Genomic DNA, 70,475 nt, shown 5'->3' on the forward strand with positions numbered 1-70,475 from the left:
CCGTTGCGGAGCACAGGCTCCGGACGCGCAGGCACAGCGGCCATGGCTCACGGGCACAGCCGCTCCGCGGCATGTGGGATCTTCCCGGACCGGAGCACGAACCCGTGTCCCCTGCATCGACAGGCGGACCCTCGACCACTGAGCCACCAGGGAAGCCCCGTTTTAACCACTTTTAAGTGCACTGTTCAGTGGTGTTAAGTACATTTATACTGTTCTGCAACCATCACCACCATCCATCTCCAGAACCTTCCTAAATTGTAACTCTGTCCTCATTAAACGCTAGCCGCCCCCATTCTCCCCTCCCCCCAGCCCCTGGTAACCACCATCGACTTTCTTTTTGTTTTTGGTTAAATACTGACTTTTAACATTTTATTTATTTACCTATTTGGCTGTGTCGCATTTTAGTTGCAGCACGTGGGACCATTTTTGTGGCATGTGGGATCCTCTCTAGTTGTGGCGCGTGGGCTTGGTAGTTGCAGTGAGTGGGCTTAGTTGCCCTGAGGGATGTGGGATCTTAGTTCCCCAACCAGGGATCAAACCCGCATCTCCTGCATTGGAAGGCGGATTCTTAACCACTGGACCGCCAGGGAAGTTCCACCATCTACTTTCTGACTATGAATTTGACTCCTCTAGGGACCTCGTATAAGTGAATCTCCAGGTATTATTCTTTCTGTGACTCATTTGTTTCACTTGGAGTATTGTCCTCAAGGTCTATCCCTGTTGCAGCAGGTGACAGACGTCCTTCCTTTTTAAGGCTGAATCATATTCCATTGTGTGGATGGACCTCATTTTGTTTATCCATCATCCACTGATGGACACTTACGGTGCGTCCACCTTTTGGCTACATAATGCCGCCACGAACACAGTACACAGACACCTGTTCGAATCCCTGCTTTCACTTCTTTCAGGTATAAATCCGGAAGTGGACTTGCTGAATTGCACGGTAATTTTATGTTTAACTTTTTGACAAGTCACTCTCCTACTTTCCATACGGATGGCACCATTTTACACCACCACCACCAGTACACAGGCTCCAACTGCTCCATGTCCTCTCGCCAACACTTACCTTTTGTTTCTGTTTTTAGAAATAGCCAACCTTACGGGTGTGAGGTGGCATCTCATGACGGGGTTGGTTTGCGTTTCCCTGACGATTAGTGACGCTGAGCATGTCTTCACGTGCTTATTGGCCGTCAGTCTGTCTCCTTTGCTTCCTCCATCTTTTACACACGTCCCTGTTGAAATCTGCTGGGCTCCAGACCCCTACGTGTCCAAGCACCTTCCCAGCATCCCCCATCCTCCCTCCCACCCTCGCCCGATCCCACAGGCCGACCCGCTCCTCCTCCAGGACCCAGGGTCACCAGCCAGCTGGACGGCAGCACCACCAGCCCAGACCCGCTGGGAACCTCCCCCTTCCCTCTGCATCCCCGAGGAATTCCAGAAACGCTCCCTGTTATGCAGCTGGGCCAGACTCGTACCCCGGGCAGCCCCTGTCCTCTCTGTGTTGCTACCGTCACCCACTTTATCCCTTGGGGCCCTGTCCCCCATTGCCCCCAGCTCACCCCCAAACCTGGCTGAAAAACAGGTTGTCACTTTTCCACTTTTCCTCTTTCTTGTTAATCTTGAACAAGGGCACATACGAACACCCTTTTCCTTTTTCTGTTTTAAAGATTTTGTTGCCAATAACCACAGGCAAAGCGACAAAGGATTAAAAACAGCAACAAACCAGGGAAGCACAGACATTCTCAGAGTTGCTGTCCCCAGGCTGTACCCCTCGCTCACTTCTGAGGCAGGAAGTGGAGCCAGGCCTTTCCACCTTCTGGCCTGAGGATGGGGGTCTTTGCCCCACCCTGTCTCCGGCCACGGCCAAGTAGAAGACACAATGCCCTCTTCTCCCTCACGGACCCTGGACCGAAGGGCCACTTGGCAGGGGTCATGGGCTCTGTGCTCCCTGAGACCTTCTGGGGGGGGCGGCTCATCCCAAGGGGCCACAGACCCCACCAGCTACACCTGGTCCCAGGCACAGAGGGGAGAAAAGGCACAGTGAACCCCACACTCTACCCCAGAGCTCCCGGCTCCCGGCTCCCCTCCAGCCCCACCAGGTGAGCCAACATCACGCCGTGGCCTGTCCCCCCAGACAGTTACTGCTGCACCTGGTCTTGGCCCATCCAGGTCCGATCATCTCCCAGAGCAAAGAGTGAGAGCGCGACCACTCCCGAGCTCCCGAGACGCCCCATGCCTGGAGCAGCAAGGCACCCCAGGGCTCTCTGCAAAGTGTTTCTAAGCAGAAATCCAGTTCTGCTAACTTTCACCAAACAGGTTGACAGCGGCAACTCTGCTCAGCCAGACGGGCAGCTGCAGGCCACGCCAGACATGACATGTCCAAGCACACGTGGGTCACACCACCAGTGTGTATTTCAGCCCACAGCTATCGCACTGCAGCCCCTGATGTGGCTTATAGGTCATCTTAACTCAGAAACCACTTCATAATCCGTGTCCTTCCTGCGTGTATATAATAGTAACAAAATCCTTAGCATCCCCTGTAAGGAGACGGGAAGTGGCCGGGAACATACTTTCCGCCAGGCGGAGCTTTGTTACACATCTCAGGGCAAAGCACTCAGGAAAAACAACCTGAGCTTAAACATGAACTTGGACACAGTATACGCATCAGGGCGATGAAAGATGACAGACTTAGGCAGACGTTTAGCTCTCTCTCCTGAAATCATGTGCGCATGAGCAGACTGTGCTTCACGGGTCATTCCACAGGGCCTGTGTCTCCTCCGTCCTGACAGTGTCATCTTGTCCGCAGGGTAGAAGCTGGCTCACCTTCCCGTCCACACTCTCTGTTGCAGGAATAAGGGGGGAGACTAAGAAGGGACTCAGGAAAGCACTTTGTCTTTAAAGAGATGTCCCAGGGACTTCCCTGGTGGCGCAGTGGTTAAAAATCCACCTGCCAATGCAGGGGACACGGCTTCGATCCCTGGTCCGGGAAGATTCCACGTGCCGAGGATCAACTAAGCCTGCACTCCACAACTAACGGAGCCCACGTGCTCTAGAGCCCGCGAGCCACAACTACTGAGCCCGCACGCTGCAACTACCAAAGCCCATGCACCTAGAGCCTATGCTCTGCAACAAGAGAAGCCACCACAATGAGAAGAGTAGCCCCCGCTCGCCTCAACTAGAGACAGCCCGTGCGCAGCAACGAAGACCCAACGCAGCCAAAAATAAATACATATATACATACATACATAAGTACATAAATACATTAATTAATTAATTAGTTTAAAAAAAGAGATGACCCAGAAGTGGCTCAGGCACATCTGCTCACATCCCATTGGCCCATGGCCACACCTGCACTCAAGGGAGCCTGGGAAGTGTCATCACGTGTCCAGCTAAAATTCAGGGCGTTCTGTTAGTAAATTCCTGTTTTATACATCTTATAAAAGTACACAAGGTATTAGTATAGCGATACACATATAATTTTTAAGTACACTGACACACTTATTTAGGGTGAGAGCTAACCCTCGTTTAACCAACAGAAACATGTGCTCAAAAAAGGTCTGCAGAGAGTAGACACTGCTTTGGGAAAGATCCCCGGCGTTCTTCTTACTTGCTGCAAGTAATAATAAATCCTTCCTTCTCCAGAAAAAATTAAGGTCTGCAGACATCAGCCCAGGGGATAAAGCCTAAGTTACTGAGCATGTCCCTCGGGGTTTGGCCCTAGGAACTCCCCTCCTTCCTCCAGACACTGACCCGACCCCCCAGCCGTGCTCACGCCCGCCCCCACTGCCTGTCTCCACGTGACAGGCTCGAGCCTCTCACCCCTGAGGGGCACGTCTGTGCTCCCATGGCATCCTCTGTGAACCTCTGCGAGGAAACCTGCATCGGACGGTGGCCCCACGTCTCTGGCTGCAGGACACAGTGCTCCTCGCACCTGGCCACGTCCTAACCCCTGGAGCCTGGGACCATGGCGCCCTGCACGACAGCGGGACTCTGCACATGCGGTTAAGTCAAGGCTCTTGAGATGGGGAGACCGTCCTGGATTACCCAGGAGGGTCTTCAGAAGTGACAGAGGGAAGCTGCAGAGTCAGACAAGGAGACAGGAGGACAGAAGCAGACGTCAGGCTGATATAGGAGGGGCCACGAACCCAGGGTAGGGGGGTCTCCAGGAGCTGGGAGAGGCAGGGAGCCTCCAGAAGGAGCGCAGCCTGTGATGCCTCGATTTTAACTCACTCAAACCCATTTCGGACTTCCATCCTCCAGAGCTCTTAAGACAAGAAATGTGCGTTATTCTGAGCCACAAGTTTATGACAGTTTGCTACCACAGTCCTGTGAAGCTCACACGACGCCCTTCTCTACCAGCTTGTGAGCTTGTAGAGGACACAGGTAGATGCCTGAGCTTCTGTATACAGTGTATACAGCAGGTGCTCAATGAGGGTTTGGGGGTGTGGGTAGGAAGGAGGAGGGAGGGCAGCAGCTTCCGACTCAGATGGGCCTGGATTTGAATCCCTGCTCTGTCACTCATGTGCAACAGCTCTGAGCAAATTTCTTAATTCGGGACTCAAATTCTTCACAGCTAGGTAACAGATGACACCTATCCTTCAGGTGTTTATGAAGGTTAAATAACAGAGGCCAGGGACTTCCCTGGTGGCGCAGTGGTTAAGACTCCGCGCTCCCAATGCAGGGGGCCCGGGTTTGATCCCTGGTCAGGGAACTAGATCCCACATGCATGCTGCAACTAAGCGTCCACGTGCTGCAACGAAGACCCGGCGCAGACAAACAAATAAATATTAAAAAATAATAATGATAACAGAGGCCATGTTGGGCGTCTGCATTTTGGACAATAACCAAGGAAGACAGGGCTGTGAGGCATGAGACGCTGACCACCCACCTCTCCTCTTCCCTGATTCCACATTCTCCTCCCGGCTACGCCCCCGCCCTCTAGAAATCCCCGTCTGGACAGTGAACTTGCCTGCCCTCTCAGCCTCTTCCCCGCCCTCGCCCACGCCTCCAGGCCTTGGCAGGACCTGGCTGTCCCGTGCCACCTGCTGTGCAGCTGTCCCACAGACCTGTCCTTCCCTCTGTGTTAGTTTCCTGGGGCCTCTGTAACGAAGCACCACAAACTGGGGGCCTTAAAACAACAGGCATTTTCTTGTCTCTCAGTTCTGGAGACCAGCAGTCTGAAATCAAGGTGCCGTCAGGACCGTGCTCCCTCTGAAGGCTCTGGGGAGGGCCCTTCCTGCCCCTTGCAGCTTCGGGGGCTCCCGGCCACCCTCGGCTTCCTCGGCTTGCAGCTGCATCTCTCCACCCTCTGCCTCCATCATGACGTGGCCTTTCTCTGTGTCCTCTCTCTCCGTGGCTCTGTCCCTCTTCTTACTAGGACACCAGTCATGTTGGATTAAGGGCCAGCCCTGCTCCGGCATGGCCTCATCTTGACTAACCACAGCTGCAATGACCCAATTTCCAAATAAGGTTGTAGTCTGAGGTCCCAGAAACGACACGAATTTGGGGTGACGCTATTCAACCCAGTGCAGCCTCTTAGCCACAGCCACCCACCATCGTCTGAGTCCACTGTCGTCACTCCCTGGAGACTGGGGGCCAGGCACACATTCTCCTCCACAGCCCATCCTGCCTAAGCAGCCCTGCCCCCCACGCGAGTACGACTCAGCCGCGCCTCGGCCCCGCCTCGCCGGACACCATGGCCCGCGTGGCTCTTCCTCGCCACTTCGGCCGCCCAACTCCAGGGCCACGCCGTGGCTTGTCACCATCACCCACAGCTGCTGTCCCTCTGAAACCCCCCGCGTGACCGCAGTCTCTCCTCCAGATTGTGTATCCAGTAACGCACGTGTAGGTGCCTGGATTATGCCAGTGGACAAAACACAGATGCCGCACGCGGGAGGGAACACCGAGTTCTCACGGCACTCTGCACGGTTCTCCCTCCCGGGGGGCCGCTGCCACCCCCACCCCCGGGCCTCCGCCCACGTCCATGAACCACTCCCCGATACGCTAACCTTCCCTGCCCCGGTGTCCTTCCTTTGTTGCACCTGGAAAAACCCAGTTTCTCTTGCCCCCAGATGGTGCACAAAGGAATCATCGCGCCACCCTGCAGACCCTGTGGAGGCCCGGCACGAAGCCCCAGGAGGCCCTCGCTCGGCCTGCTCACCCCTCACTCCGAAGCCTCCAGCAAACTCAAAAGCCCTGAGGGCGGCGCCCTGGAGCCCACCCTCCAGGCCCACCGCCTGCGGGCCCAGGCCTTCCTCAGGGGCGCCCTCCTGGGGACAGCCGACCCCTACTCACCCCACACCCGTCCCTCCTCAGCAGGACTCTTCAGGAGTTACTCACACTTTCTCCCCCTTTTCTCTCTCTTTCTACTGGAATCTTCCATCAGCACTTAAATGTGTGTCTCTCCCATCTTTAAAACAAAAGAGAACGCCTCCAGCCCACGTTCCCCTCCAGCCCTGTTCTCCCCTCCTTGTCCAACCTGGCTCCTTATGAAGCAGCAGCCTGACTCCGCACTGTCCCCCCCAGGTTCCCCACGTCCCATCACTGCCTCCTTCGGACAGAAGCTGGCCTCTGCCTCTGCTGACTCTCCTTCGTGGAACACACCTCTCCGGATTTCTTTTTTTTTTTTTCCTTTAACGTGGAAGAAGCATTTACAGACTTGCACGTCATCCTTGCTCAGGGCCCATGCTGATCACTGAGTCGTTGCATTTAGTGTCTGTGCTGCAAACAGGAGCGTCTCTCTGGGTTTCCTAAGCACATTCCTTTTCCTGTTTCTGGACCTTCCATCCCAGTGCCCTTTGCAGCCTTTTCCTAATCTCCGCCCCCAGGGCCACCAACGCTCATTCATTCTTCACCCCACACACCCTGCCTTGGTGCATCCTCCAAAGACTCTGGCCGCCATTTGCAGAGGTCTCTGTAAATCAAAGGGTTGGGCTCTCACGAATCTTTTTTCCCTTTCTGAGTGACTGACACAGGAATGGACCATCTGACCCAACTGGACCTACAGAAGCAGCCTTCGGCTCTTCCTACAGCTTCAGACTCCGACAATGCACTCGCTGTTGGCTGTGGACTCTGGATCCCCAGCAGCTACAGGGGGTGCTGAGAACCAGAATCAGAACAGCGGAGGACATGGTGACCAAGGGACAAACTTGACCAACCAGAGAAGGGAGACAGAAAACTAAAGATACTCTTTTTTTTCTTTTCCCCAAAGGACTGTTCTTGTAAAACATGTTTGTTCTCCACAGCCTGTATGGGAGACATGGTGCACGACCAGGCAAGTGGATGTGTTTCCTCGGACAGCTGCAGCCATGTCGGTAAGGCTCTGCCTTGTATTTCCTCCTTCACTGGTTCACTCACTTCATTCCCTCACTCGTGTTGAGATGACACTTATCAATAAAGTCTCAGCAAACAAGCGAAGACACTCCCCAACATACAGGAAGAATACCATCCTGCTATCAAGACGAAGACACACACACTTCACACCCACTGGGATAACTAGAATCAAAAAGTCAGATAACAGCCAGCATTGGTGAGGGTATGGAGAAGTCAGAACCCTCATATGCTGCTGGTGGGGGTGTGAAATGGTACCGCTGCTCCGGAAGAGAGTCCAGCCGTTCCATAAACAAGTAAAGACAGTTACTAGATGGTCAGCAAGTCGACTGTCAGCAGTTCCCCCCGAAAGAAGTGAACACATATGTCCACACAGAGACTCACACACAAATGTTTGTAAGAAGCATTATTCATCATAGACAAACAGTGCAAACAACACAATTGCCCATCCACTGGTGAGTAAACAAAATGTGGTATTTCCACATAAGGGGGTATTATTCAGTCGTAAAAAGGAATGAAGTACTGGTACGTGGTGCAATGAGGATGAACCTTGAAAACATCACGCTAAGTGATAGAATCTAAACACAAAAGACCACATATTATATAATTCCATTCATATGAAACTCCAGAACAGGAAAACCTATAGAGACAGAAAAGAGATTAGTGGTTGCCTAGGGCTGGGGAGTGGAAGCTGGAGGGTGGGATGGGAGGCGCATGAGGGGAAGGATAGCTCGGCACACACAGAGCTTCTTTCAGGGTGATAAAATGTTCTAAAACTGGCTGTGGTGATGGTTGCACAACTCTGCATATACAAAGAGCTATTGAACTGTACACTTCAGATGGGTGAATTACATGATGAGTGAATTTTATCTCAACAAAGCTGCTAAAAAGTGATGACATGGTCTATGCATGATCTCCGAAGGCCTGGTTCCACTATACGCAAAGTATGATCCTACTTGTGATTTTTTGTTTGGTTTTTTTAAAAAACACACACATACATGCATAGGAAAAATATCTGGAAATACCCCAAAAAGTTACAGTGAGTGTCTCTAGGTGGTGGGAATTATGGATTTTCTTAAAATGTATTTTCACGTTTTCTGAATGTTTTACAATAAGCACGTGATGTTTTTCTATTTAAAAATAATATACTGGGCTTCCCTGGTGGCCAGTGATTAAGAATCCACCTGGCGATGCAGGGGACATGGGTTCAAGTCCTGGTCCGGGAAGATCTCACATGCCGCAGAACAACTAAGCCTGGGCACCACAACTACTGGGGCTGCGCTCTAGAGCTCACGAGCCACAACTACCGAGCCTGCGAGCCGCAACTACTAAAGCCCTCATGCCTGGAGCCGGTGCTCCGCAACAAGAGAAGCCACCGCAATGAGAAGACCACGCACCGCAACAAACAGTAGCCCCCTATCACCTCAACTAGAGAAAGCCCGCGCACAGGAACAAAGACCCAACGCAGCCAAAAATAAATAAATTTTAAAAATAATAATAATATACTTAATCATCTACCCTACTTTCAAAAATAGGTTATTTAAATAGATTATTTTTAAAATGGTTATTAGTGTTACAATTAAAAGGACAGTAGGAATACAGACTAAGAGCCATAGATTGCCCACTACACGATGTCTTAAAGTTCTTAGGACAGCCCCCCACACACACCGCCCATGATCCCACGATTCGTCTCTGTCCAGAAGAGCTACTGAGCATCGTGCCCTTAGTGAGTGGTCTGGGGAGAAGGCACGGGACTGGGTTTAGTTCCTAAGGGACAGTAAACTCCCCTTGTGTAATAGCACCTCTATAATGATTAATATAAAGTGGTACAATTAAGAACTAAATGGGACCCTCATGAACACGTTTGCCCAGACACTTAACTCAGAGTCACTGACTGGGGCTGGAGAGAATAGAGCCCATTATGTTGAACAGAGAAACTGCATCAATGACAGCCTCGCTGGAGATAATGGCATTTCAAACTCTCAAAATATTTGAATATGGTTTCTGATATCGAGGCTGCGGTCTCCAGAAAGTAAATCCAAATCCTTCCATTGTCATTCCCCTAGACTGACTTCTTTCATGGGATCAGACTCCACAGGCATTTAGGCAAACCACACACCCTGGGGATGCAGTGACCAACGCTACCTGAGATAGAGGCCATGCTGACAGCCCTCGGCAGGGACCAGACAAAATGCAGCTCACAGGCATCCCTCCCGCCTTCCCACGGGTCCCCGGGGCCTCTGTGTAGCTTCAGGAGCCCCCTGGTTCACAGAGTCCCACTACAGACGCCCGAGGGGATGGAGAATCAGAGGCTAGGCTGCATTAACATCTGCTCCGGTAGAGAGAAAAAGGTAACTGAGTGAACAGACCCTAACACACCAATTAGCTAATGGAATTAACAGCCCTTTTCTGCACAGCAGACAGACAACACAGGAACCCATAAAGTTTTTTTATATGTACTTGGACATAAGGAACATTGAAATTGAAAGATATTGGGATAGTCTGCATGGCCATGCAGAATGGCAAGAGAACAAAGATGAAGAAAACTATCTTAGATCCCAGAAGACAGATACGCTGATTTCTGTGCTGCCCGGAATCCCTGTCTACAGCAGTTCAGTAGGTAAGCAGAGAGCTGTCACCTTGGTTTATTGGGCTTCATATATCTGAATAAACCAGGTTTTGAAAGCAGATGTGCAAAAGCTTCCTGTATCTACTGGTGTTGCTCAACTGAATCCATGACACACCTACATTTCAGGGTCAAGGCTGTGATGTATATGCATCTCCATGAGGTTAAGAGCTTGATTTATATCAGTGCTTCCTAACCTGTGTGTATGGGACTTGAACTTGAGGGTGGGGTAGGGGAGACCCAGCACAGTCCTCTGATGGTTGAAGAAGGGGTGACTCTCAATTATACAGTATCCCATTGTACTGATGTGCCATCATTTATCGGACCAGTTTCCTGTTGGTTGATAGCTGGGCAGCTTTTTGGAACTTTGTGGGTACCAACATTACTGTGAAGGTATACACACACACACACACACAGACACACACACACATACAGACACACACACACACACACACACACACACACACAGAGAAACATATCTTCATGTACTTATGCAGACTTCCTGAGAGAAGAAGCGAGAAAGGCCACTTGGAGCCTTTCAAGGCTCCAAGCCTTTCTTGGAGGCTTGGCTCTTCAAGGCTCCAAGCCTTTCTTGGATTCCTTGGAGTCAAAACTACTTCGAACCTTTGGGAACAAAGTACATAGTTGTGACCAGGGCAGAGAGAGGAAAGCCTGGCCCTGCCTGCCCACAGGCAGAGCTGAAGACGGAACCCTCCTTTCCACCAACTCCTGCTTTGTCTGGGTCAGGCTCAAGAAATGAAAACAAGTCACATTATTAGAAAATGCTGTCTCGATTGAACATAACCATTGGAGAGCAATTTTGGTTATAATCCACAGTGACAACAGTCTCTTATGTTTTCACAGAAGTAGAAGATTAGGTTAAGTTCATGCCACGTTGGCATCATGGACCGGGGGTAGGACATCCACACAATCAGGCTGTGTCTAGCCCGTCAAGTAAAGGAGACAAAGAAGAGAAACCAGTTCTGACCCTGGGGCAACAGGAACACGCTAACAAGGCAACTGTCTTTTGTAGCGCCTCTCAGGTTTCCTAAGGAAACACCGCTATGGTCTGGGAGAGTAAACATATCCACTGCCAGCATTACTTTTCCTTGAAGTCTCCTGATTACTATTAGAAATTCTTGTGAATCCTACCCCCACCCTCCAAATCAAATTTGAGAAATGTTGATACCTCCGTAAGATGTTCAGGTTTTCTTTAACCTTCTGGCATAAAGCCAGAAACCCTGATGTGGAAGATGCCACACAATACGGTATTTCACACTGCCTAAGCCTGTAGGGTCTCTTGGCGGCGAGAGAATTTGCTATTTAGAGCAAACTTCCTCTCAATCTCTGCTCACCCGCAGACAGTACAAAAGACCATAGACTTTCTCTACTGTTTTTCAAGGACATCTTAATAATACGACCTTGCTCAACAAGATGTGGGTTTTCAGTCGGCGAGGAGCCTGCCTCCTCTTTAGATGGTGAGACCCATGTGGCAAACGGGGTATAAATATATTACATCAGCAAGATAAAACAACGTCTTATTTTTTCATGAGTGGTTTTGATGGTTTGTTTTCCCATGAAAGGAAAGATAGTTAGAAACTAGAAGAAATTATTTCATGAAAATTTCATCACTTTCATTTTCATAAAGGATCTTATGTCGTAAGTTTTCAGAACCACTCTGGTGGCTGGGAAACATAAAAGTACCCTTAACAACACGCACATCCTTGCACACACGATAAACAACTCATATCTCCGAGCCCTTACTACGCATGCCAGCACCTTCTGGTCACTGCACACACGAACCCGCTTTAAATTAGCAGCTGTGGTGTCAGGAGCCTCAGGGAGCAGGACAGGGGACAGAGATCAGAGTATTATCAGGTGACAGGCAGGTGCAGAGACTGACCAGCTGGCGAGGCCTCACTGGGGAAGTTTTGGAATGGGCCACGCCTGCGTCAGGGTCTGGGGGCTAAGGTGTTCAACTACCCGACGCCAGGCCCGCGGCTGCCAAATGCTGGAAACGGCCCTCCCGCCGCCGTCCGGTCCGAACCTGCGTGGGGAGCCGCCCGCCCGAGGTCCGGGGCGCTCTCGGCCAGCCCCGTCCGTCAGCCTGTGCCCCACTCCCCGGCCCCGTCCGTCGGTCAGTCCCCCAGCCTGTCGACACAGCCCCACAGCGCCGTGCATCGGTCCGCCGTCGGGCCTTCCCCGCATTCCCGTCCATCGGTCCCCCAGCCCGTCGTCCCCTCCCAGCTCCGCCCTTCGGTGTGTCCGTCCCCTCCCCCACAGCCCCGTCCGTCAGTCCGTCCCCGTCCGGCCCCCCGCCCCCGTCCGCCCCCCCCCCCCCCCCCCCCCCGCCCCCCCCCCCCCCCCCCCCGGGTCTGGCTCCCGGCGCCGTCAGTCCGCCGTCCGTCCGCGCTCCCAAGTCAGTGCGCCGGACGCAGGGCTGCGGTGGCGTGTGATGACGTCATATGGGTCGCCCGCCCCCGATTGGTCGCGGGCGCCTCACCAGACCGCGAGCGGACGGGCGCGCGGGAGGGGCGGGGGCGCGCGGTGGCCACGCCCCCTGGCGCTTGGGGCGGGCGGCGGGCCGGGGCGGGGTCACGTGACCCGGGGCCCCGCCGCCCGCCTTATAAGCTGCGCGGCGAGCTGCACGCCGCGGGCTCAACTCCAGGCGGTTTGGGCCGTGACGCTCCTCGGCGATCTCCTCCCTCGGCGAGCCCGCGGGCGGGCGCCCCTCAGCCAGGTACGCGAGGCGCAGCGAGGGGACCCAGGCCGGTGGCGGCGGGGGTGGGGTCCCGGTGTCGGGCCGGGCGGGGATGTCGGGGTGCCGGCGCCTCCACTCCCCCGGCAGCCGCCCCTCGAGACGGCCTTCCACTGGGATCCTCGGCACCGACCCTCGGGGCTGGGCGCACGCTCTGACCCCAGCCCGAGTCCCGGAGCGGGGGGCTGCACCCCCGACCCCAGGTGGGCTCTGCCAGTGATCCTGTCAGTTCGGAGGACCCCAGCACCTTGTCCTGGGCGGCCTGCCTCCAGGCTAGCCTGGCTGGGTCTGCCTCCTGCAGACGGACGGGGTCTGAAAAACTTCAGGACTGGACGGGCCAGAACTTCGGGGCTTATGCAGAGGGGCACTGCGGCGGGCGCTCAACGCTCAGGTGTACCTCATCTGGCTGCCGCTGAAAACAGCCTGTGCAGCTCCCAGGCGGGGTGTGTGGGCAGGGTCCTTGCAGCCCTCCGCCGCGGTACCTGCCCGTGGGCTCCCCTGAGCGGCTGACTCCGAGGGCCTTGGGGGTTTCCCTGGACGTGCCGGCGATGAAGGCGAGCAGAGCCCTCCCTCTGACCGGGCCTCCCTGGACCTGCCATGTCCTTTGGAAGTGAACTTGATCGGGGTTCCACCTCCACACCCCCTTTTCCTTCTAGGAAAGCCTGTCACACTGGTGGCTGATGCCCAGACTAGACGACCACCCCTGGAGCGGTCCCTGCGCTAAGGGCGCAAAGCACAGAAGCCACCTGAGGGCCAGTGCCAGAGGGCTGGAGGCCAAAGTGGGAGAAATGATCACCTCCTCAGTGTCAGGCCCCTCTCCCCTGGTGGCCCACAGTGCCCGGGGCACTGACCCGGCTCACGGGCCCGTGAGCGCTGGTGTGGGAGGCCATGGCAGCAGCGGCCACATCACCAGCTGGCATCACCACCTGGTGCAAAGGAGCCTGGTGCTGTTCTCAGTGGGCGTGGTCCTGGCCCTGGTGCTGAACCTGCTGCAGGTCCAAAGGAACGTCACCCTGTTCCCTGAGGAGGTCATCGCCACCATCTTCTCCTCCGCCTGGTGGGTTCCCCCGTGCTGTGGGACAGCAGCTGGTGAGTAAAAACTGAAGATGTTTGGTTAAGAACGATTTTCAGCCTCTGAGAACCGTTCATTTGAAAACCGAACCATCCGCAGAGGGGAAGTGTGCATCTCCAGTGATTGTATTTAGAGAAGGAGGCGGGGGGAGAGGATGGTGATCCGCAATGCCAGTCTCTGGAGGCTGGAAGAAGCCCAGCGATTGGGGACCAGGTGTGGAGATGATTGGCTGTTTCACGCTTGTGCCAGGCTGACCGAGGTCCTTCCCTCTTACTGATCCGGCCCTGAGGACAGTGTTGGGGGAGCCCGCAGCTGTCATCCCGAGCGAGCTGTGCGATTGGCCGCTGGCAGAACTGGTGAGCGAGGGAACTGCAGTGCGATTGGCTGCCCCAGCCAACATGCTACAGCGCTGGGTAACTGAAAACAAACCGTCACGTGGGCCGAGTGGGCAGAACTGCTGCCCGAGCGGCCTCCCACACTTCCTTTTTCGGGATGCCCGTGAACGTGCCAAAGCCAGGCCTTCCCCCTAAAACGTTGGGCTCCATAGATGAAGGAAAACAAATCCCCTGTTCAGAGTTCATATTGCAGTACACCTGGCCAGCCACAAAACATGACCCAGGGTTAGCAGTCTAAATTGTGGACAGGCGGACTGTCTTTTTTGAGTAGAATTTCTTGGTCATTTGGCTGGTTTTATAAACTTGCTGAATTGGTCTCAGCTCAGGTCACAGTACTTCTCTGGTCACACAGCATCCACTGACTAGCAAACATTTGTCAGATGCTTTCTGTAGCATCAGCTCTCCCAGCTGTTGGCAGTACAGAGTGAGCGGACTGCCCCTGTCAAGCATCCTGGTCTGGCGGGCAGAACAAGCGTGTACCTAAGTGACTGCGGTGCTACAGGAGGGATGCCCTCCTGTCTGCTTCGTAGCTGATGTTTATGGACTGCTTACCTTGCATTTTTACATGTTTTGCTTCCTTTCGTCCTTACAAAAGGACTCTGCTGTAGCTCCATTTTACAGACGTGGAAACTGAATTACAGAAAGGTTAAGCAACCGTGTCCAAGGGGACACAACTGAGTGACAGGCCCACTGTTCTTAACTCTGCCTACTCCCCCACTGGAGTCTGGGTGTATCCCCTGCGCTGTGGAAACACGTTGCCTTCTCAGCACGAGGCTGGAGTGGAGAGCTGTGTTCCAGCCGGGACGTGTCATGGGAGGGATGCTGTGGTTACCAAGCAGTGGGGAGAGTGTTCTCATTTTTGTTCTTGGAAAGATAGGCTCCTACTTTGTTTTTCTAAACCCTTTCAGTATATGGCTCTACACACTGGTGCTGTGGCCTCAAGGCCCTCGTGGAAGCTCCCCTCCCCACTGTACGATGGAACAACACTGACGCAAACTGGAACAACACTGATGCAAACTGGAGGCCCCCTGTGTAGGCGCAGAAGTAGTTTGCTTATGGATAATTAACCCCTGGCTCCATTCGTTCTGTGCTTCAAACCAAAGAACTGCGATTTTATTTTAAATTTTTCGAAACAATGATTTTTGTTTGTTTGTACTCGAGGAGAACAAAAATGTAAAATTAGTTTTAATTCAAATATTACATTGTAGCTGATAAATCTTCTAGGAAAAGGAATGGTTTGAAAAATATGTTAATAATTGCCACGCAGAGATCACATCATTTTCAGCCGGTTCTCTAACGCTGCTGCCTTGTCTTTCTTCAACAGCTGTCGTCGGCTTGCTTTACCCCTGCATTGACAGTCGCCTTGGAGAGCCACACAAGTTTAAGAGGGAGTGGGCCAGTGTGATGCGCTGTGTGGCAGTTTTTGTTGGTATCAATCACGCCAGTGCTGTATCCTTCAGTGGGTGTGCTGTCCAGAGCAGCTTCTTACGTTACATGTTGAAAAGTTTCGTTACTTTTAATGAGTATATATCACATCATGAGTCAGTTGAACCATCTTCTTCCGAGTATGTTATTTCAAAGCACGTTGCTCAGTTTACTCTCAGCAGTTTTCATAACGGTTCTTGGAGTCCTTTCAGTTCATTTCAGGAAACAGTTAACACCAGGAACACGGTGGACGTCTTCATTCAGTCCTTTCTCAGGCAGCATCTGTTGGATCCTCAGAGTTCACCTTGTGAATTCCCTTTACATTTCTACCTTACATCCTTCCACCGTGAAGACCTGGTTCCTGTGGCCCAGTGAGAAGTGGCAAGAGCATCACTCTTCTTGGCGGATCCTTCCAGAAGGTGGAGGAGAAGCCTGTCTGCTTCTCTGTCCCTCCCTGGCATGACCACGCAAGGCCCAGGGCCAGTCAGAAGTGGTGGCCTCTGGAATAGGGTTCTTAGTGGAGGCTAACTTCAGGATCAGGTGCTGGCGCCCACGGGTGGAACGCACAAGACATGCTGCGTGTCTGTACACAGTGCATTCTTCAGGAAGACGGGCCGTGGTTTACCAGCTCTCAAAAGATTTATGGTTTCTTTAGCACAACTAGATTATATTTTTGGAGAAAGTTAATTTTAGAGTTACTGCTTCTTAAATCTGCTCTAGCCTGATTTTAATGATAAGAATGTCAGAAAAGGGTATTATAAGAGGTCTGGGCTCTGACAAACTTGTTTCGTCCGCAGTTGGTAAGCAGTGTTGGGACAGAAGCCAGTCGTGTCTCCACCAGCTGCGACCGTGTCGTGTTGGATGCCATCCTGGTGAGGTGTCTTCTTGCAGACGTGGAGCGAAGACTGGGCTTGCTCAGTTCAACCGACTAATAAAAACGAGAAGTAAAAGGGGAACTATAGAGGACTTACTAGCAAAGTATGCTGTTGGTTGAAATACCAGCAGAATTTTATATGTAGCTTTCAGGAAGCTTACTTGTAAAGTCAAGTTTTCAACCCAGGGATCCCAGAGAAGTTCCAGGTCATCTCGGTCACGGTAACCTTGTATCCAACAGATGCTCTCTGCAGCTCACCTGGCAGCTGCTATGGATGAAGAATTATGTGGTGCACACATAATTGTAGGCCCTGGGGCTTTTTTGGGTTTGACCATATTAAAAACCGTTACGCTTTTCCTTAACTCTGCATCGCCAGAAATTGGATTTTGCCAATAACGTTCAGCTCTCCTTGACGTTAGCAGCCCTGTCTTTGGGCCTTTGGTGGACATTTGACCGTTCAAGAAGTGGCCTTGGGCTTGGGATCACCATCGCCTTCCTTGCCACTGTGATCACTCAGCTGCTGGTGTACAATGGTGTCTATCAGTAAGCATGTGCTCTCAAATATCACCTCCGTCCGGAAGCTGTTACTTAACTTTTAAAAAAAATACCTTCTAAGCTAAGATGTCATGTTTTTTCTGTAATTACATAGCATAAACTTAGACATGAAATTCTCAAAAACGCTGCTTATTGTTGATTCACATGTTAAAAATGCACCATGCGTAATTTAATGTAAAGGAAAACCCAGCAGTGGCGGTGAGCGTGGATGTCACATACTGACGCTGCTGGTGCGCCGTGTGCCTGCCCCACCTGCGCCGGGGAGCCGGCTGCCCAGGGGCTCACGTCTCCTTCTCTCCAGGTACACGTCCCCGGACTTTCTGTACATCCGCTCCTGGCTCCCGTGCATCTTCTTCTCGGGAGGTGTGACCGTGGGAAACATAGGACGACAGCTAGCCATGGTACGTACAGTTGTCACCTGCGCGCCCAGCTGTGGTTCCCAGCTTCACAGGCTGAGTGTACGTGATACATTATGGTTGCTGTTGATAAATATCTAGTTGAGACTCGCAACAGTTATTCAGAAAAGCGTATTTAAAAAAACTAGGTGCAATACCCAGGTTACTCTTTGCTAGATTATAAAGATTCAGGGAATCGTAAGCTCACAACGCGCACTAAAAGGAACTAGAGTTCCACTCACGTTACAGATGAACTGCAGCTCCTGTGATAACTGGCAGAGAAAAGTTACTGAATGGCTAAATGAATGATTTATAATGAGTTTCCTCCCCGCCTTCACGCAGGTACAGATGATGCTATGCTAGGGAAGGGACCCCAGGCCAGGCCCATGAGAGTGTGGACCAGGCTGGGAGGGGGCTCAGCATCCCTGTGTAGGTGGACTCCAGCCTGGACCCTGTCTAATAACTAAAGAGAGAGAAACGGGACCCCCGCACAGAGCCACTTCCCGAGAGCCAGAAAGACAAACGAAGTCGGGATGACTTAGCAGTTATTTCCGGGAGTTAATAATGGTCGACACTTGAGCGCTTTGATGAAATGTGGACATTTGACTGTCAGTTTGAATAGACTTTGACTCGAGGCTTAAATAAAATGAACTAAAAAAAAAAGAAACTAGAATCTTATAAGGGCCATTTCTCTCAGAGACACTCTGGGGCTTTGTCAGAAACTTGACTTGGTTCCTCAGATGGTGTTTTTAAAAACAAGACGTTTATTCGTGCCAGCTGACGGTGGCTTGGGAGGGCCAGATTTGAAGGCTGCTTGGCTGTTTCATAAAAATGGAAGTAATTTCAAAAAGGCAGAATTTGTAATGTGTTCCACCGGTTCCTGAGCCCAAATTATCCTTGCCTTCCACCCTTTTGTGACTCTGTGTGGATCTGCTTTTGCCAAAACGAAAAGACTCAATTGAAAAACCTTTCTTTCTCGACCCCTCATGAGCATCAGAGGACCTGGCTCTTCTCACACTCACGGTGGCCACAGTCTCGTGGTGCCCCTGTGCTGCTCCCTGGAGCCCTTTCCGGTTCAGAGTAGAACGAGGCAGCTCTATGATCCCTTACTGCTTTGGGATTTTTATTTTCAGTGCCGTTTAGCTGAGGAGTCCTAATAGGGCTTTTGAGATAAGTTGTCTTCAACCCCCGTGACTCTTCGTGGAGTTAAAACTGACAGCATTCAGCCAGTTGGTTATAAATTCGGGAGGCTGGGCTGATGCTGCCATGCATTTATGATGAAGGTTTTTAACCAGCTTTAGTCTTTTTTTTTTTTTTTTTTTTTGCGGTACGCGGGCCTCTCACTGTTGTGGCCTCTCCCGTTGCGGAGCACAGGCTCCGGACGCGCAGGCTCAGCGGCCATGGCTCACGGGCCCAGCTGCTCCGCGGCATGTGGGATCTTCCCGGTGCATCGGCAGGCGGACTCTCAACCACTGCACCACCAGGGAAGCCCAAGGGTCTTTTTTGATAGAGGTAGACACTACACATCATGCACTAGCTCCTAACACCTAGAAACGGTTGAAGGTAACTTATTTTACAAGAGTGGCACAATCACACCTTTGGTCACGACGCTGAAAGAAGGCGGTTTTATCAGTGATCATTCCATCCTTGTCGCAGGCATTTTCGTTTTTGAAAAGATGAAAGTTTTAAACCTAACTTAAGATAGCTGGCATAATTGTAATTCTCCCCACTTAAGCTTTTTCTTCTTTTTCACTCTTTAAAGTTGGGGAAAAAACTTGTATTTGGATGTTACTGCTGTGTCTTGATACTGGAGGAGGGTGATGAACATCCCAGGTCATCAAAGGGAAACAACCCTCCCGGGTCTCTGAGCCCAGCGCTCCTGCCATATTTACATCCGTGAAAATGTAAACCCTTACGCCTGGATCCCAGCTGAAGGGGGAAACGGCAGGCCCTTTCCAGCCGGAGGAGCAGTCACAGCTGGTTTTACCGACTCCCCCTCTGGCTGCTGCATCCAGCATGGGTCCTCGGAACAGATGTGGTAGCGGGCGCCCACTGCCGGCTGTTCCCGGGCGCCGGCTGCTCCAAGGGAGAAAAAAGCTAAGTCCCTTTTCTCCAGGTTTCCAAACCCAGCGGAGGGCACAGTCAGTGTGAATGAAGGCAAAACGATCGCACATCACGTCACAGCTGTGTTTCTGCCAGAAGTCAGGCGAGCGAATGAGGGAGACTTACTCCTATGAGTTACTTGAGACCTGAGACTGAGGAACCAGGTTTAAGTAGTTTTAAAGGATCGGTCAGTCGGATTGGCAAAGGCATGCAGCACTTGCTCCCAAGGTAGGGAACAGGACAGGGGGTGTGTAAAGGAACGAAAGTGGCGATTTCTGAGAAGGAGAACTGCAGGTAGTTTAGGGTTTTTTCTCTTTTGCATTTTTAAAATTTACAATGAAAACATTACAGTTGACCTTTGAAGAGCACGTGGATTGGGGCACCAGCCCTCCAAGAAGTTGAAAATCTGAGTGTAACGTAGAGTCAGCCCTCTGCTTCCGTGGATTTAACCAACCACAGAGCACGCAGCGCTGTAGCATTTACTATTGAAAAACATCCGCATGTAAGTGGAACCGTGCTGTTCAAACCCGTGTTGTTCAAGGGCCAGCTGCACTTGTATGAGCAGAAGCGCTAAGGTGCGCACAGGAGTTTGTGACAGGTCTCTGCAGCGGGTGCATGTGTGTCAGGAGGTGGGCAGACCTGCTGCTGTGCCCTGTTGAGATCGTTTACGTGGAGGTCACTGCAGGACGCTGGTCCCTCTGCCTCTGTGCTGTTTACTGGGAGCAAAGCCTTGGCCTTGGGTTGCGGATGACAAAGCAGCACATCAGTCCCCCCAGAGCTCCCAGACTCTCATCCCTACCCCAGCAGCCCCTCCCTGAGTCTGTCCAGACTGGTCTCTGCCTTTTTGTTTCTCTCTTCTTCCATCCTTCAAAGTATCTGTAAACGAATCCACCCCGAAAGCAGTAGAGAATCTTAATAAAAAGTCCACCTTTGTCCAACAGGAACTGCGTAGCCTTCACATCCAGTTCCGCTAACTCTTGAACCTTTCAACCTACCCCTCCTCTTCGCAAATCCCCTGTCCACTTCGGCTTGAACTGAGGACGCTGCCTTTCTTGCCCCTCCCGTGGGCTGGCAGGCGGCCTTTCTAAAACCTGCTGCAGTAAAAGATAAGTGCGTGAAGCCCAGACTGTATTTTTCATGAGAAGAGAACTGGAAGTGTAGGAAATTAAATGTGCTTCAGATTACATCAGAGCTGAAGAATGAAAACTCCATTTATAATAAGCTTTGTTCTAGAAAACTGTGGCTCCCCGTGACACTGAGTGTCCCTGCCCAACTGCAGTCTTTCCCAGGACCTCTTGTTGCGTGGGCTTTCCCCACCAAGCAGCAACAGGTGGACGTGGCGGGCTGGAGCGAGGACACTGCGGTAAAAGCATCCACAGGTGTGGCTGCTACCCTCCTCCACCTGCCTGGCCACTGCAGTTGCAGATCCCAGTCACCTGGAGAAGGTCCCGCGGGCCTGGGCTGCGGGGACCCTAGCACGTAAGCCAGGGCCACTGAGGCTCGTGCATCCTAACACACTGGGATGTGTGCCCTGCTGTTGTGTATCTGTGTCCAAGAATTGTTAACCTCATGTTTATTCTCTTTGGGGACTCTTGAAAGTTTAGGCTGGGACAGACTGGCACCTTGCTAGAATCTTTCTCACCCAAAAAAGTCTTTAAAAAGAGCAAGTTAAACATTTTCTTTTTAAAGAAGGAGTTAAAATACTTAAGCCAAGTCTTTATTTTCTTCCTTCAAAGAAAGGGAAAAAATTAACAGCTTATTTGTGAAAGTGAGCTTATTCTTTGTTAAGAATTTGAAAACTCATTTCCATCCTTAAAACCCAGGAAATGGCTCAGTGCCTTAGAAATGGGATTGGTCAGCACCGCCCATTTCTTTTCCTCTGGCTGTGCCGCTGGGCCCTTAGACAGAAGATGGATCTGCGGTGGTATTTTAGGGGCAGCGTTTAAGAGTGAATTCTTGGTTTAAAACTTCACCAAGTAAGGCTTTTGTGGTGGGATGTGATTCGAGTGAAGAAGATGAAGGTCTGAAGGTGGAGACCTTAGGTGGGCGCTGGTCAACACAGTGACCAGAGCTGCCCGAGTCCAGTGCGACGTGGCTCTGTTCCCTCTGAGGGTGACCGTCCCAGCGCCTCTGCATCCCTCCCCTTCGCGCCTTCTCAGTTCCCACTGCCCTTAAAAGAAATATGGTTACTACCATCAAGGGCAGCCATGCCCCAAACCTACAGGTTGGCTTTGCTTGAGTGTTAAATGGTCCGAGTGGCTTTTTCTTTGTGGTATTCGTTGTCAGCCTGCATGTTTAAAAGTGAGTCCGTAGCATCATTTTATAGAATCTGCATCTGTTGCTGTTTGTAGCTTAAAGTCTTTTCTCAAAGAAAGTAAGGCTTCCAGCTGCCACGGCGAAGAGCGTGGCCCTGCTTCCTGGGGCCCAGGCCCCGGACACCTGGTTACAGGTGCGCTTCCCTGGCACATGGAATTCAGTTTGCCTTTCCTGTTTGCCATCCAGCGGCTGCTGGCAGTAATAACAACATTAATTAGCACTTCTGTTGCACTCGAGGTGTTGTGCTAAATAGTGTCACTGCCAGCTGAGGCCTGTAACAGCAGTCTAGAGGTAGGGACTCAGCCCGCTTTAGAGATGGGGAAATCCAAACTCAGGAGGCTGACCACCTGCCTGAGTGGGTGCAGCGCAGGGCTGGAGCCGGGCGCCTCGGGAGCGCGCGGAGCTGCCCTTGCACACTGCTCCCCACTCCACTTGGCCGGCCAGCTGCTAAGCCAGAGGTTAGAACGTGTGCAGGAGGCGTGGCGGTCTCTCCTCATGCAGCCCCGTGACCTCAGGAAGGTCATCTGGTCTTGGATCCGATGCAGGGGACATGGGTTCGTGCCCCGGTCCGGGAAGATCCCACATGCCGCGGAGCGGCTGGGCCCGTGAGCCATGGCCACTGAGCCTGTGCGTCCGGAGCCTGTGCTCCGCAACGGGAGAGGCCACAGCAGTGAGAGGCCCGCGTACTGCAAAAAATAAAAAATAAAAAAATAAAATATGTATACATTTAGTGCTGATTTTCTCTCGCTCCTTTTTCTCTTTCTACATGTAGGGTGTTCCTGAAAAGCCACATAGCGATTGACTCTTCAAACCCACTGATCCTGAAGAATGGCAAGATTTGGGAGAAAATCTGGGATACTGGATTGTGGCAAAGATTATCTTTTTTCCTCAATAATCTTTTTAGATTGGGCTGACTGTACAAGTGACTCCTGGAAAGCAGTTCACCTGTTTTAGAGCAGCAGACTGGGAAGATGACCACTTGTGCTGAGATGTCACCTTGCCTGACCGCATTCACGCCTGGGTCTGCTCAGGAGGCCCCAAGTGCAGGCCGGCCGGCTGCAGGGTCCCGAAGATTCGGTTTCATGTGTCATTAAAAGCAAGTTGCCATATTTCCAAGCCTTGAACTAAAGCCTAACTACCAGCTCTGGTTTTGTATCAGCGCCCAGGGGAGAGCTCGATGGTGCTTACAAAGATGAAGTGTGATAAAATAGGAATATTACTTATCCAAAAGATTTATAAAATAGGGTTGTGTAAAAAAAGAGAAAGGCAGGGGCGGCGAGCTTAGGGTGGCAGTGCCGGGCGCCCCGTCCCGCAGCTGCGCACGTGTCCCAGCGTACGGCTGTGCTTTTCATTCCTCCGTGGAGTCGCATGTAGACAATCTTACCGAGAGCAGAAGGCAATGAGAGGTCATCGTTCTGTACTGTGATGTGCTGGAATGTCCACCTCAGTATTTACGCAGTTTATCCAGAATCCGTAATCATCTAGGAGGGGCACCTGCCTGCCGTGTGTCTCAGTCTTAGTGAGCCGAAATCGTGTGTTGTTTCTTTGATACTCCAGAACAGAGATGACTGTTTTTTTTCCACAGCCCTATGGGATTTGCAATCTGTGATTGCCTTGTAAAAAGAAGAGTGCGTATGTCACTGTATTAAACATTTGGTGTTTCTAAATACTCAAAGACGTGGTGAGCACAATGTATTCATTTAATGGCATAGACCATGTTTGTTAGACCCAGTTTGCAAGTACTGGGTCTCCAACTTCAAGTGCAATGTATATGAAAACCAACCTGAGCCTTGTATTCTCTTAAATATTTATTTTTTTAACGTATGAGGTGTTACAGAGGGTTCTCCATTTCAGTGCTGCATGGGGGCAAAATTCAGCAACAGCCCCTCTCAGTTGTGCAGTTACTTCGTTGCTGTGCTCTCCACTGAGCCGGTCCTTTGAAATACTCCAGTTTTGTGCGTTTAGTAAACTTGTAATTTTTACTCACAAATTTACCTTTTTGTATTTTGCAATTTAAATGTTTTGGTTGTTTTACACTCTGTGAACATGGCTGAATGAAAAGACTCCTTCCCCCTGAGCAGCTGGAGGTCAGAGCCACTGCCAGCAGCCGTGGGCTGTGCTCTCAGCTCCCCTCACGTGATGGTCCTCGTTGCAGTTGGGTTTTGTTTTGAGGAAAATATCCTGGAGTAGGTTACTGTAGCTAATTTGTTTTAGAGGAATTTTGTTTAAAAGAAAATAGGATCATTCTGAACTTTGCAATGACCCCCTTACACATTTTTCTGAAATCAAGCAGCTATGTGAAAAGAGTTTTCAATGAGGCTATCAGCATTTCATGAAAAACCAGAAGTTATTAGATGAGACCAGGCATTGAATCTTTCAAATATACTTGATCATGCACAGTGAGTATTTTTTTCTCTTAAACTGGAAATAAATCTATACCTGTTAGAAACAATGTAGCCAAAAGATGTGAATCTGAAGAATTTTGTTGCCGATACTTTATAGCGAGTGTATGAACCAAAGCCATCTGAGTCTGTAGAATGTAAACTAGTGTGAACACGCTTTGCACTACGCCAGGTTTGAGCATTAGTGGGATCCACATTCACACCAAGTTTTCAGCATTGTGTTCTTTTGCATTCATTTTTTACTTTTATTAAAGGTTCAAAACCAGCCATCGTATTTATGGGTTTTTCTTTAAAAAGGCGGGGAATTCTCTCTGTAGGATATTCAGATTTGGAATGGAAGAATATTTTATAGCTTTTCAAAATGTACTAAGTTTCAACACAACCTCTTGGGAAACTTCGTTTTCCTCCTGGTGGAAAGTGACGTGTAGTTTAGCCCAGTTTAACTTCCTCCTGCCCCTCCCACTGACCCTGGGAGGTTGGGCGTCTTCTTGGGCCTTGCTCTGTCCTCTCCCAGGAATGCTATCCTCTCTCTCTGGGAGAGAGGGCCCTTTCTCCCTGTACTAGAAAGGGGGGGAGGTCTGGACACCCAGAAAACAGAGCCCAGGGAAAGGGAAGAGCATCCAGCCCAAGTAACAGCCAGCATGTCCAGGGTCCGCGAGTGGCAGGCCACACGGCAGAGGAGCAGCGCCCTGCCCGAGGTCCACTTCCCTCGGTCCCTGCCGGATGTAGAGCCGCCCCAGGTGACGAAGGTGTCAGGGCCCCACCGCACACGCTGCCCTCCGCACAAGTCCGCTGAATGCCTGCTCTGCCAGCGCCGGGTGCTGGGTTGGACAAGAGTCAGAACTGGCCTCAGAGGCTCTCATCCCGGGGCCCCAGTGCCAGACCGGGGGAGGTAGGTGTGAAGGGCACCACCGAGACAGCGAAGAGTGGGTGCTGTTTGATTCTTTAATTAAAGAAGTAACAACTGTGCGCAGTTTGGCACCCAGAGCAGCCCGATAAGCCATCCTGCACGACCTGCACCGTCCCAAAGGTGAACCAGGGCCCGGCGCTGCGGGAAATGCCCTGGAATTGCCCTCTCCCCCGAGCGATGTTGACAGGGAAGCTTGAAAAGAGAACAGGCTTCTGGGAAGGGAGGCAGGGCTGGAGCTGAGCTGCGGTCCTTGGTTCCGCTGACTCTTCCCCGAAAGCAGAGGGACAAGAGGACGCCTGTCCCACCCTCCCCCACGAACCCACCCCCGCCCGCCCCGGCAACTATGCGACGCAGCTTTGCAAAAGTTATTTTCAGTCGCGAAATGGCACTGCAATGGCGGTAGAGAAAGCCCTCCCCTCGTTACACTCAACCCGATACATTTATAATACAGTCCAGACCCGAAAGTTTCTCCTGCATGGAACACAGAGCTGTTCATGTACGGAAAACTGAGAGCTGCTACTTTTCCCTCACCACAGAGACTGGAAGACTTTGCCTGAGATTGATCCAGTTTATGAGGCTCTAACAGGGTAACGCCTGCTCTGAACTGGCCTAAGCCTTGTTTCAGAGTAAGTTTGGGGACTGAAACGTTTCCTGGAATTGCTCTGGTCTGTGAGCAGGTGACTGAATATCCCATTTCACTGAAGGTACACAAAAGATTTCCACGTCCCGTCTCTTCAGCTGCTAAAGCGAGGCTGAGCGAACAGGAGCTCAGGATGGGGACGAGGGTACTGTGTTTACTTAGCCAGTTTTCAAAGTCTCCTGCGATCTTACCTGAGGAGTGTTTCTGGCAGTTCATCTAGAGACCTGGATTAGACATAATCAAGTCATCTGGTGCCCGGGAACTACCCACCCTTGAATTATAGACACTCCCTTTATGTTGGTGGTAAAAAGAGAGGAGCGAAGGGGGCCTATTTAAATCTAAACTTGCTTTTTCTACTTCATGTTTTACATAGACCTTTTGCTATGAATGTTCACTTTCTGAGAGTTTCAGATGATCTCTTTGTAATAATGTAACTAGCAGATAAAGCCTTAGAGTTGGGATATACTCTGAAAAGTATTAATATTATAAAACGTTAATAAAGATATTTCAGTTCAGCTCTAACACGTTTATCTCACACACTAGGAAGCTGGCCAACTACCCACTCATCTACCACCACACTTGCTCTTGGTGAATTAGCCACAGGGGGATTTCATATTGACCCCTGAATGCCGCCAAAATATGCAAAGAAAGCACCTCCCTGGCGGCCCAGTGGTTAAGACTCTGCGCTTCCACTGCAGGGGGTTTGGCTTCGATCCCTGGTCGGAGAACTAAGATCCCACATGCCGTGTGGTGCGGCCAAAAAAACGCGAAAAAAACAAAAAACAAACAAATAAAACACCCAAAGCACGAAAATATGCAAAGAAAGATGCATGAAATCTGCATCCAAGGCCTAGGACCCAAACTTGGTCCTTTGTGGATTTTCCGTATAGATCTTCAAAGATTCACACCTGAAGAATCTCTTACTGAACAATTATAACACGAGTGCCTGGTACAAGGCCGACTGGTCTGGAAAGAGCGGATGTGCTGAGACAGGGCGGGAGTTCCTGCCTAGGTTTGTGATTTAAGACGAGACAGTAGCATGTGAAAAGCAGTATCGCATCACTATTTTCATCCGTTAGCCACTGTTTTTCTAGTGTGTTGGCTCCTTATAAGTGCTCTACAGTTTTTGTTGTCCTGTGTGATATACATTCCCCAGTTCAGGAACACAAGACAGCCAAGGACAATGAGTTAAAAGTCCCCTAAAGTAATTTTCTCATTAGAACCTATAGCTCTTCGTGTTTGTTCTGTGTCTGCTCTCGGGTAGGTTATTTTTCTGGCTGTGTCGGGTCTCAGTTGCAGCATGCAGGATCTTCCGTTATGGCGCGTGGGCTCCAGAGCACATGGGCTCTGTAGTTTGCGGCACACAGGCTCTATAACTGAAGCATGCGTGCTCAGTAGTAGTGGCGCGTGGCTCAGCTGGTCCGTGGCATGTGGGATCTTAGTTCCCCGACCGGGGATCGAACCCATGTCCCCTGCATTGGAAGGCGGATTCTTTACCACTGGACCGCCAGGGAAATCTCCTCTCAGGTAGGTTTTCTATTTGAAATTGTAGAGTTTATTCTTATTCATCCATCAGACCTCAGCTAAAGTGTCATTTTCTCACTTTCCTCATCGCATCAAGCCTCCCCAAAGTTGCTAAGGCAACAGGGCCCTGTCGCCTGGCCGTGTCTGTGCTCTGGTCCTCCGTCCAGCTGTGTGCCCCTGAGGGGAGAAGTGCCTCTCTGTCAGTCATCCTGGTCTGCCCTGAGCCTCAGGGTCTGGCTCCTCATTATTATTCAGGAAGAATGCTGAATAAATCATCCACTCATCCATCTATCAGCCATTCAACAAACATTTTCCGATAGGAGGGCAGGCACTCTGCCCACTGCCATTTTGCTGCCCAGCCCTCAGGCCCCTCCAATCTGCTGGGAAACTAAAGTTGTTAGGACCACTCACAAAATGAGAGATCTGAGTAGGGATGGGAGGAGGGCTCCTCCGAGCAGAGTTCAGTGCAGGCGTCGTTTCCAACAACAGCGTCGGTTTGCTTTCCTCACCGCCCCCTAACGAGGCTCTTCCTGCCCTGGGTTATTGTGTCACCGGCGCCCCAGCTCGGGGAGGTGACCCGGGCGTAGGGTCAGACTGCGTTGGGTCCTCCTTGCCCTCAGCCTCGCTGCCAACCCTGGGTAGCACCCACTGCTGCCAACTCAGAGGCTGTCACTAGGGCCTGGGGCCGCCGCCCAGCTGCTTGCTTGTCTTTCTCACGTGCACACTGACGCCCTCAGAATTTGTCTTTTCACTGCAGAACGCTGTGTACTTTGACAGGTGACTGACATCCTGCCGCCCTTCAGATTGTGTCTCATTTGCCACCTGACGGCTCTCAGACCCATCCTAACTCTCCTGGTGACCCATACCAGTGTGAACAGCTGGCATCACCCTTTCCCCTAATTTTGCGTCAATCACATTGGTTGCCAAGACCCAGCTAGGGCAAGGGGAGCGCCGGCAGATAAGCTCTGAAAAAGGGCCCAGGGTGAGGCGGCGGCTTGACAGGAGCCCCTCAGTCAAGTCACCTCCTAATGAATTGCTTCCTGCAGCCCCAGAGGCGATCAATAGCCCTCCACGTGACCGCCTTGTCGGGCCAGTTCTGGGGAAGCCCGCTGAAAAAAGGTCAACATGCCAACAAATCACTGGAAAGATCATTTCAAAGTTTCCCAGGTCCGAGGAGGGAGAGTCTGCACTTTACTCCACCTCACAGGATCAGAAACGGCCTTCGGGTCCTCTTGGAAATCTGGGCACACGGGAAAGCCCTGTCAGGGGGCTTCTCATAAAGGAAACTGTTGTGTTTCCTGAGATCCACAGACAGCTCTTTGCATTTGTTTAAATGGTCATTGAAAAACATAGAAAAAATGTTACCGAAAAACGTAATTTGATGTAAAAAATGTTACTCGATGTGTGCCAGAAATTATGCTGTGTGCACTGGGAGCCACACAGATTCCTGCTCTGATGCTGGAGTCCACCTGTTCACCAAGGAGATCTAGTTTACGCTTCCGAAGACACACAGCTCTTTGGGGACCCTGTTTCTGTTTCATCTTAGCAACCCCAATCCTTCTCCGTAACAGGTATTTGAAAGGAATTTAGGAAGGAGGAAGATGGGTAGGTAGGTAGGTTGTCAAACACTGAGCTGCTGGGCATTATGAAACCAATTTTTAACTTAAAAGAGCCTATAGTTTTAAATCTAGCACCTGGACTTAGTACTTGGTTGTCAGTTAAAAGCACCAGGTAATTACTACCTGAGAACCTTGGCTCTCCAAGAAGGAAGAAGAAAAGTTGGGAAAGCTTCCTTTTTCCAAATAGTGTTGCCTCCTGTTTTTAATCCAAAGGCTCCTTCCTCATGGACTTGTTTCTCCAGGGATCTCACTGTCCTTCAGCCTGTGTTATGGGCTGCACTGTGTCCCCCCAAAGAAGGGAAGTGGAAGGCCTACCCCCAACACCTCAGAATGTGACCTTATTTGCAAAGAGTCTTTGAAGATTTAACCAAGTTAAGATGAGGTCACAAGGGTGGGCCCTGATCGAATAGGATTAGTGTCCTCCTCAAAAGGGGAACCGTGGGGGAATTCCCAGGCGGTCCAGTGGTTAGGACACGGCGCTTTTACTGCCAGGGCCTGGGTTCAATCCTTGGTCAGGGAACTAAGATCCCACACACACACGCACACAACACCCCCCAAAAGGGAGAACCATGGATGCAGACAAAGTGAAGGCAGTGGGGAGGACTCCAGTGAGGACAGAGGGTTGGTCCCAAGGAATGCCTGAGGCTGCCCCAAGGATGAGAGCCCTGGGGCCTTCAGAGGGAGTGTGCACACCTTGACTTGAGACCTGGCCTCCAGAACCGTAGACAATAAATCTCTCTCGCTTTCTTTCCTACGATCTTTACTTCTCCAGGAGCACAAAAGGATGTTCTACGTATTCACCCATTTCGTCTGAACTTCTAGAGTTTCTTTTCCTGTACAGTATATTGAAATCTAATCCAAATTATCCATGCCATCCTAAGGTGGGATACCTGTGCTGTATTACAGATAGTTGAAAATGACAGTAAATATTCACTATAGAATTCACTATGCTGGATTTCTGTTGTTTGGAAAATGCTCTTGTATGGACCCTCTTTATTTCTCAGGGAGATGGGTGGAGGAATGCTGCTGGGCAAATCAAATGGGAAACTAAGAGGCTCTGCTTAGTCAACAAGCAAAAGTGTGGTGGTCTTTGTAAACATAATTGGCTTAGATTAAAACCAGCACTAACCAGGTAGAGCTTCAACACCCAGTGTTAGGCTCTCCTGCTGAGAAACCCAGTTAATCTCCTCTCTGCAACTGGCCCTTAGGGCAACTGACTGGCAAACAAATAAAACAGGGAAAGCAGAGGCGCCCTCCCCTGGGGGCACCTCACGCCAGGCTCCACCCAGGTTTGGCAGCCAAATCCCCTGTCCTACTGCCCTACAGTTCTCCCTTCCTGGGGGCCCAAAGACACCCCAGCCGTAGAAATACATGGCTGGAATGCTCCTCTATTATTGGGAATATGATCACAGTATAGAGGAATGTCTCAGGGACCGTCCACACCCTCCGCTTTCCCACCTCCCCTTCACAACTGAGGAGCTGACCGCCCAAGAGGAGACTGGACAAGCAGAGTCTGTGGCCACTGCAGCCCTGTGTCCAAGCCCAAGGTCACGGTAGCCCGTGTCCACCTCTCTGGTAACTCCCGGCTCCTGCATTCAGTCCAAGCAGCCCCAGGTGCCCAAGCTGTTCCCCCAGCTGGTGAGCCCCAGCCCCGACTCCTGGGTCAGGCACTGCTCCTAGTGACCCTGGCAGGCAGTGCAGCCAAGGGTGCAGGTGCTGCGCTGTCTCTGCTTCCCCTGCACTGGGGCACCCTGTTGCCATAAAAGAGGTGGTGGGGATGCTTCTGTGCTCCCCTTGGGAGCACTGTGTGACCCAGTTCACATCACTGGGCCTCCCCTGGCAGCCCACGCCTCGTCCCAGACATGACCCCAGGGGCCGAAGCACTGACCTTACTGATGGCAGAAGCCTGTGCTTCTGGGGAGGCCCACGCACTTCCTGCCACCCTCCTGGGCTCTGATAGGAGTCCCCCTAATAAGTGTGACTGACATCTCACCATGGTTTCGACGTGCATTTCTCTGATTTTAGTGATGGTGAGCATATTTCCATATCCTTACTGGCTATTTGTATACCATCTTTAGAGAAATGTCTATTCATGGCCTTTGCCCGTTTTTTAATCCAGTTAATTTTGTTGTTGTTGAATTCTAGGAGTTCTTTATATACTCTGGGTATTATCCCCTTATCTGATATATTATTTGCAAGGATTTTTCCCATTCTTAGCTTGCCTTTTCACTCTTTTGATTGTGTTCTTTCACGTACAAAAGTTTTTAAGTTTGAGGTAGTCCTATCTGTTTGTTTTTTCTTTTGTTGTTGGTGTGTTTACCGTTGTGTCTGAGAAATCATTGCCAAGTCCAAAGTCACTAAGATTTTCCCCTGTGTTTTCTTCTAGAAGTTTTATAGTTTTGGGTCTTATGTTCAGGGCTCTAATCCATTCTGAGTTAATTTTTGTATATGGTGTTAAGATAATGGCCCAGCTTCATTCTTTTGCACGTGGATATCCAGTTTTCCCAGCACCATTTGTTGAAGAGACAGTCCTTTCCCCATTGAGTGGTCTTAGCACCCTTGTTGAGATCATTGACCATATACACAAGGGTTTATTTCTGGGCTCTCTATTCTCTTCCATTTTCAATCTATCTTTATGCCATTACCACACTGTTTTGATTACTATAGCTTTGTAATATGTTTTGAAATCATAAAGTGTGAGTCCTCCAACTTTGTTCTTGTTTTAAAAAATTGTTTTGGCTATTTGGGGTCCCTTGAGATTCCATTTGAATTTTAGGGTATTTTTCAATTTCTGTGAAAAAATGCCATTGAGATTTTGATAGAGATTGGGTTGAATCGGTAGATGACTTTGGATAGTATTGAGATCTTAACAATGTTAAGTCTTCCAATCTACGAACACAGGATGTTGAAAACTATGCTTTTTACTCAGCAATGTATCATGAATATCTTTTCGTGTCAACCACACAAATTCATTCATCTATTTATTCAATGAGTGTTTGTTTTTTTTTAAAGCGTCATGTTCTAGGCATTTTGAGATATACTGGTGAACAAAACAAAGATTCCTGCCTTCTTGAAGCCTCTTTTCTAGCCAGAGGACATGGACACTAAACACTAAAGAAATAAATGATATAATATTTTAGGAGATGACAAGTGCTATGGGGGAAAAAAGTAGAGCAGAGTCAGGAGAATTAGGAGGGAGGGAGGGTGGGCAGGTGGGTTGCAATTTTAAGTAGGCTGGTTGAAATGAAAACCTCACTAAGAAGGTGGCTCAGTCCCTGTTCCCTGGAAAACACAGCCTGAAGTGAGGTGTGGTGCTGATGCTTCTTCCTGGGCAGGAGCAATCCCAGGGCAACAAGGGTGAGGATGGGAAGTGAGGTGGGGTGGGCACAAAGCCAGGGGAGCTCAAGAAGCTGACTCGGGGCTGACCCCGCTTTGTTTCAGGCCGGGGAGCTGCACGTGGGGCTCCAGCCACACGGGACACCTCCAGGCAGGTTGTATGGAAAAGCCATGCTTGGGGACGGTCCACTGGAGAGGGAGGGAGGAATCTAGCTGCCTGCTCTCTGCCACCTCTTTGAGTTGCAGTTGGCTCCACGGAGTTCTGTCCCCCGTCTCCGTACTGTGTCACTTGGACGCTTTGGCAAATTCTGCAGGAAGCCGACCCCTTGCCTCGGACTTGGTGCTTCATCTGGGACCCGAGAGGGTGGGAGGGACCAGAGACTCCCGGCATGGCTGGCCAGCCTCAGACAGGGCCCCCTGGCCACACGGGTCGGTCTCCAAGTGGCAGAAACCAGGCAGGTGGGCTCAGGTCGAGATCAGGTGAGGTGTGTCTGACTCAGACCATTTATTGCATTACTCTCAGGGCGATCGCTTCCTTTTTAGTAGCCACACACTCTTTTACAGAGTAAATTTTAGACTACTTAAGTGGCCCCTTCTAGGGAACAGCTGGGTCATCTCCGGTGGTTCGCTGTCACTACCAACGGTCAGGCAGGCACACGTGTCTGCGCTCCCTCGCCACCTTGCCTGACTGCTTCAACCGCCAGCGCTCTAGAAGCAACACTTCCGGGTTTACAGCATATGCACATCTGATTTTTGAACAGATACTGTGAATGTTCCCTTCAATGTGCTGTCCCTGTTTACACTCCCACGACTGGGAATCTCCCACCTGTGTTGACATGCGGAACCACTTTACCTTCAGCGTTTGCCAATCTACAGGTGAAAATGGTTCCTCTTTTTTACCTTGCAGTTCGCTGGTCACTAGTAGACTGAATCTTTGAGTATGTTTATTAACCATTTGTATTTCTCCTGCGAATTTTCTGATCAGCTTCTGGCCCATTTTTCTACAAGGTTGTTTGTTCTTTAGTTGTTACTATTTCTCACTTCTAGGGCCTATCTGCGTATTAGGAGTGTTCACTCCGTCTTTCTGCACAGTGGACCGTATGTCCTGGCTTCCTGGGCCAGTCCCAGCTCCTGCCTGTTTTCTTAGCATAATTACTAATAGCTCCGCCTTTACACTCCAAAGTGCCTGAGCTGGAGTGATAAACAGTATCTAACGTAACACCCTGGTTCTGTATGGCTCTCTCTAGGTTCCCGAGTCTTATTTACAAAGACCAAGTATAAGAACACATTAATAGACTGTCTATAAGTTGAGGAAGCTGTCACTGGAGGTAAACATTTCAATTCTCCTTTGGAGGAGCTCTTAGTTTTAAGAAAAATCACCAGATAGACCCTTCAGCCATCTATATACAATACATTGTTATATTACTTAGCATGGATAATCAGTAAATGTTTGCTGAATCAATGAACAAATGGATGGAGGAACCAAGCAATAGGATGTTTCTGTTGATTAAGTCTTTAGTTGAAGGTGAAACGGTGGGAACGGACCAAAGAAAAATCAGATCTGAATCAAGGGCTTGAACTAAGCAGAACGAAGCACCCCCTAACCTCCCACCCCCACAAGTGTTCTGAAGAACAGAACCTTCTGCCGCGTACTGTACCAGCCACACGCTCTGTTATGCAATCAACAATCTCAGAGAGCACGGAGAAGCAGCCAGAGTACATGAAAAGGTGGGTGGATGGGGAGCCAGGGCCTCCTCACCACTTAGCGCCCAGGAACACAGCGGCATTTGTTCTGGAGCCTGACGGATGGGCACGCTGAAGGTACTAATGATGAAGCCCTTGTTGAAAGCCACGGGTCACTCCAAGTGACCATGGAGTGGCCAGCACAGAGGCCACAGCACTGAAGCTGATAATGACCAGCGTGCCCACAGAAGATCTACTGGGGCCTCGATGTGCACTGGCTGCTGTGTTAGGACTTTGTCTATATCATTTCGCTTAATCCCCATAACAACCGGACCAAGTCGAGGCTACTCCCATTTTAAGATTAGGAAACAAGGCACAGAGAGGTCACATAACTTGTCCAAGGAAACACAGCAAACGGCAGAGGTGGGGTTAGTCGTAACCACAGGTCAGAATAAGAGTAGCTTGTGCACCTCAACAGTTTTTCAACACAGATGAAAGCCTGGGGGCCAAGAACGAGTAGAGCAAAGAAGACAAGCGAGTGCCTGGTCTAAAAGCTTCAAAGGACTGACTCACAGTCCAGTTTCGTGGAAATGCCTCTACAGACTCTGCATCTTCTAAGTCATATTAACTTTAAAAACACCCTTTCGGAACCTAAGCCAACCCAAGCAAAGGCATCCCTATGCCCTGGAGCTCAGGGACCAGTAATCAAGATCGAATGAATGCCTGGCCAACTTAACACTTATGTTAACAGAGAAAAGGTGTGTAACATGCAAGAACAAACCCTCAGCTGCCTGTGCCGGATTTGGGACGATAGCTCAAGTTGTGCCCCCTGGCCGCCTAGGCCGGGAATTTCCAGCTACTTGGCTACAGTCAAGGAACTGAAGTCGACCCCATAATCCTTGATTCACTCAGAATTATATCCAGGGGTGGGTTTTGTTGCTATTTTTTTTTTTTTTTAACTTACATTATAGCAAGGTGAATTCTGTTCTTGACTTGCAAACCTTGAAGGCCAAGTTCCTGAGAACTGGTATTGATGGAGCTGCATCTGTAACCGGGTTACGGGATTGGGGCTGTGACCACATGACCTTAATGACACAACATGCCATTCTCTCCCCTGGGTGCCGGCACCTGCCTTCGAGCTCTGCTCAGGCCCACAGACCATTAGACCAAATCTAAGCAAAGGCCTCCAAGCTACCAGGGAACAAATTCAAGCTCAGGCCCTACGGAGGAGGGTTTGCCAAGGAAGGTGCCCACAGTCACTTGGATGTTAGCAACTCCTTAGACAAAACTGTCAAACACGGGAGCCTGCATAAGCCACCTTGGGGCATTCCTGAGGGTGTCTGTGCCCTGATCCCGCCTACACCCGCCCACTTCTGTCCCACTTGTGGGGTGGGTGCAGGAACTTCACGGCAGACGTGAGCAGACACCCTGAACAGGTCCCTGTGATACCAAACTGTGAGAGAATAAACTTCTCTTGTTTTGAGCCACCAAGCTTTTGGCAAGTGGTTACAGCACCCACAAGACACTGATCTATTCCATGGTGACGCTGACCCCCCAACCCGCCCCAGAACGTCAGCATGCTTGTTACTGAGCCGAAAACAAAGCCACTGGGGAAAAATCGTAGAGAGAGAGAGAGAACACATTTTATTTAACCAAAATACCTGATTTTGAGTCCAATCTCTGATTCTCACTACATTATGACCCATCATCTAATTCCTGAGATAAGTTTCTTCGTTTGTAAACTTGGGAGAAAAGAAATATTCACACTACTGTTACGAGATCAGTTAGGGTAATAGATCTTAGATTATTAAATAAACCGCAAATACTGCAAACAGTAACTAACGCACAACTAAGCCATTAGTTGACATTAAATTTCAAAGATGATAATAACAGTTACTCACTTCTTGCACCTTTAATGTATAATCATGAATATCAGTAGCAGTAGTATAGAGACAAAAACACATCTTTATCTTTTATCTCTAAAGTAGCACCAAAAGGAAAAGAAAAAAGATTCAATAGCTCTGCATAAAAATAACAGAAATGTGGGCGTTCCCTGGTGGCCTAGTGGTTAGGATTCCGGGCTTTCACTGCCGTGGCCCAGCTTCAATCCCTGGTCGGGGAATTGAGATCCCACAAGCTGCTCGGCACGGCAAAACAACAACAGAAATGTATCGAAGAAGTAATTTCCGCACAGAAAATATACATTTTTAGAGGCCAGAGGTTCATAATCATAAGGTACGAACTTCTGACCCTAAAGCTCTGCGCGTCCTCCCCTGCCCCGTCTGCGCGTCCTCCCCCGCCCCGTCTGCGCGTCCTCCCCCGCCCCGTCTGCGCGTCCTCCCCCGCCCCGTCTGCGCATCCTCCCCTGCCCCGCCCCACAGCACTCACCAGGTGAGCGCTGCAAATAGCTGCCCCAGCAAATTCTTCTGGCTACAAATTAACTTTGTTATACCGATGATCTTCATGAAAAGTCAGACCCTCATTAATCCCGGTGGACAACTGAAAAAACTAATTCCACCGTCAAGACGACGGTTACCCAGGGAGGGCACAGAGCAGGGATGCAGCCCACTGTGACGCTTCAGTGCCCAGCTTGAGAGCTGGTACCCAGGGGTTCACTCTTTGTGTTTTATTACTTATGCGTTACATATATTTTTATGTATTAAAATAGCTGAAATAAGTAGAAAAAGAAAACAAAGCTTCGTGTCAGGCACGTTTCTCGCAAGGCTCAAGACACTCCAGCAGTAGCCCTGTCACACACTTCCTGTCTGGTGCTCTCCGGCCGGTGGGTTGACTTCCAGGGTCACTGAACTAGGCCCCGTGAGATGGCTGGGGCAGCACTACTCTCCCAACGCACACAGCGGAGCAGGTAATGGACTCAGTGCCCCTGAGCTCATTTCCCCCCTTTTAATCTGCACCTCGTGTTCTCATTCGGCAAGAGGAGCCCCTCGAACAAGAGATTGCAACAAACACGCGCATCACAGGACAAAGGAGGCGCTTCTCGCCCAGGCGCCGGGCAGAGGCGGTGGGCAGCGCAGCTCGTGTGGTCACTCAGGGGCCGGTGCACAGGGCCTCTGCCGTCTTGACCACGTGGCTTCTGAGGCTGCCTGAGTCGTTGCCGTTGCACCCAGTGGGAAGAGGCCACAGGGCACACTACTGTTACGAGATAAGTTAAGGTAACAGATCTTAGGCAAGGGAACAGAAGCTGTACCTATCTCTGTTGTGGGCTGAATTGGGGCTCCCCGAAAATTCACGTGTTGAAGTTTTAACCCCCAGAATCTCAGCATGGGACTGTATTTGGAGGTGGGGCCTTAAACAAAGTGATTAAGGTAAAGTGAGGTCACATGGTCATACCTCCTAAGAAAAGGAGATAAGGACACAGACACGCTCAGAGGGCCCACAATGCGAGGACACGGTGAGAAGGTGCCTGTCTGCAAAACCAGGAGAGAAGCCTCAGGAGGAACCAGCCCTGCCAACACCTGGATTTTGGATTTCCAGCCTCTAGAACTGTGAGAAAATAAATTTCTGTTATTTCAGCCACCAGTCTGCAGTCCTTTGTTATGGCCACCCAAGCAGAGTTCTACTTACATTCCCAGGGAGAACTCAGCCAAGTACCACAATCAGCTACAAGTGAGGCTGGGAAATGCTGCAGCCATGACTCAGCTGCATTCCTGCTCTTACGGAAGGAGAGAAGATGGATTTTGTGGAGAGCTACCCACCCTTGCCTCACCTACAGACAGGTCCGGAACGCTGGCCTGTTCAGCTAAGGTGGCTGCAACCACACCGTCACAGTCTGGCTGAGGGATCTCTTGAACAGGGGCGGAAGCAGCAGGAGCATCTCCCTGCCGTGGTGGTAAGGAATCTGAGAAAGTGTAGGACGTTTCTTAAGAAATTGGTGCCTTATGTAGAGAAACAACTAGGCAGTCAGAGGACACTCAGCGGATCTGATGCAGATGCGACGGGAAGCAGAGAAGGAGACAGAGGCTGAGGTCAGAAGGCAGGATGGGCTGGACCCCAGTGACCCCGACAGCTGGGGCAGAAAGGCGAATAGGAACACAAGCCAGTGACGGCATGCTGGTGGGATGGGTGATGTGCCGCAGCCGGACGCCCTTCTGTGTTCTGGGGTCTGGCACTGACTCCCTGGCCTGGGTCTCCAGTCCTCCTGACGCCCCGCCCTGCCAGTACAGCCATCTCTGCCTAAGCTAAGCAGAAAGGTTTCGCTCCCGGCTACAAAACAGTTCTGCTGACATGGCCTGGGGCGGGCATGGATCTTCAAGATGAGCTGAGTCCAAGGCACTGCGCTGGGCTTCAGGCGGCAGAAAGGGCACAGAGCTCTACAAGAACAGGCTTCACACACGGCACGGCTCAAAACTCCAACTATACGAACCAAACATTTTTCTAAGTTTCAGCCTGGAAGGCGGGGAGAAGGCAGTCCACAGCCAGCAGTGCTGGTTTAGAGTAGAAATGGGGGCTCAGGAGCAGGCGGGTTGAGGGATGGTGATGGGGGGGGATGAGACAGAGAGCGAGGTCTGGGCGGGGCTGCCACCTTGGGACAGCGAGACCTCGGGGACCAGACGAAGGAGGCATTGGGAAGACCCTCTGCAGATGGAGGGGATGGGGAAGGCCGTCTGAGGAGACAGAGAAACAGCAGTGAAGCAAGGAGAGATCCAGAGAGCACGACGTGCAAGCTCGGAGGTGATCACCTTGTATTGGAATCACTGGAACACCGTATCAAACGTTCGCCACCACTCTGTACACGGACACCTGCTTTCACGGAAAGACATTCACGGCACCGTCAGGTGCTCGGGCAAGAGTTGGGGGGTCGCATTGAGGACACAGAGCAGGACAGCGGCCGAGGAGGTCACCCGGGCAGGCACTGGCAGCTGGAGTGGGACCCAGCCCTCCTCACCGGGGGCCTCCTGAGCAGCAGCCCGTGACGGCCAGATGCCGCAGCAGGGGTGGGGGGCCCTGAGAGTGGGGGCCACGGCAGGCTCCAGGGGCCAAGAGAGAACGGGAACCCCCTCCCACGTGGACCGCTGCTGACCCCGCGTGCCCACAGGTGTCACCTTGACGTGAGGCTGTGACATGCCCCCTCCGAGAGCCTTGCCCTCAGCACCTACAGCCACGCGGCCCTCCCAGTGTACCCAGTATGCACTGGTCTCTGAGTGTCGGAGACCAGCATGACTGCTCGCCGTGCGGTTGGTGGATAAGTGATGTGACAGCAGCAAACGGTTCCGTATTTTGTCGCGAGACAAAGGGTCCCCCGTAGAGAAAGGATGCAGGTCCCCCTCTGGTCCTCGGCGATCACAGACAAGGATAAAGGCTGATACTCCGGTTGCCGCTCCCGCTGTGACTGATGCACTGTCCTTTGTCTCTGACCAGATGTGGCTTCTGCCTGAGTCCCTGAAACTGGGGCAGGTGACTTGCTACCTTGCAAGAAGAAAACAATCTCAGACCCTTCACAGTTCTGGGCACATTTACAGAAGTAAAAAACGCAGAAAATGATACAAGCAAGAGTTACAATGTAACTAAAGGAGCTAGTGCCTCAGGGTTCGTACAAATGGACACTGTCCTGTGCGACCCCCCTCCCTGTCCATCACCCACCACAGAGCTGGGTAGGCCGTGGGTGCCCCATGCAGCCTGGGGTGGACGGGGCTCCTGCCGCCCGTCTCCAAGGCGGGAGCTGTCGAGGCAGCAGCTGTGTCAGTGGGAGTCCCGCCCTCCCAAGCCCCTCGGCCGCTGCACGTCCAGCACAGGCCGCACGGCCGGCTCGGCGTTACTCTGACCGGGGCGGTGGAGGCAGTCGGGCTGCGGAGAGTAGGCGCATGCCACACACAGCCTGGGGCTTCGTCTTCTTTCCCACATCGAGGTCACTTTGCTAGAAAGTGGCACGACTGGGTCTAAACTGAGCTGGACATCTGACCAGAGAGGGCCTGAGAACATCCTGCGCCCGAGGGGCGTGCTTGGGAGGGGACCGCAGAGGGTCCTGCTGCTGGGAGCTCCTGGCCGCCACGCCATGACTTGTTTGGACAAGACAGTCACTCGTGCGGCCTCGGGGCCACCTGGCTCCTGTTTGTTTGTGGCAAAGGTGACAATAAGGGTGCAGGGCTGTGTTTAGACGCACATGTGGCTCCCAGGGGCCACAGGTGGGGTCAGGGCAGCCGTGCCCCCTGCCCGTCGTACTCAGCCACCAGGTGGGGGTGGGCGCCCCCGACAGGGTGGGACCCTACAGCCGGACGTCTCCCCAGTCAGCCCAGAAAGCCCTTCACTGCGGTCCCACCCCAGGGCATCCCTCCTCCCTCCCTCTTCTCGCTCCTTCTCTTCTTTTCCTCCCTCTGCTGTGCGATGAATTAGCCCCTAAACGACCTCGGGAACCGCACAGAGTGAGCTGGTGTGGAAGCGGGGTCCTGCAGACGCGGTTAGTTAAGACGAGGTCGTCCTGGGGCAGGTGGGTCCTCCTGCGTGATGACTGGGGACCTTACGGGAAGAGAAGACCCACAGAGGGAGACAGCCATGCGGCAGTGGACATGCCGCTGGAGGGATGCCGCTGCCGGCACGAACACCGAGGACCGTGAGGCACACCAGAAGCTGGCGGAGGAGATGCCACGGGTCCTCCCTGTGAGCGCCAACCCTGCTGGCGGCTTGGTCTTTGGCTCCTGGCCTCCAGACCTGCGGGCGAATGCATTCTGCACTTCTGGCCACCTGGTGGGCGGCGGTGACTCACGATGACGGCCTGGGAAACTGATCCTCCTGCCAATTCTTTCTTCCTTCTGCTGCTTTTTACCATCTCCCCTCTCCCTCTCCGTCTCCCTTGCTCTCGATCTCCAGGAAGTATAATGTCCGCTGCTGAATCACAGCTTCCAGGGGAACGTCCAGTCTGGGCCGCCTAGCTCGCTTTCCATTTCTGGGGACTCAGGGGCCCCCAAGCAGGGTCACGTGGTCCCTGCCATGCAGCCCTGCTGGCTGTGGCTTTGTTGGCTCAGTGATGGGGTGTCATGTGTTCAGCGTGGCCTGTGACCTCCCAGTGGCTGTCAAGGAAACGCTTACTTTACTAAAAGAAAACAGAACTTACGGAGGTTATGCTTTGGAAATCCTAGTGCTCTGTCAGATATGCACAGCTGTTTTATCCATCTAAGCTTTTAAAATTTAAATTTCAGAGGTAGAGCTGGGAGCAAGTTCTTTTTCCTCTCCTGAGCAGGCCTTGCTTTGTGCAGATATCCACAGGGAAGAGAGCACATGAACTTCAGCATCACCCCCAGCCTCCCAAGCTGTAGGAAGAGAGGGGCTGAGTTTGCTGAGAGGAGGTGAAGGCTGCTCTCTCCCACAGCAGGAGACATGTGCATGGCTCCCATGTGCTTCAGGTCCTCGAGAAAAGGGGGCTTCTTCCAAAGAGGGAGACCTTGAGTGAGACCCCCTTCTGCCCCGCTGACCCAGGGAGGCCCTCTTCAGCCCCCACTTCCAGTGGGAGCCGCTGGTCCAGCCCTAACTCACACGGAGCGTGGCCGGCAACAGGGCCAGCCGGCCTGTGCCATCGGTGGCCAGGCACTCAGGGCCAGGCTGCCCAAGCTGGAGACAGCCCCCATCCTGCCTTTCAGGACCTACAGCTGAGACCCTACACGCTGTACTGGAGCCGACGCACAGACCCCTCCGTCCTGGTCGCTGCACTAGCCAGCTTTAGATTGAAGGCCCAATAACTTCAACCTGTTTAGGGACAACATGGGGGGCCAGAGAAGGACCACCCCAAAGATGTGGTGTCTGCCGGGCATCCTCGCCCCAAGAGACGAGCGTTGGGGTTGAGCAGAGGACGGGACCTGGTGGGAGGGGGCAGTGGATCAAGCGTGGGACAAGGGGAGGGACACGCATGCTGACCACGAGGTTCTGACCCCTGGTTTCCAGGTCATGGGGACAGAGGCTCAGCCAGACCTTGTCCCAAACCCACACCTTGGGCTCCAACTTGAAACCCTGTCCACTTCCAGGGACCCTGGAGAGCTCCGAGACAAAGAGGCCAGTACAAGGCCGCAGGCCTTCTCTCCCCAGCCAGATGGCCACAGAGACAGGCCCAGGCCTGTGGCTGATTTGTCTGACCAGCTTGGCTTGAGGTCCTGCATGAGGACCCAGGAGTACGGACCCAGCAAAGTTCAGAGACGGAGGCACCTTGGGAGGTGTGTGTCCAAAAGCTCAACTGTGCAGAATCTCAAGCTTCCTGACAGCGACAGGGACCCACTGCCCCTCTGTCTTCAGACACCGGCGAATAACACCCTCTCACCAGCACTTTCTTTACTGTTTTTTTTTTAATTGTAGTAGAATAGAGATAACATCAAAGTTTACCAGTTTAACCACCTTTAAGTGCATGGTTTAGTGATATCCGGTACATCCATACTGTTGAGCGACCATCACCACCATCATCTCCAGAACTTTTTCATCTGCCCCAACTGAAACTCTGTTCCCATCAAATACCAACTCCCCATCCCCAGCCCCCCGGACCCCAGCACCCACCTTCTCCTTTCTGTGTCTGTAAATTTGATTAGGAACCTCATGTAAGTGGAATCTCACAGATTTGTCCTTTTGTGTCTGGCTTATTTCACTGAGCATAACATCCTCAAGCTTCATCCACGTCGTAGGATGTGTCAGGATCTGCTTCCTTTTCCGGGCTGCATAATATTCCAATGTAGGGCTGGATCACACTTATCTCACCAGTATCTAGGCTCTTGCTGTCTATTTGCAGCCTATGAATATGTTCAAGTCTCTCCCATTCATCCACACACACAAATCCACAAAATAAAACAAAAGCCCAAGACAACCCCCCTCTGACTTGTGACTCATTCGCTAGGGCTGTTGTAACAAAGCACCACAGACTGGGCAGCTTAAGCTACAGAAACGGACAGTCTCATGGTTCTGGAGGGCAGATGGCCGAGATCAAGGTGCGGGCAGGGTGGATTCCTCCCAAGGGATCTCTCCGCGGCTCCCAGACAGCCATCTTCGTCCTCACATGGGGTCTCCCTGTGTGTCCACGTCTAAGCTTCCCCTTTACACAAGGACAACAGAAACAGTGGACGAGACCCACGCCAATGACCTCACTTTATCTCCGCGACCTCTGTACACACCCTACCTCCAAATCAGATGACATTCTGAGCTACTGGGGGTCAGGACTCCAACAAATGAATTTGGAGGGACCGGATCCACCCTAACATCTCGGAACTCCCCTCCCACCCAAGCCAATCAGCTCTCTTCCTTCTCTGGAAGTTCAGTTTTGTTTTTAATGTTTATTTGTAATGCAGTTTAGAAACACAAAGATGTCTCTGAATAGGCAAATTCTAACACAAATGCAAGCAAACCGTTTACACAGGTGTTGGTTTCCCACCATCTCGCCCACACTGTCTCTGTTTTGCTTCATGCAGGTTCCTTTGCATGAGGCCTGCTGCCCTGAGGGCTCGTTACGGACAGGTGTCTGTGTTCCCAAATTCATACGTCGAAGCCCTGCCCCCAGCGCAGCTGTATCTGGAGACGGGGCCTCTCGGGAAGTAATTAGGGTTAAATGAGGTCATGAGGGGGGTGCTGACCTGGGAGGACCACCGGGACAGGCTGTCCCCAAAACCCACACCAGCCGGCGCCAGACCTGGGACCTGGGAGAGACTCACGCCCATCTGCCACGTATGTTATGGCTCCGAGGGGCTAACGCAGCTGTGGCTACCAAGGGCAAGAAGAATCACACTGGAGGCCCCACACAGACAGTGCACGTGCCCTCACTCCCACTCCCGATTTCCTGGTGCGGTGAAGAATTTACGAAACCACATGTCTTTGCTCTTGGAATACTTTTCACCTTCTGCACTCAGTGTACACGCTTCTCCCCATTGCTACTCCCTTGTCTTCGAACAATGGTAACTGTCCAGGCCCCATACTGGTCACCAACTCAGCACAGTCGTGGGCAGCTTTGGGGTCCTCCCCCTGCGTAACTCCCCTGTCGAGAGAGACACCCCATCTCTCTCCCCTCACCCTGCCTGGCACAGAGCCGGTGCCCTGTAGGCACACGTTGAGTGATGGTGAGTGGAGTCCAGGTGGTGCAAGAAAGGGGCAAATCCAGTGCCCAGAGCGAAGGGGAGAGGGAGCCGTGCCCCCTGCCCAGAGGAGGCGTCTGGAATGTGACCCTTGTGCTCACCCAGCCCTGGGGACCCACTGTCAGGGCGACCCCTCTAGATTGGGGCTCCCCAGCCTAGCACTGGATGTGTGGACCAGATAACTATTAGCCCGGCTGTGCTGGGCCCTTCGGGGTGTTGCAGCATCTCTGGCCTCTCCCCACCGCCTCTCTCCAGACGAAAGATGTCCCCAGACATGCTCAATGTCCCCTGGGGGTAAAGTCTCAGGGACTGAAGCACAGACAGTTCACCTGTCTGCCTGTGGCATGGCCGACCCCACAGCCAGTGCCCTCACCCTAACCCTAGGCCTCACCTACCTGCGCCCCATCGCACAGCTGGGGAAGCGAAGGGGAGCCTGCTTGACCAAGGGTTCCTCAGACGCAGCACTCCAGAAAGACCCGCCCTTCTCCTGTCTCCCAGCGCGCACAGAGCACACGTAGATCTTTGATGACTCAGGACCCACCTCCCGGAAACCACTTCCCACTGCTGTGAGCCCATCAGAGAGCGGTCTGCCTCTGCTTCTAAAACGTGCCCACTGCCGCCACAGGTTGTCCCTGGTTTGTTTTTGGTCAGTGTGTTCTGTGCAACTGAGGATTTCCTGGAATACCCAGTGGCTGCGTTTGAGGAGAAGGGGGTTCCTGTCCAAGAACCCCCTCCATCACTTCACGCCCCTGCAGCCCACCTAGAACCAGGCCAAGCCCCGTGGACACGCGACCCCCCATAGTCCCTGCTGAAGCGGGACGCCGGCGGGAAGGCCTCGGTGCGAGGATGGGGCTCATCCTGGGATGAGCTTCGAGATTCCCCCTGAGTGGTGCCCGCGCCCCCTGGTGGCCACTGCAGCACCTGCGTTCCCCCCCCACCGCCCTACCCCCACCCCCACCCCCCACCCCCGCCCAGCCTACTCCCTCATCAGAGATCAACTGGGGGCTCATAGGTATTTTTTAAAAGGCAAATCTCAACGGGAATTTGATGCTGAAAACATATTGTATATATTCTACTCCTTAAACAGCATGCGAACTGGGCGAAGATTCTGGCAACTTACCACTGCGGTTGTGGGGGACTGGGACTTGGGGCTTGCTTTCCAGATTGATGAAAATGCAAGTCTGAGGAAGGGAGGACACGTAAGTGGCCAAAAGCACCAGAAGGTTGAGTTAATAATCCAGTAGAAAGAGCCACCGGCTCCACCCAGACCCCATCCCCAGCCACCTTACAGCCTGTTGTCTTTTAACCAGCCGCCTACCGCGCTGTAAACTGACTCCCTTCGGTGGGCTTCCAGGGACTGCAGGAGTCTCGTGGGGAGCACCCCGGCACCCCCGGTGTCCCAGGAGGAAAGTGCATTCTCGCCTAAGCCCCCAGTTGAGGGCTCGACCCGGAGGAATCAACGCGGTGGGCATTGTCAGAGTTCAGATACGACGGGAAGGTGCGTCACGGCTCCAGCCAGGTGTGCACACCTGCCTTCAGGTGTCTCTGGCTGCCGATCCTGTTTGACCTGGTGAGGAGCTGGGGCCTCCATAAATTCCCAGCTGCTCCTGCCTGCTGTCGAAACCCGGGAAGGGAAGGAAGATGTTTATGCACCACCATCTGAAGCCAGCAAAGGAAGAACCTCCGCCCTTGGGGCCCAGGTAAAAGTGGTAACAGATGCTGCAGCCTCTGCCAGAAGGAACTGTAAATGAGCCGCTTCGGAAGCAGGCACATTCATGAAGGAAACTGTACTTCTTGTTCGTTCATGAGGGCAAACAGCTGGAAATCGTATTAGTGAGGGGAAAACGGAGAAAAGGCTAAGAATTCTTCTCGCGCACCAACCACGGGGAGGGGTCCCTCAGCGCCGCAGGAGGATAAGGCCCGCTCGGTCCCTCCAGGCTCCAGGTTGGCTTTCCCCTCACGTCGCTGCCGTGTCACTGCACAGCTTTGCCCTTTGCAGCCAAGGACAGACCCGTGAGCTGGAGGAGGGGCAGAGCCCGGCCAAGCCTGACGCGAAAGGGTGGCTCTTAGCCATCTGGGTGCCACAGAAGCCGCTGAGAACAGAAACAGAGCTCTCTGAGAAAAGGCACAGGGTCCCCAAATGCTGCCTGCAGGCCCCCGGGCCACAGAGGCCAGCCTGAGGAATCCACAAGCCATGTCACCTCAGGCCGCCCCTGCTGTCCCCCTGCGTGCTCGCCGCAGGCGTAACTGGGTACCAAAGAGACTGTCGCTGCAGATATACAGATCCCGAAGGGTCCAGGGCAGGGCTCTGGCCAGAGGCACGGCCCTCGGGGCAGCTCCGAGAGGCCCAGGGCTAGGACGCACAAGATGGGATGACACTCTTGGGCTGTGCCTTCAGGGCATCTCCCCACCCCAAACTCCTCCCCTCCAGTCCCACCAGGGTCCCCAAGCTGGGCCTCCCTAGGGAACACACTGCCAGCCGAACCAGGGTCTCAAGCACAGGTGAGGGGTCCGCGGGGACCCTGGGTCTTGACTGTCCCGACTGCGGACGTGCAGCTAGCATCTGTTGGCCACCCTCCCGCACGCTCTGGACAGCTCTCACCGCAGGGAATGACCCAGGCCCCGCGGCGCTCGTGCGTGGCCTGGGAACCATCCCTCGGAGTCTGAGTCCTCGGGGCTCCCCGCCAGCTGCACCCACGGCGCCACGTTCTGATACATCCACCTTTTTAAAAATGTCAAATGATCCAAGGATTTTATCTCTGTTTCATTTCATCAAAACAATAATAGTGGGCTTTCCTGGTGGCGCAGTGGTTGAGAATCTGCCTGCCAATGCAGGGGACACGGGTTCGAGCCCTGGTCTGAGAGGATCCCACATGCCACAGAGCAACTAGGCCCGTGAGCCACAACTACTGAGCCTGCGCGTCTGGAGCCTGTGCTCCGCAACAAGAGAGGCCGCGATAGTGAGAGGCCCGCGCACCGCGATGAAGAGTGGCCCCCGCTCGCCGCAACTAGAGAAAGCCCTCGCACAGAAATGAAGACCCAACACAGCAAAGATAAATTAATTAATTAATAAGCTCCTACCCCCAACATCTTCTAAAAAAAAAAAAAAATAATAACAGTTTTCAAAGTTAACACAGTTCGGCCGACTTTCGATGCAAACGAGCAGCCCGCCTGCTCCCCTTCCTGGCACCTCTGCCCCGGGGTCCAGCAACAGGCTCTCTGTAGCCTCTCTCCCCCTTGCCTTCTCCACTGCTTCTTTCCAACACATCACATCACAGCTTCTTGTTCAGCTGATATTAGGTGCACATAACTGTGAATACTGCTCACAACTCAGCCCCTCCGTGTGTTATGATGACGTCTGTTTCCTTGTGCACTTCTGGCCCCCAGACAATGAATTTCTGTTTCCCTCACTCAGCTGTGGAGCCTGGTTCCAGCAGCCCCGGGCCACCACTGCCCTCCGCGAGCTGGGCGCTCAGGCCTGGCCCATAAACTCCTCACTCAGGGCTCTTCCCAAGGACCTGGGCCCGCCGGTGTCCACGCAGCCTCGGGCCTGGGGAGCCTGTCCGGGGCACGTCTCCTCTCAGCCGGCAGAGGGTAGGCCGCCCACGGGCCAGGGAAGAGCTCTCTCCAGCCCTTTCTGATGTGGGACCCTGGTCTGAGGGGCGCTCGGGGAAGCTCGGTGCTGGGGTGTGACCGAGAGGCAGGCATGTCCCCTCGGGGGCAGCTGGCGGACAGCAGTGGCTCCGCTGAGTATAACTGCCCACACCTTGGGGGCTGTGGCAGAGGCCGCTCCTTGCTCCCAGAGGCCTTTCTTCCTCTTAGAACCTTCTAGAACAGGGGCTGTACCTGGGGCACACTCGGAAGGCCTCACTCCCCAGCTCCCCAGCAGCCAGGCGGACGCTGTGAGTGGCCCTGAGCCAGCGGGTGACCCGAGCTTCTGGGCAAGTATTTACAGGAGGCGGCTTCCGTGCTCTGTCCTCTGCAGGGACACAGACGCCACGGCCAGACCTGGTGAGCATGGTGTCAGCGCCCTGAACCTGGAGGGCGCCTTCTAAAGGGGCCCCGCACCGCAAAGCCCGGGGAGGATGCAGATGGGGGGCGTTTCTCTTTAACCTGAACCACTGTGAGGAGAGCTTCCAACACGGCAGAAAACGAAGCCATTCATTGTTTTTTCATTAAGAGAGTCTAAATTACAGATCGGAGCAGGTGCAATATTATCATTTAATTTGTCTCTGTTCCATTTTTCAGGCTGCAAGGGCTCTCCTGGGCCCTGGGAGGTACCAGTCATTTCAGTGCTTTTAACAATTTCAAAGCAATGAAATAGCAGAGACTTCCACCACCAAAACATCAATGCAGAGAACCCGCTGGACAAGACATCACAGAATATTACTTAAAGAGTGCTTTATTTAGACGCAAATGCAGGTTCTGTCTCAAAAGGACGCTACAAAATTGATTTTCTCCAGAGCACATGCAGTCTTGCCCAGAGATGGTAGAAGTCCAGCTGCAAATCTGAGTGCTCACCTTTGGAAATGACCCCTGGGGGTGTCCCTGCTGTGCTTCTGCATGGAGTCCGGGCAGTGGACTCACAGCCGGGCTGGGCACAGTGGACCCCAGGGACTACTTGCTGCACCCCTCACCCTAACCAAACTGCCTGGTGAATGTGATCCCGCCAGCTGCTCACAGGGCAGACGGGGGTGGGGAACTGTGGAACCCCAGGAAACAGGACCCCCATCCTCGGAGCTGCTGTAGACCTCCCAAGTGAAGGGATGTGCCACAGGCATCCTGCACTCGAGGGACGGAAGCGCAGGCGCACTGCTCTGAGGAGAATGAGGACGCACGTGGCACGCCCCACCTCGGGTTACAGGGCGCGTATCGTACGTGGAAGGCGACCCCCACCCCCATTTATTAGATTTAAATCAAGAATGATCCTGTTAAATATTTCAGATTGCCCGGTGAGGATATTTTTAAAGGACTATGCGATGAAGAGAAGAACACGGGAAGCATAAGTTTTTAAAATTCATTCCTTCCATCTAATAATCCACGGGGCCTTCGCGGCTGCTCAGCTAGCTACACGCGGAACCAATCACAACCATGTTGCATGTGGCCAATTACTCCCGTCCCTCTAGCCCAGGACCACCTGTCCACCCCACCCCCCGCCCCCGCCCCGCTCTGCTGACATTCACGAAAGAACACGGAGATTTTTTTTTTTAAGGCCCGACTCTTTGCATCCCCGCCAAACGCACGGGTTCTCTTGCAGAACGAAACAGATTCTCTCTGCTGGCACAGGAAGGCCCGGTCAGAGCACACGCACACGCACGCACACGTGTGCCCACATCAACACGCGCACACGCACCCTCCCCTCACCGGCTTCGATTTGCACCCATGCTGAGCTCCTGCGACGCTAAGTGTCACCAGCAAACCACGGCAACGATTCCCGGAGAACGAAAACAGAACCTGGATAATAAGACTAACCTTTTCTTCCTCTGTGCTTAGTCTTCACTTGCTCACAGGGGTTCGCGTGCAGAGGCCTCTCCCGCTCGGACCAGAGTTTCTGACGTAAAAACGCTGCGCCCGACACCGCGACTCAAGATGGCGGCAGCGGGCCGTGTGCAGAACCGCTGCGCCCGGCGCTTTGCGATCTGGAGCGTGAGCGGCGCGGCTGCCCCGCCCCCGAGAACCCCGCCCCCTCCCCCGGCCAGACCCTATAGAGCAGCCCCGCCCCGGCCTGAGGGCAGAGAGCGCGTGCTCTAGAGCTCAAGCAGTTCTTCGCGCAGAGAGCAAAGCTTACCTCTACCTCTGAACTGAGCTCCGTCCCCTCCTGCTGGCTCCAGCGACACCACGCAGGAGACCCTTGGCTGGGAACTGACTCGGGAGGGTCGGTAACAAGAGTAGGACAGAAGGGCAAGATTCACAGAGGGTCATTTGCTCCTATCCAGGTGCCCGAGCCGGGACCCACGGCAGCCCCCAGCTTCCTCTCCTGCTGGGAAGGCAGGGCCTCTGACACCCCTTTCTCTACCACCCACGTCCACAAAGGTACAGAAGCAAAGATAGGCCATGGGAATTCGGGGACACCTGGGATAGGTACCCTACCTGCCCCCCACCTTTCCTGACCCACTCTTCCTGCACCGTCGCTCTCCCCCTGCAAACACCGCTGCCCCAGACCCCATTTTGCCCCCAGCTGAACAACCCTGAGTCCCCACTGAGGTGTGACGGACACCTAGGACGCCAGCGATGCTGATTCACGGCAGCGTTCCCAAGGCGGCTCTCCAGAGGGTTTAGGTGAAGATGTATTTGTCTCCCAGGTGTGGTGACTGGGGGCTGGTGGCTGTGCTCCCCAAGGTGCCCAGGTGTCTCCCGCGTGCCACCCTGCTGTGTCCTAGGGTCACCAGTGCAAGTGGCGCACCACCAGCCACAGGAGGGTGGAAAGGATCCCTCCCACCTACTGCCCACCTGCCACGTGGCCTCCTGGCCTTGCCCAGCTGAGAGGGGATTGGGAATGGGCCCCTGTCAGGAGCCAAGCCCATGGCAAACATGAGGGCATGTCTACCATGAGAGGGAGAGAGGCTGCGTGCGTCCAGAGGGACGGTTCCTGTCTCTGCTGCACTGAACGAGAACTTAACGCGGGGCTTCTGGTTGATCACCCCACCCCGGGACACAGTGGAGAAAAGAAAAACGAAGGTCCATGTGCCCTTGAACTTGGGACTCAGAAAGGGTAAGCCTTCCTGTTCCCAAACACCAGATGGTGGGGTCAGGGAGCTGCCTTGTAGACCTCAAGGACAGCCAGGGAGAGGGATGGGAGCCTGTGGGCCGACACACGGGAGCCCCACCCCCTCGCCCCTCCTCCGAGAGCCGAGGCACGTGGTCCTGAGGCCCAGGCTGTGCTGCTGGACTGGGCCGGACAAACTTTGGTGGCCGAGGACCAGGGGGCAGGGAAGAGAAGAACGGAGGGGAAATAGGGGGTGGTCCTCTGCTGAAAGGCAAACATCCCAGGGCCTGTGGGTGGTGTGCACAAAGCCTCCTGCCCACGCCGAATTTAAGCAATATCAGCGGGCTAGTCATTGACACATTAGTATAAACAAGCTTTCCATTCTGGTCATGAAGGATATAATTTCAGGGAGATGAAAGGCGGGCAGAATCATAACACGGGGCAGCCGAGCAGGTCGGGGGGAGGGGACGCTGAGAGGAAAGAGGCGGATGAGGACGGAAGTCCACAGCAGTGGAGACAAACTGTCTCTACTCTGTCATTTCCCTCGGGATCGGCCCAGATAACAGCTTGACAAACCCTTCAGTGGGCAAAGCTGCTGGGTTACTAGGTCACAAAAACAGAAACGATATGCACCGCTGATTTGCTCCCAGACCATTTCCCCTCAATGTTGTGAAACAGGGCTCTCCCAGAGGGTTCCAGATGCAGAAGTGTCAATAGGTGTTACCTGGGGAAAGATTCTGGGGAAGATGCCTGGTTAAATAAAACCAGAGCCTTTTTTTTTTTTTGGCCGTACCACGCAGCATGCGGGATCCTAATTCCCCAACCAAGGATCAAACCCGTGCCCCCTGCAGTGGAAGCACAGAGCCTTAACCACAGGATGGCCAGGGAAGTCCCTCGGAGCCTTTAATATGCATACAGAAGGAGGCCCTGGATGGTGGGAAACCCTGATCACTTCTTCCATGGAAACTTCCCCTGCCTTTCTGCAGGACAAACAACATTAATCCCTGGAGAAACCAGTATTCCGAGGAACACCGCCTGAGAAACACTGATGCGGATTCATACTCAGCAGAAAGTTCCTGGGGCCCGGAGGAGGTGGTAACTAGGCACAGGGAGGCCTAAGTGGACGTTGGCTCCAAGCGACAGCTTCAGTCATTTTGATGAAGATGCCGCAGGCTCCGAGGTGCATGGCACACTTTGCAAAACACAGAGCAGGTAGCAAGCCGTGAAGCGGCGGAAGAAAGGAAGGAGGCTGAGGGGCGAGGCCGGGGCCCGTCCTGCACCCGTCCAGCACCTCTACACGGCCCCGACCCCTCCTCCAGTCCTTGGCCTCCTATGGCCCTGCAGCCCAGCAGTCAGGCCGTGGGGGACCAGGCCCTCTTCCCCTGCCCCCAGCTGTGCTGTCACTGCCCGGACAGCACCTCTTTTCATCCACATATTTCCAGACAGATGTGCAGCCAGACCCTGCCTGCCCCCCAGAAGGGAGCCTGGCATGTCGCAAAGCTGTGTCCCCCTTTCAAGGTCACGCGGCCGCCTCCCTGCTCTAAGCAAATGCCCACAGACACGGGGGGAGGAGGGCAAGCAGCAGGCAGCAGCAGATGGGCAGCAATGTCATGTCCTCGGGCACCAGGGTGACACGCAAGGAGCCCCGTGGGTATGGAGCGCTCCCATGAAGTGTGACACTGGCCTGCAAAGCAAGCAGAGCTTTGCAAATAAAACAAAAGCCCCCAACACATCTCACACTCCCGGCCTCTTTCCCAGGAGCCCTGACCCCGCCCTCGGATCCGCCTCGGAGCCAGCACTGCACTCTCTCCTTCCCTCCACCAGGAAACAGTTCTGCACGTCCAGGGCACTGCCTGTGATGCCGGGTGTCCTGACTGCGGTCCGGGTCAAATGCCGGTCCGAGCGAGGTAATAACAGACGTTCAACAACTGTGTACTGATTGTCTCTCTCTCTCTCTCTCTCTCTCTCTCTCTATCTATCTATCTATATCTATCTATCTATCTATATCTATCTATCTATCTCTATCTATCTATCTATCTATCTGTATGATTTTGTCTATGCTATGATATTTAACATCTTGAAAACCTTTCTGGCTGGGGAGAGACTGCCCCTCCTGGGGAGAGAGCCAAGGGCCCAGTGGGGTCCTGCAGAGCTGCAGAGGACGACCGTCCAGAGGCACCCCTCCGCTCTATGCCCAGGCGCCCCACGGGCAGCAGCCCTCTGCCTTTATTACCCTGGCCCAGGTGCCAGGCAGCTCGGGACCACCCCTAGAGCTTGGAGCCCCCAGAGTGTGCAGACCTGCCACCCCTAAGCCGCTCGGCCCTCCCGCCTCTCTGTCGGGCACCTAGGCTCCCCCCTCATGGCCGCCCCTCCACCTCCCAACCACGCTGTGGCCTCCCGTGGCTCCGTGGGGGGAGGGGGGGCGGGACCCCTCTCGCCCGAGAGCATAAGAAACGCCCTCCTTCCGGGCCTCATTCTGGTCTCCTCCTGTGGGCTCTGCCACACTGTGGCTGCATGGCCACTGCTGGGACACAGAGACAGGACAGGGAGGGAGACTCTGGTGGGGGTTGGAGGGCAGAGGGAGCTCCCAGCACCCTCAGATCATACCCTCTCGCCCCGGGGGCCTTGTGCTGACACTTCATGGGGGCACACAGGGCATCGCGGAGACCACAGCGACATCACAGCCAGTGGGAGGGACCCCTGAGCCCCTGGCCTCACTGCCGCCCGCTAGCCTCGCCCCTGGTCCTCTCCTGCAGGGCATTTCAGCATCGCAGGGGTTTGCTGTAGCAAAGCCCCGCAGACTCGGTGCCTTAAACAGCAGAAATGTGTTCTCCACGGCTGGGGGCTGGAAGTCCAAGATCAAGGTGTGGGAGGGCCACCCGCGCTCTGGAACCTGTCAAGGCCCTCCTGGCTTCTGGTGGTTCCGCCACCCTCGGCTTCCTCGGCTTATAGATGAGACACCCCAATCTCTGCCTCCGCCGTCCATGGCTGCGTCCTCTGGGGGGTCTCCCTGTGTCCTCTTTTCTTCTTATAAGAACACCAGTTCATGTATTTAGGGCCCACCTAACTAGTGGCATCTGCAAAGACCCTACTTCCAAATGAGGGTCACATTCTGAGGTTCTGGGGAGGACATGACTGGGGAAGGGGAGAGAGCATTCCCCCCAGTACAAGCACGTTCTGTTCAAGACCCCTACCCTGCCAGGAGTCCTCTCCACCACCTCCGCGGGAGGGACGGTTAGAAACCACCAAGTGGGGCATGAACAAAGCTGTGTCCTCTTGCACCAGAGGGGGGCCCAAAACACAGGAGCCTGGATTGCACAGCTGGCTGTCTTCTCTGGCCTCTGGAAAAAGAAAAGTTGCAGTAAGTGATAATCTCTCCATTTCCCTCCAGACCCAGAGTTCTCACTGCATCACCCCAGGGAGGCAGGAGGAGGCCATGTTACAGAAGTTACTGGCCTGCCCGAGGTCACGGTTGACCGCGACAGGGCAGGGGTAAAACTGGCACCTGGTCCTGGGCCAGCGCGGCCTTGCTGTGTGGGACACCTTCCCTCCCGGCGCCCCCAGAGCCTGTCTCAGGTCCCTAGTGGTCATCTCTCCTGTGATCGTCCACCTCCGATGCATTTCTAGCCTCTGGGAGTGGCAGGCAACTCAGTTCCTGCCAGTGAGTGTTTGCAGACGGAGACACAAACAGGGAGGGAATGGACTGGCAACTGAAGGGCAGCTGGGGGTCCTCCCCTGGCAGCGCCCAAGCCCCAGATGCCGAATCACAGCTGTCCACGGACAACGTGGTGCAGCTGCCTGGTGCCCACTCAGAGGGCTGCCCGACAGGACAGAATTATCCGGAACGGCCTGCACCATCCACCCCCGGCCCACAGCATCACTGCAGGAGAAAGAGCCCCCACTTCAGGAACAAGGGAGAGCAGCAAATGCCCCACTTCTCCCCGCCCTCTCTCTTCTGGTCTTTGCCAGTTAGTCCTCATTGTCTGTTTTCTCCGAGCCGCTCAGAATGGATTCAGCACTTAAATCAGCGAGAGGTGGGAGTTAATCATCAAAGCTTCCGGCAGGCGCAGATGCCCACGAGTCCCACAGAGACGGACCCCCATAGCCCTTTAGAAGCTCCAGATGCCAGAATGAGAGGAGGCGCGAGAGTCCCCAGGTAAGGCCGAGTCCACCTGAGTTGTCACCAGTGGTTAAAACAAAGCAATTCACGTGCGGACAGCACAGGTGGTGACAGAAGTCAGATGTGCTTGCTCCGGGGATGTGGGAGCTTCATGCCTCATTGGCCGATTGTCAGATGTGACTGAGAGGGGCCCTGCCCTCAGGAGGCACAGTTTCCTGGGAATCACCGGGAGTGTGTGGGCTGTGTGCGGGAGCCTCTCCAGGAGCCATGGAGGCCCCAAGGGGCACCTCCAGGACCTCAGGAAACACCCTGCATTTACACACCACGTTTGGATTTAAACACCCTCATGGGATGCTGAAGGGAAGGTGGGGTCATCAAGTTCCTGCTGCAGAGCCGTCCCCCTGGCCTTCTATCATGGGGACGTCCCTGGAGGGGAGGGACAGAGGGGACATGGGGACATCCCTGGAGGGGAGGGATGGAGGGGAGGTGGGGACGTCCCTGGAGGGGAGGGACAGAGGGGCAAGGCACCTTGGTGCTCAGACTGGGGGGAGCTGACAACACTGCCCCGTCTGACTGGGCCTCGGTGGCACATCACTACCTGGAAGCTGTTTCACCTGTGGCTCAATGACCAGGCTTCAGTGTCTGCCCCAGCTTCTCACATTAGGCACCCTCTTAGGGGATTTGATTTCCTCTGAATGAAAATCCATTTGCCATCTGCAAGGTGAGAAGGTGCCCCCTCCCCAGCCCGGAGCCCTGCATGGCTTTCCCCTTCACAGCAAGGGCTCGGCCCTTTTTCATATAAACTGTGATTTCCCAACTCTAGATGCAGTCACTATCGAGGGGGGTTGTTCCAGGAAAGGTCATGGGAGGCGGGTATGACCCCGGAAGCAGGAAGACCGGGGGAGATACCCAAGGGTTTTCATCTCTTTTAGATGAAGTGAGTCAACACAGGTTCCAAAGGCAGGAAGCAGGGGAGTCCGAGCTGTTCCCTGGGGGCCGTGTGATCCTGGGGACTAGAGGCCCCCAGCCCTGGCTGCACCCAGGATGCTGTGCTGCTCACCAGCACCTCCTCCAGGGGGTCCACAAAGAAGCTGTGAAGGGGAAGTCCAAACCTGCCCGATTACCCTCCTGCCAAGAGGGTCCAGATTCAAACCCAGCTGCATCCATTCGTGGGGCTTCGGATAAAGGAGGGCTCGTCCTCTACGTGGGCTGGGGTGAAGGAGAACCGCTTGAAGCAGGTACTCTCCCTAAACCTCATCAGGGTTATTTCCATCCCGGGCGGTCTCTGAAGCTTTGGAACCTGGAACCCTAATATAAGTGCAGTAGTTTTACAGGCAACTGGGGTGCAGCTTTCCAGCCATCGAGTAAGAGGGGTACCGTCAGGGCTCGGTTGCTGGGAAAAGGGGTGGACCTTTGTTCCACATAGACAACACAAACGCACGGATGAGCCGGCATTCTCAGCAGAGATCCAGGTCGCGCACCCTGACCTCCCGGGCTCCGCAGGAGGGGACAGATACACAGTGAAGCAAGGCTCACGGGGCAGGTGAAACATGGCACAGATTCTATCATATCCAGAGGAGACAGGCAGCAGTGGACGCCCGCGGCCTGAGCATCTAGCTGAGAAGGAGCTTGGAGAAGGCCAGCAGCGCAGTCTTTTCCCAGGCTGAGTACTTGGTTTGTCCTCGGCACTGTCCACCTCCCGCTTGCCCCTCTCCTGCCCTACCTGTGCCTGGCCCCCGGCCTCCGGACCTGTAGTGCATACATAGGCTCTGCTGGGCCCAGGTCCTGATGGAGCATGCAGAGTGGCCGAGAGGAAAGTGCTAGGAACAGGTTTCTAGCCCCAAGCTTGTCACTTCGATTCACGCAACCCCCTGATTACTGTTCCTGCCCTACTTGAAGGTGGAAGACAAGGCTCAGAGAGGGTGGGAGATTTACGTGAAGCCACACAGCTAGTGAGGAGAAGGGTGGGGCTCTAAACCAGATCTGCTTGGCCCCAGAAGCCATGCTGGTTGCCACGGTCCCGGAAGCCTCCTAAGTCCTCGCTGGTGTCGTTTGGGTTGAAAAGCCTTGAAATCGACTACAGCAAAACCCCTTGTTTTCTTGGGGCGCTAAGTTTTCTAGACGTCTCATAAGAAAGCATCTCAACTTTGAATATTCTTTTACCCACTTTGGAGGAAATCATCTAATCTGTTATTAAACACACCTGACTTTTCTCTGCTGGGTATTAAATATGCTTGACTTTTTCTTGATCGTTTAAGGGACATTTACTTGGGGGGGGACATTTACTTGGGAAGGCGGGAGGTTTGGGGAACAAGGTCGCTGGTGGGAACAGGTGTTCAGGCCAAAGAATCCCAAAGAGGCTGGCGCTGCCGCCTAGAGAGTGGACGGAAACAGATGGACAGAGGCCGGGTCATCAGCGGGGATTAAGACTCATTAGATCAAAGCTAAGGATGAGGGGGGAGTGGGAACCGGGGTCAGCATGTGGAACCTCTCCCGGCAGAGGGGTAATTGGGGCCTGTGAGGCCAGCTGCGCCCTTTTATCTGGGAAAATTCAAGGCGTCCTTCATCAGGTCCACCCTCCTGGAGGGACCAGGAGGCTCTGAGGATGAAAGGCAGGCACCCAGGGGCCAGGTGGATGGCTGGACCTTCCTCCGCCCCTTCTCTTGTCTCTGCTCATCTGTCCACAGTGGACGGTGGGGCTCCTCCTGGGGACAGGCGTCTCTTTGTGAGAGGTGACACTATGCAGGGCAGGACAGTGTGGTGACAAACCAAGGCTCCACCACTTACCAGGTGGTGTGATCTTGGGCAAGTCACCAAACCTCGCGGTGCCTCGGTTTTCTCATCTGTAAAATGGGAAGAATAAGACTAGACCCTATCTTCCAGGCTCGTTGGGGGGCTGCATCCATAAAGTGCAAGGAGGATGAGGCACATAGGGAACGCTATCCAAGTATGAGTTATTATTAGCTGACAGGGCTCCCCTCCTCCAGGCCCTTGGCTGGCCTCCTAATAGTTGATCCTTTCATCTTTCCAGGATCTCATTTCTCCATCTATAAAATGGAGATGGGGGTGCAGGCTGCTTCTGTCCAAAGCAAGGCCCTGGGAGAGCACGGCCTCCACTTCTGCTCTGCCGCCCATTTCCCCACCGCATCCGCCCTGCCAGCTTTTTACATCCATGGATGACGCACTTGCCTGCTCGGAGTGGTGAGAGGAGGGGACATTCTTGTTTCCAGGCCAGAGACGGGCTCTGCTGGTCAGTGGATGTGGTCCTGGGGCGGGGTTGGGGGGGTGGGGTCAGGACTCACGCAGAGCGGGTGGGGGAGGGGTGGAGGTAAATCTGCACCGGGAACCAGAAAGACTGCTCTAGATAGTGCTGCGCTCAGACCCCGCGGGGATATAAAGGGTCTGTCTTCCAAGGAAGGGTGCAGAGCCTGATTGTTTTGTGCACATACATCATATACATCTCCCAGAGGGACCATCCCCTCACTTGCCCTTCGCTCACTCATATGTACAGGAAATGCTGCAGCCGGAGAGGTGCCGCCCAGCCTAGCCCACAAGGACTGAGCTCTCCTCGTGTGCCAGGCAAAGACCAGACGTGAAGAGAGAGAAGCCGCCAATGTGAGACACAGGCTGGTCTGTTTGGTATAGTGTGCAAGGTTCCAGACAGGCTGGTGGGAGCTCCGTTTGTGTCCAGCCGTGACTAGAAGGGTATGCTCCGGGACCCCTCCTCTGGGTAGAGAACACGGAGGCTGGAGCAAGCTTGGGGGCTGCCCCTCCAACACCCTGCACGCCCCCAGTGCACCAAGTGCAGTGTTGGACCCACAGCAGGTGCTTAGTAAAGCCTGTTGATCACGGATTCCGGAAACCTGGGGGTCCAGCATGGCTTCTCCCTCAGGATCCCCCCGCACCCTCCCTCTCGCCGCCCCAGCTCCAAGACTCCCAGACTGACGGTGGAGCTCTGTTCTCTGATCGCTTCAACAGTTTAAAGTCATCAAGGTGCAAAGTGCTGTCTGCCAGGGCCCCACTGCTCCGAGGGGGAGGGCCATGGCCACACCCACACCCTGTCCGACCCACTGTGAGCGACCTCATCGGCTAAGACAGTCCTCAGAATCTGGGCTTCACTCCACGAAGGAGTCAGCAGGGTGGATGGATCATCAGCAGTTTACAGGTCAGGCGCCTGCGGCCCAAGGCGCAGAGCAGGCTCCACGTGGGGGCCACAGAGGGCGTCAGCGGAGCCGCAGTTCTAAAGGCAAGCCTTGCTCAAATTCAGCTATTTACTAGCTGCGCCGGCCTGGTTCCTCAGCCGTGCAATGGAGATAGTACCTGTCTCAGTGAGTGCCTGGAAAGATTTAATAAAATACCTCACGTGGCGAGGAGGAAAGCCACCTGGTGAGCACGGATGAACCCTGGCGATTGCTGTAAACGCGGCCGCGGCTCCCCCGTTCCCCAGCCACTGCCCGCCTCCGCCCGGCGACTGGGAGGCAGTGTCCTCCTGCGGTCACGGGAATGATTCTCAGACCCCCTCAAGCCCCGCGGAAGGCCCTGTGTGGGGCGGGCTAGGTATTTCTACCAGGATTCTGCAAGGGCTCCGGCAGGCTCAAGGGAACAGTTCGGCGCCCCAAGAGAACACAGTCCGGATCTGAGGAGGTGCCCCTAACCCAGCAGCCCAGCAGCCCCGAAACCGGCAGCGGGGCGCGGGGAGCCCATTCAACCTGGGCCACCCGACCGGCCGGCGAGCTTCCCGGTCTTTGTCGGCGGAACAAAGGCTTCTCCCGCTCCCTGCGCCCGGGAACGCAGAGCTGCAGGAAGTAAATGAGACGTAACTGAGCGGCGGTTGTCGGCGGAGAGTTGAACAAACTCTCCTTTGCGTCTTCTGGCTCCGTGTTCAAGGATAAGAGAGCGAGACCCGAGGACAGGAAAACAACTCCCCTACTCCCCTTACGCCTTTTTCCGGGACTTGCGGAAGAAGCCGCGCGGGGTTCGGGCTGCGCGCGCTCCTTTCCCCTGGGGCACCGAGGCCGGGGAGGGGGCGGTTACAGCCCAGGGCCCGGGGGCGCAACCCGGACGCCCCGCCCACCCTTTCCGGGGAGCCATCGGAGGCGCCAAGGCCTCACCCAGCACTATGCCAAGGGCTCCATGGTTCTGCAGGGGTTCTGGAAAAGTCTGCGTGCGCCCCTGCGTCCCGGCCTGCCCAAGCTGGAGGCACACTCTCTGTGGGGCCCGCCCAACCTTTGAACAGGTTCAGGAGGGCAAGGAAGGTCAGATTCGGTGGGACGGCGGCGCCAGCACCACGCAGGATCCACTGGGCACCAAGTGCCCGCCCCGCCTGTTACCGTCCCCATCACCCCATCCCCGGCCTTCCTGACTCTGGTGTTACCCGCGGGAGGCCCGGGCTCAGGTGGAATCAGACTAGTTCAGGATTTATTCGAGAACATTCTAGGGAGGAGGCATGTCCTCCTCTGGATTTGGCCCGAGAGTTTAGGGCAGGAGCGGCGGCGGGGGTGGGAGGGTGCCAAAGAACGTGCGTCTGTAAAGAACTAGGGTGCGCGTCTTGGTGGCGGCCAGTGGAACCTAGCGCACTTTCTTCCGATACTGGGACAGCACGGGCACTGGAGCCTGGCCACATTGCGCGCGTCGCCAGCTCGGTGCCAAGCCTGGTCCTGCCCGCGGCTCCGGCCGACCCGCCCTCCTCGCCGGGGCGCGCACCACCCCTCGCCCCAGTTCCGGGAAGTGCCCCACGGGACAGGAGCCCACGCGGTCGGGTAGAAGACCCCCGGCGCGGGCCAACTTGCGGGGAAAGAAGCTCGAAGCTCCCCACCCCCACGGGTGGCCGGCGGGGCTGGCGGCTGGCGCGGGGGAGGTGTCCCAGCGCGCCCCCTGCTGATCGCACGCGGTGGGGCAACGTCACCTGCCCTGGGGAGGCCTGGTGCCGGCTGCAGAGAGAAGCAAAGCGCGTGTCCGTTACCAAAGACCCTTTGGCTTAGAAACAAAATCTCCCGAAACCAACCAGGTGGGAGCGAGGCATGGTCAGTGTTTGCCTCTAAGTGACGTTTGGCCAAGGGGGAAAGAGAGCTCCTGCCCAGTCCGCCTCCCCCAGCAAAGCGGGAATCCTCTTTCGCTCACCCACCGCGACCCAGCGCATCCCCCATAAATCACGCCTCCCACTGAGTCTACTGCCCACACAAAACTTTAGGACTCTGGGCGCCTGTAATGCATAAAACTTCAATGATTGAGAAAGCAGAAACTGGGTTTGAAAGGCCGCTCAGCTCCACACACCCACCCCGCAGGCCAGACGAAGGGCCTAAAAAGGCCCGCCTGCCCCTGCAAACCGACTGGAAACAGTAATTTGGCTAAAGGCACGTCCACTGCCAAATGCAGCACGGAACTCACCAGCATCTCACTCCTTACACTCTAGGCGCCAGACGAGAATCGCCACCACCCGCTCAGCTTTGCAAATCATTTTTGCTGCGTCTCCCGGCGTTCCTTCTGAAGAGCCCTCTCCCCTAGACCACTCCTCGGCGCCCACACCTCTTCCCCCGCACAGCCCCTTCCTAGGGAGTCATTTAGATGGTCAGAATGCTTGCGCTCGGGGGCCTCCTTCCCCGCCCTAAGTCCCCTGAAAGAACTCTACAGCGCACACTGCCTCTATCTGGTGCCCTGGAGGACAGTGCCAACCGGGCGACCGCCGCACTCCCGGCGCAAGCCCTGACTGGCAAGGAGCGAGGCCTGAGTTCAACTGCTCAGGCTTCCTCGCGGCCGTTTCAACCCTCCGAACACAGATTCATTTATTTATGGTTTTTAATGTAGTAAATGGGCAGCTAAATGAATTGCAATTTGTAATTTTTATGGTTAATTTGAAATCTCGCTCTTGTTGGCTAATCCTGTTAGTTGGTGGCAAAACAAGGAGAAACTCGTGTAGCAGCAGCAGTAATTCTAATAGGCATTTTACGTTAAATTACGGCCACCGGCCAGAACAAAAAGCGCGGCCGGACTTCCAGGCGGAGCAGTCTTGGCGGGTTCGCGCGGCCTGAGGGAGACCAGAGCGAAGCGTTCGGAGCGCTGGGGCGGGCCCGCGCGCTCCAGCCACACCCGCCCGCCCCGACTTCGAAATTAAGAAGCCCAGTTCGGCACCTCGATTATGTTTGTGAATGTCCTAAGCGCCCCAGATCCGCGCCGCGCGGTCTCGGAGCCTTCCCAACCTCGCCCTAAGCGCGGGGCGTTTGGGGCGCTGAGGCCCGAGGGCGGGACGCACGCCAAGGCCCTTCTCCCCTCCCTCGTCTCCTCTCTCTTGTCCTTTCTCTCCTCCCTTTCTGCATCTCGGTCCACTATTCGCTCCGGTCCCCGCAGGAACCGAACTGGGAGCGCGGCGATTAGGGGGCGACGTGTCTTCATCCCCCTCCCGGGCATCCCAGCCCCGGGCTCGCCAAGGGCAAGCGCCCGCCCAGTTCGTTCCGGAGACTGAAGCGAGGGGCGCGGGAGCCGGGAGGGTCCCTGCGTCCCGGGGGCGACCCTGCGGGCCCCAGCTCTTTCGGCGATCCGGCCGGGCCGGGTGGGGTCCCCGCGAGCAGCGCGCGCGTGGCTGGGGGCGCTGGATCGCGCGGCTCGGCGTGTTCGCGCGTTGCCGCTCGCGCCCTGTTTCTTGTCCCTGGCGCCTGCTCGGTACCATCCCAGTGAGTCTGATTGAAACGCGGCGGCGAGAAGGTGTCGAGCAGGGAACGCGGCTCGCAAGGCGGGAGGGGCGAGTAAGGGGGCCCGGAGAGGTTCTGGAGGGCGGCGGCCGGTCACCGCCGCGCGGCGCTGCTCGAGGACTGCTATTTTGAAATCGGGCTGCTGTCCCCTCCGGGGCGCAGGATGCAAGGGTCAAGTGTCACTTCCTCTGGCAGTCAATCTCCAATATTCCTTGTAATGTTTCTAAATGGACGAATTCATTACGCGCGGACATGTGAATGGGAGAGGCCGCCAGCGCGCTCGGTCAATAGCGTCCACTGATGGTTCATTTTGCACAGCGGAGCGCGGCCCCGTGGAACCGAAGGAAGAACCTAATCAATATTGTTTACTTCCTCGCCGCCGCGGGCGTAAAGGTCACTTCGAGAAGGCGGGAAAGTGCAGGCACCCCGACAGGCCCTAATTGTTCTTTCGCCTGGACCAGTTTCCCCTTCGACCTCCTCCACCCTCGGTCCGCTTTCCCAACGCAGTCCGCGGCTGCTGCTGCGCTGCGCCCGTAGGAACGGGTCTGGACGACAGCCGCCGCACGCCGTCCCCGTGCACACGCGTCCCCGTGCGTGCAAAACGCGCCCACGCCCGGACCCACGTGCCGGCAGCAAACGCAGCTCGATTCAGCCAAATCTCACAGCCGCGTTTCAAACAGTGTGGGGAAGAGGGGGAGGTTGCATTTTAAAGTACAGGGGCTCTCCTAGCTGACGGGGAGGCAGACAGGGTGGAAACCTAATAGGCGAGCTTGCTGTCAAACCTCCCCGCTGTCTTTAAGAGGAAGCATTAAGCAAAAGTGAAAGAGAAATACCCCCTTGTCCCTTCCTGTCCCACCCCTTTCAGCCTCCAACCCCACCAGGACAGGAGCAGGACAGGAGTGGGAGCACATGAGACTTGATGAGTCTCCAATACAGCAGCCTACAGATCCCGGGGAGGAGGTCCAAAATGGTCCAGGAAAGGCAGTGCCGGGGGAAGTCTGCCTCAGCTGCGTGGCAGGGAGGGCTTCCCCAAGGCAGTCCTAGATCTCAGAGAGAGGGAAGCGTCTCCTGGTAAATTAAAAATGGTGTTGGCTACAGAGCACATGGCTGAATGAATTACCTGGTGACCTGCTAAATCCCTGAATTTGGTGGAAAGAAATGATTTGCCCCCTAGAAGCCCCTCCATCCCTGCCCACCTCGAAAACCAGAAAGCTGTGCCTCCTTTTCCTTTCCTTCCCTGGGTTCCCACAGGAAGGAGGTGGAGGCGGAGGGAGTTTCCTGGACTCAAGCTGCCAGGGGATCAAGAACGGTCGTACTCGACCCACTAAAACCTACCTAGCTCTGGTTATACATGGCCACCTTCTACACGTGTGTGTCTCATGCAGGAGACCTGTGGATGCCGTAAAGGGCAGACTTCAGATGAACCCTGCTCGGCTGAAAAGAGATGTAAGCGGTTCGGGTCACTCTAGAAGGTGCAGCGGGCATCACTCATGGGAGTTAACACCAGGTCTAGGGGAAGAGAGGGTCCTTGGCGTGCGTTCCACAAGAAACGGAAGCGAACTTCCCCTAGCAGAGGTAGGTAGGCGGCATCTTTGTTTCCTTTAGACATTGGAGGATAAAGCAGAGAGCAAGTAAATGGCACCCCAGTTAAGACAGTTACTAGGCAGTTGTGGAGGTTATGTGTACCTCAACTCCCTAAGCGCTAGAGGCGTCTATTCCCCCAAAGGGCCCTTTTTAAAAAGTCACATGTGAGGATGTGGGAATACTGATTCTTTATGAGGGATCCCGTCTTGGTTTATGGTCAGACGGTACCTCCTCCATCAGACGCAAGTGTTAGTTTGAGCAGAGGGTATTTTAAACTGTTTGCAATTTGATTTGCCTGGAAATACACCTCCCCAGAGAAGATAGTCTTCCCTGGTTCCGTTCCCAACGATGTGCGGGTCATGTGTGAGGTTATCTCCAAACCTGTTCGTATTCTCTGTCGTTTAGTTGCACTCAGTAAAGAGCAATGTGCTTAATTTAAGAAAGTGACATGTATAAATAGGTAGATGAAAAAATGAAACAAAGCTAAAATATTTGGCAAATTAAACCTTGAAATTCTTTATAAAATTCCAAATTTAAGTTATTTTTTCAGTCTTCAATTATAATATTGAAAAGGACAAGCATTAAGGGGACTTTGGTGCCAATGTTTTCTGTAAAGCAAGCCCTTTTACAATTTCCCACAAAATACATTCTTTTACTTAACCTGGTCTATAACCAAGCTGCTCAAATAATAATATGAATGCTGTGTCCTCATTGCCCTGCCTCTTGTACCAAAACCCCCTAAGGTCAAGCACTTGCTTTTTATTTGTACATATTAAAATTTCTTCTAAGAATGGAGTTTCCAAACACAATGCGTCAGGACAGGAAGCAAATGTTGTTTTAGGGGAAGGTTCTAATAACAACCCCATGTATGCAAGCACATTAGAGCAGAAAGAATCATTTCTGTTAGTTAACATTTTTGAGCCAGAAAATTAAAAACAAATATTTAACTTCCCAATTTGGAACTCAGGCTGGCATTTGACGGTGAAACTTCTACAATGCATACTCGATGGGTTAAACAGTCTTTACAAGCCAAATAAAACTGCCTTCACGTGGTTCAAGAATAAGTTTGAAAAAACTGAAGAATAAATAAAATGCATGGAGATGCCCAGGGAGAGAGCCGATGTGTGTGAACTTGGCCAACAGACAGCTTTTGGACTCTGCTCAATTCAGGCGTTTAAGACACCCAATAAAGCTATATTTACAGAAGACAAATATGAAATATATACATATACTTACAAACATTTTTGCTTTGTTCTCTCCAAACCTACTTTACAGCAGTCCAGTGGAAATAAATTTGCCCTTCTCCATCCCTCATCACTAGAGTGGCGGGTTTCCAAAGCTTCCCATTTCTCCCTTTTGAATTGGGGTTCCCTACCTGATAAAGGGGTTGGTGATTGTGCATGGATTTGATCACATTTCCCCCAAACAGGCCAGCAGTGGGAAGCAGGGCTCACTGGACTGCCCGAGCCTCTTGTGTGCGCAATGCCCATCCTCCAAGCTTGCAGAGGAAGGAGGTTCCTAATGGGGGGTGGGGGCCCCCAAAGTGTCAACCCTGAAGACCTAACAGGGTGTCTCTCTACTTCCCACCTCCCCGGCTGGGTTTCCCTAAAGTCTGGCCTAGATGACTGACCTCCTCGGATCTGGGGCTGAATTCTTGTCAGCTTTCTCCAAATATTTCCCCTACGCTCTGCAAGCACTTCCTGTCTCCAAACCCCCTCTCCCAACAAAAACAAAACCCCTAGGAGCTCAGGCTCAGGCCTGATCCACGGCCTGGGCCCTGGAGGGGCCTCGCCACCGAGAACCCCCAGCCCCTCAGCAATCAACAAGCCCCCAGTGCCCAGAAGCAGCCGGCGTTTCCCCACCGTGGTGCAGCCGGCAGCCCAGGCCCCAGATCGTTGGAGCTTGGGTCCACGGGTGCAGACCACCACTGTGCAAGCTGGAGGCTGCCAGTCCCAAGGCCAAAAAAGGCACACATACAGTGGCCGAGGGCCTGCCCGCCTCTGAGCTGGTGGTTGTTATTACTGGCAGTATCTGTGGGTTGGTGATGGGAGGCAGGGAGTGCAGACTAAATGGCCTCAAGGAAAAGGCCGGGGTCTGGGCTTCTCCACCGAGCTCTGGATCTACTACAACGACCACCACTCACGGAGAGTTGCTGCCAGTTTCGTTTCTGTCCAGGGAGTTCCGGCTATCCCCTTTCAGCTGGGAGGATGCTTCACCTCTACTTTTAATTTCTAGGTAAGCAAACAGTGCTATTAGTAGGAATAAGGACAGCATCCCTCTGAGAAATACATCTGCTAGTTACGAACAAGCCCAGGGAAACCAGCCGAGGGATACACAACCCAGGCACAAAGAGAGGTGTGCGAATGAGTGCGCCTTTTGATGTTTTCTACACATTTGGTCAACTCCCAGCTGCTTTAGAACTCTTCTTCCCCACGGCCAGCTCGTCCGTCGTTCTTGTCTACGGGGGACATTTGTTCAACGTGCCCCAGTCTGGGAACCCCTCCATGTCACATTAAGCTCAAGGTTCCCGCAAAATGAGGCAGAGGAGAAGGACGGGTGCAGGAGGGGAGCAGGCGGGTGCGCTGAACCACACTTTCTCCTGCCACAGAGCATCTGGACTCAGGTACTGGTGCTGACATCTGGGAAAATGGGAACCTCAGTTATAGATATGGGCTCAAGCAAAGGAAAACTCCTGAAAGATTTTAGAGCCTAAAGATAATGGGGGGGGGCAAAAAGGGTCAGACTCTCCACGCCTTTAGAACTGTCAGGCATCAAATGGAAATAAGTAACTTTAAAGTGTATGTACTGGGTAACCAGAACAGAGTTTAGACCCAAAAGGTCATGAGCTTAACCCACCAAAGAGAAAACTACAGGCCCTGGAGCTCTGCGGCCTCCACAATGAGCTAGGTTATTGATTAGTTGCAAAAGAGGCATTCGTGCATGAATCCGCAGACCCAGCCATTAAAACAAGGAACCGGTGAGATCTGGCCTCTTGCAAAAGTCCATTCCTCTTATATAAACGCACGTATCTGCATTAAATCCGGAAAAGAGAAAGACATTTTTAAAAACAAACAAAACCTGGACTCTCCTTTCACTAGAGTAATCAAAATGGAATTACAGACTTCTTGAGTTTACTAAACGCATCACCCAGAGAACACTATAGAAACGCACCATCAGGAATTCTTCAGCTTCTCTGTGGGAAGCTCACAGGTAGCGAGGCAAGCAGAGCCAGGGCGCAGATGGAGAAAACTTCTCTGTCCAGTTCCACAGAGCTGACAGGAGTGCTGGAAGAGACATCCGCCACAGCTTTCCCAGAGTTCTCACCCTGCCCAGTCTCCTTGGGGACTCCACCTCTATCTATGGAGATTCACATTCCAAATCCATGCCCTATATCACCTACAACATGCAGAGTCTGAAATGGAAGCAGAAACCCCATGGCTGTCCTCTCTCCGAGACCTCCCCCAAAGGGGAAAGCTCTGATCAAGCAGAACTGTCTTTTCCTTTGGCCTTAAGCTTTTGCAAACACGTGTTTCCCTCTCAGTCAGAACCTCAAAAGCCTTTTGGGTTGATTCTTTCCACTCTGGCTTTCTGTCTGCAGTTCATCCTGGAAAGGACCTTCAGAAATGCCACAGACAGTCAGATGCGATGACTCCCCAACAGTCCATGAACCAGCCTTGGCTACCCAGGGAACTGCAGCCCTCTGCCCCCAAAGTTTATTGCTAAACGATTTATAAACTGAAACTATTATAAATGCTCCCTTGCCTTGCCCCAAAGAAACTGTACTAATTTATGACACACAGAGGAGCCTGATTAACCAATGAAGACTAAACTTGCATGTGGCAAAATGCAATACAGATATATATTTTTTTCAACAGTATAAAAAAGTTTTTGCCATCAAACTCTTTGCTCCCAAGGTTTAGTGATCTCCAGTCCCTGTTCGTAAGTGTTTAAACACCGACTTTGGGTATTTAAAAAGTGACTCGGCTAGCAGGCATCTCCCTGGTTGCCTGTGGGGAAGGAGCCGGTTGGCAGATACTCCGCAGCAGTGCGTGGGAGTGTCCTTCCATCAAAGCGACGCCAGGGGGCAAGAGGCGTTAACAAAGAACGCGCGTCTGCGCTCTGCCGGTATCTGCCCGTGCGTGTCACGCTCTTACAGGGCGAAATGTCATTTTGCAAGGTTATACGTTTCCAATTCCGCACAGAGCCTTACCACTCTTGGGCACAAACAAACAGCCTCTTTAAATAAAACCAGGGAAGGGAAACATATACCTTTGTAGAATTAAAAATTGCACAAGAATGCCAACATGTATTGAACCTTGCTGTTAATCCGACTTACCTTGCTGGTACTTTTGCCTAATCCTATTCTCTCCTCGCGTTAGCATGATTCTGCAAGGCCTGTTTTGTTCTTCCAGAGGATGGCTTACCTGGCCAAAGGGCTGAGGGGTGCAGAGGCCCTCGCCTGCCGGCCTGGCAAAGCCTGCTGGAGGTCCGAGAGCAGAGCCTGCTCGGCGAGACAGAAAGCAAACGAAATCACTCAAGGGAAACTTGGCTGGAGACAAAACACATTCAATTTCCTGACTGCTCCGCTTTCTCTCCCGAATTATTTGCTTTTGCAGAGAGGCACATTAAACAAATTAAACACTAAAAATGGAAGCTTCTTTGCTCCCTGGCTCAGAAAATAATGTTTTTTTAAAAGGATATGGTAATAACAGTAATAAAAATGAAAGAAAACAATAACACTCTAGCTCTTTAAAATAAACTCGTTTTGTCACCTAAAGTCCTTTTGGCAAAGTCTCATCCTGCGGGGCAGTGCAGACAATGGGAGCTTGCGCTGCTGGCTGTGGGGCTTTGCTAATAGTCCTAGAAGCTTCCACAGTGCTTATCTGGGCATCTTTTCACACCTTCACCTTGCAAACGGCAGCCCCTGGTGATCCTGACTCTATCTGCATGGCTCCCCAACCAGATGTGTCCTGAGAAAGGGACTTGGTCTGAACGGGTGTGAAGAGGGCTGCCGAGGAGTCCCGTGGTCAAGGAGCCAAATTTTGTTATCTCCTAGGGTTTTGTTTCTCGGGCCCACCCTTCCCTCCCCACCTCCAGTATCATTTCTCTTTGAAATGTCATGAACTTGGCGCTTTCAGACCGAACCGCTGGGCTCAGGCCCCAGACAATGGGACTGTCAGAGGGCCAGCGCTGAGCTTTTTCTGCGTGTTCACCGAGCGTTAAGCCTTTATCCCACAAAACGGCTGTCTGACCGGGTCAGACAAAAGCCAACTTCCATCTTCCGCCCCCTCCGAGGGGATCTGGGCGAAGCCGGGCGTACAGTACTGCGCTACCACGGGCAAGGCTGGCGGGGGAGGGGGAGTGCGCGGGTCCCAGCCCCCCCACCCGGCCCCATCCCCGCCCTGCGCCCCGCGGGCAAAGGCCAGCCTCAGTCAGTCCCACCACCCCTCGTCTCCGAGGGCGCCGACTTTTCCTGACACCCCCCCACCCCCGCCGCGGCTCCGGGGTGGCCTCCGGGCTGCCCTCGGGCTCCAGGGTCTTCAACCTTGGCCCGCACCTTCGTCCCTACGCGAGATTGGAAATGGTTCACTCCCCGGAGCGACCGGGGAGACCTGCAGACCCCCCCTCCGCGCCCCCCAGGGCTAGTCCCTGCGGTCCCTGCCGGGCCTCCGGGAGCCTGTGCGATGCGCAGGGCGCGTGTGCAAGTGTGTGCCTGTGTGTTGGCGTGTGTGCAAGGGCTGGGCGGGGCGAGCCCGGCGGCGGGCTGACTCCTGACACCGGCTCTCAGAGGAAAAATGCCGTTCTGGTTCCAGAAAGACCCATCTGAACTCCGGCGCGCCCTGGCACCTGCGGTGAGTGTCTGGGGCACTTCTCCCCGGCAGCCCTTGCCCGTGGCCGCCGCTGCTGGCGGGTCTTCTGCGGGTCCGGGGCCGGCGCGGGGCTGGGCGCCGACACCCTCCTCCAGCCCAGAGCGCGCCCAGGGACCGCCCACCGGACCACAGGGGCCCGAGCGCTCGGCTGCTGGGAGTTGCTCTGGTCCCGCTTCGTGGTCAAATGGTGAAGGCGGTCCGAGGGGAGTGTACGGGACCGGACCGGGACTGGGGTCGGGGGAAGGGGCGCGCCCCGGGAGCCCGCGGCCCACCACGCCAGCGCCCCGGGCACGCGCCTCCAGGCTCGAGCGCTGCTGAGCCGGCGGGAACCGCAGGCGGAGGGCGGGAACCGCAGGCGGAGGGCGGGAACCGCAGGCGGAGGGCCCTGAGGGCGGCGGGCCGGAGGCTCAGGGTCGGCTTCGGAGGACAGTGTCGTCCTCAGCAAGGAGTCAGGGACTGGCCTTCTTCCTCGCTCCTCCCCTTGGAATTGAGTCTC

General features: G+C 53.7%; 1 protein-coding gene across 5 annotated transcripts; it reads left to right on the forward strand.

The window, feature by feature from the left end:
• The first annotated feature begins 12,556 nt into the window (after positions 1 to 12,556).
• INSIG1 (insulin induced gene 1) lies at positions 12,557 to 24,383 on the forward strand. Of its 5 annotated transcripts, none has more exons than XM_029233813.1 (6): positions 12,557 to 12,695; positions 13,370 to 13,802; positions 15,505 to 15,629; positions 16,856 to 17,022; positions 17,336 to 17,435; positions 22,621 to 24,383. In XM_029233813.1, the coding sequence occupies exons 2-6, from the start codon at positions 13,394 to 13,396 to the stop codon at positions 22,648 to 22,650; spliced, it is 831 nt and encodes a 276-aa protein (XP_029089646.1). In that variant the 5' UTR covers positions 12,557 to 12,695; positions 13,370 to 13,393; the 3' UTR covers positions 22,651 to 24,383. The 5 variants fall into 5 exon arrangements, 3 of the variants coding, with proteins under 3 accessions (XP_029089646.1, XP_029089644.1, XP_029089647.1); XM_029233811.1 differs by having other exon boundaries at positions 22,753 to 24,383; XR_003795263.1 differs by having other exon boundaries at positions 15,505 to 16,708; positions 16,856 to 17,435; positions 22,621 to 22,662.
• The last annotated feature ends 46,092 nt before the right edge of the window (positions 24,384 to 70,475 follow it).

Source organism: Monodon monoceros, unplaced genomic scaffold (genome assembly GCF_005190385.1).
Source record: "Monodon monoceros isolate NGI ecotype Baffin Bay Population unplaced genomic scaffold, NGI_Narwhal_1 Super_Scaffold_2, whole genome shotgun sequence".
In the NCBI taxonomy this organism is placed as follows: domain Eukaryota; kingdom Metazoa; phylum Chordata; class Mammalia; order Artiodactyla; family Monodontidae; genus Monodon; species Monodon monoceros.

Excerpts from the sequence above, each read along its gene's own strand:
- INSIG1 (XM_029233811.1), top strand. The coding sequence starts at position 13,394 with ATGCCCAGACTAGACGACCACCCCTGGAGCGGTCCCTGCGCTAAGGGC. Across the intron at positions 13,803-15,504 it reads GTGCTGTGGGACAGCAGCTG|CTGTCGTCGGCTTGCTTTAC; the intron begins GTGAGTAAAAAC and ends TTTCTTCAACAG. Across the intron at positions 15,630-16,855 it reads GTATCAATCACGCCAGTGCT|AAATTGGATTTTGCCAATAA; the intron begins GTATCCTTCAGT and ends CTGCATCGCCAG.